Below are 72,089 nucleotides of genomic sequence, written 5' to 3'. Positions count from 1 at the left end.
TCACGTCCTGCCTGGTCTACAACCAGGGGAAGATTCACGTCCTGCCTGGTCTACAACCAGGGGAAGATTCACGTCCTGCCTGGTCTACAACCAGGGGAAGATTCACGTCCTGCCTGGTCTACAACCAGGGGAAGATTCACGCCCTGCCTGGTCTACAACCAGGGGAAGATTCACGTCCTGCCTGGTCTACAACCAGGGGAAGATTCACGTCCTGCCTGGTCTACAACCAGGGGAAGATTCACGCCCTGCCTGGTCTACAACCAGGGGAAGATTCACGCCCTGCCTGGTCTACAACCAGGGGAAGATTCACGTCCTGCCTGGTCTACAACCAGGGGAAGATTCACGTCCTGCCTGGTCTACAACCAGGGGAAGATTCACGTCCTGCCTGGTCTACAACCAGGGGAAGATTCACGTCCTGCCTGGTCTACAACCAGGGGAAGATTCACGTCCTGCCTGGTCTACAACCAGGGGAAGATTCACGTCCTGCCTGGTCTACAACCAGGGGAAGATTCACGCCCTGCCTGGTCTACAACCAGGGGAAGATTCACGCCCTGCCTGGTCTACAACCAGGGGAAGATTCACGTCCTGCCTGGTCTACAACCAGGGGAAGATTCACGTCCTGCCTGGTCTACAACCAGGGGAAGATTCACGTCCTGCCTGGTCTACAACCAGGGGAAGATTCACGTCCTGCCTGGTCTACAACCAGGGGAAGATTCACGTCCTGCCTGGTCTACAACCAGGGGAAGATTCACGTCCTGCCTGGTCTACAACCAGGGAAAGATTCACGTCCTGCCTGGTCTACAACCAGGGGAAGATTCACGTCCTGCCTGGTCTACAACCAGGGGAAGATTCACGTCCTGCCTGGTCTACAACCAGGGGAAGATTCACGTCCTGCCTGGTCTACAACCAGGGGAAGATTCACGTCCTGCCTGGTCTACAACCAGGGGAAGATTCACGTCCTGCCTGGTCTACAACCAGGGGAAGATTCACGTCCTGCCTGGTCTACAACCAGGGGAAGATTCACGTCCTGCCTGGTCTACAACCAGGGGAAGGCTTATGGAGCCAACTTTCCACATAATGAGCCCAAAGATGACTTTGCGAAGTCGACTTCGCCCAATTAATATCGGGCAACAGTCGTATTTGTTGGACTGCCGCATACGTCCACAGTGGAATCACCCCTTTGAAGACATGTACGACGGACGCAGTGGTGTGGTGGTAAGACGTCGGCCTCCTAATCGGGAGGTCGTGAGTTCGAATCCCGGTCGCTGCCGCCTGGTGGGTTAAGAGTGGAGATTTTTCCGATCTCCCAGGTCAACTTATGTGCAGACCTGCTAGTGACTTAACCCCCTTCGTGTGTACACGCAAGCACAAGACCAAGTGCGCACGGAAAAGATCCTGTAATCCATGTCAGAGTTCGGTGGGTTAAAGAAACACGAAAATACCCAGCATGCCTACTCAACGAAAGCGGAGTGAAGCTGACTATGCTCTCAGAGTATAGTGTGGGGAACCCAAATGGGCAAACGAGCTCACACGTAACCAGACAAATCTGGAACGCTGAAGAAGAAGAAGAAGAAGACATGTACATGTACAACCATTTTGCTAGAATCTATATGTATTTAATGTTACGTTAAATAGTATTTTTTATTCATAGTCAATATGTAAAGCACGGAGAGCATAGATTACTGTGGTTCGCGCTATATAAGCTGTCATTATTATTATTATTATTATTATTTTCAAACAGGACTCAACCATGCAGGCAGCCGTACTCGACCTCCTCATGAGGAATGGCAGATTGATGATGTGAATGTTTTCTCCCCAACAGGTGGGAATATGTCTTGGAATGGTGGCGCCAAGCACTCTGTACGGAAAGCTGATGCCGTACATGCAGTCCATGGACCTCCACGAGCACTACTACATACAGGGACCGCTGGGCTGCGAGGCCGACGCCAGACAGCTCTTCGGCAGAATGGGTGAGATCATTTCGGATACCATGCGCACTGGATTCTGTGTTGGTTTGCGTTGTCTTTATTTGTGCTGTCTCAGCACAGTGTTGAGTTGTAATGTTTGAAAGTTTGAGTAATGCTTTGATATATGTACATGCGGCACACTTACCTCCCTTATAAGACCCTGATTTTTCAGATGTTCTCTTCATAACCATCCTCTGTAAAATGACCCCGATTTTAAGACTCCCTCCTTTTTAAGACCCGATTTTCTCAGATTCTTGGAGGTCTTAAAGATACTTTTGAATGCTTTTACAACCTTGAAGTTTTGATTTTGAAGAGAGTAATTGTTTTGGCTGTTTAGTTTGTGGCGGTTTGACTTCATGTTCATATAAGCGCTTAATTTTGAATGAAAGAAATCACTGAGTGAAATCAAATGCAAGTAAAAATTTCAGCATGAATTTGGATAGACAGTGACATTTTATTTCTCATTTTGATGTGAAATGAGCAACATTATTTTCAGTATTGCACTCATAATGTACAGCATTAGTAACATTCTGGTGTATTTGTAATGTTTTTTGTGTGATAATGTTTGTTAATCTCACAGCATGACAACAATAACCAGTTTTATCAACAGCCTGAGAGGAGACCATTTTGACATCGTGTTGAAACAAAATATTGTGCCCATAACATTCTCACACCAGAGCAGAAGTCTGTGTCTGTCAGTTCTACTCACTTGCACACTTTACTAATTCAGAATGATGAGCAATTTAAACACATTAGATCTAACTGGATGTCTGATTTAGATCTCTGTCTCTCACACGGCATAAATAAATCCCTGCGCCTTGAATATGTGCGCGATATAAATTGCATAAAATAAAAATTTTAAAAAATAAAAAAATAAATCCCTGCGCTTAGAACTGTACCCACGGAATACGCGCGATATTAGCCTCATATTGATTGATTGATTGACATGATCGAGATTTCACTTGGTTTTCAGTGGGGTGTATGTGTTTTTGCTTATTCGCACTTAATTGTTCCTGTGGCCGTTCGCTGCACTTCAGTTTTCATGACCTAACCATGATCAACATTTGTTTTAAATCTAATTGAGTTTAAGTAAATTAACTTACTGGTTACTTATTTACACACATAAAAGCTAGGCTTTGCTCGGTTAATGGCAAAAAATGAATGTTGTATTCTGGTAATAATCTTACATTCTCTAAGATCAAAGCAAAGCTAGAATTAAACCCTGAATCCAGTTTGTGCATTGGAGTTTCCTACATATACCTAAATCAGCAACCAATCTCAGTTTTAACAAAATTATTTACTTTAAGTTTTTTTTTTTAATTCTCATGAAATGGGGAAAATCATTTTGAATATATACCTTGCTTTAAAAACAATTCAGTTTTGATCAGTATGATAGTAAACAGCAGCAGGAAAAAAACGATGTAAAAGAAATAAGTACCACTGCATAGGCCAAACACAAAGGCATGAACAGCCATGAATACAATTTTTACCATAGCTTGTGAACGTTCACAGTGCAAGCGCATGTGGCGGAGTTGATAGAAACGGCTTACTACCCTGTTGTGGGAGTGACTATGGGCAACGAGAAGGTTCGCTGGTCATGGGAAACCATCATCAACATCCGAAACGGCTTCTGGCTAGAGATGGAGATGATGAGTGCACGCAAAGAACCCATCTACATGACGGTGAGTGATCTTTATTTTGTATTGTTTTAATCTTAAACGAAATGAGGCAGAGCGTTGTTAAGATATCAAATAACCAAAGGGAAGTTAAGACATGTCGTCTGCATAAAGAACGCTTCCTTCCCTTTGGTTATTTGATATTGTTTTGTTCAATTGGAGGGAGGGGGAGGGAGGGGGAGGCAGGGCTTGGAGGCAATGAGAATTAAGGTTTGTTGGTTTTGGGAAGACAGCATGAAGAAACATCACAGCTTATGTGTAGAAGCGAAGATGCACCATGAGTAGCCACAAAGAGCCCCGATCTACATGACGGTGAGTTTTGGTTTTCTTTATACATGTAAATAAAAAAAGTAAAAAAGGCATAGCATCATGAACATTGGCTTCCAGTTTTGGGCTTGATGGGGGATTGCTAGTACCCGAAACAAATCTGGATCTAATTAATTATGGCAGTAAATGTCTCTCTGTCTCTGTCTCTGTCTCTCCCTCTCTCTACTTTACTATATCAACAGTGTCCTCGTATTATCAGACAAGAGTAAAGGCCAGGAACCTAATAAGGAAACTTGCGTGCAGTTTGTTCTCCACTGTGCAAAATTCTAAATGACAGTTAACAAAAACACTCTGTTCATTTTTTACTATTAACACACAAAAAGGAGTAAACTTGTTAATGAACTAATTAAGTTAAACTTGTGTACATTTTTTTATTGAAATGTATCTCTATCTCAGGCCTACATTCAGACGGAGGGCTGGCGTTACCTGATGGTCCGCAAACACTTCCTCCTCCACTTCATCACTGATGACAGCATGGAGTAAGTTCCCTTTGTCTTCAGAAAGGACATCCTTAATATAGGCTGCACACAGCATCACATATAATTGGTGGATGCAGGGAACTCTGTTGGGTGTGTACGGATTGTGACAGAGTTGTTTCACTTGGAGACATTGAGGCAATTGCTTTCCGGCGTGACATTTAGGCCAATTGCTCACACAAGGCTTATCTCTGCACATGTTTGTCGACTAGTCTGAGTGTGAGTATACATGTAGGCATGTGGGCCTATTGTGTGTGTGTGGGGATGTGTGTGTGCGTATGTGTGTGTGTGTGTGTGTACGGGCATACTGTGTGGGTATGTGTATGTGGGCATATTGTGTGTGTGTATATCGGCATGTGGGCATATTGTGTGTGTGTGTGTGTATGTAGGCATGTGGACATATTGTGTGTGTGTATATCGGCATGTGGACATATTGTGTGTGTGTATATCGGCATGTGGGCATATTCTGTGTGTGTGTGTGTGTAGACATGTAGGCATATTGTGTGTGTGTGTATCGGGATGTGGGCATATTCTGTGTGTGTGTGTGTGTAGGCATATTGTGTGTGTGTGTGTGTATTGGCATGTGGGCATATTGTGTGTGTGTGTGGGTGTGTGTGTCTGTCTGTCTGTCTGTGGGTGAGTTTGTTCTAGAAATAGAAAACCCACTTGGGTGGACTAGCATGTGTTGAACATTTATGTACAAGCTGTCAAAGAGCAGATTTCAGCCAAACATTTAAGAACTTGTCTAGTTTCAGCAGCAGCAAGCTTTACATGTGTGTAATAACTGTATGTGTTAATTGTATAATTGCAAAATGTCAGTGTATATTTGCTGTCAATACTAATTTCATTGTCAGCTACTTTAACTATGTGCAGAAATAACCGCTACTTCGCACACAACCCCACCATGTTCTATGAAACATTCTTCTTCACCAAAGAAAGGGTAAGGTATTTCTTTACTTGAACATTTGTTGAGGCATTAATGTGGTAACATTTGTGTAAAAGTTTTGTAACCGAAAACAAAGTTACTCCTGGTTACATTTGCATGTGTGTCAAATATCTACATGTACACACACTATTGTACAATTAACACACGGATCCACAAACAAACACAAGCATATGCATGCGCAGTATACCTATACACACATACACTGACAGATAAACCCCCACACACACACGCACGCACGCAAGCACGTTCGCATGCACACGCACCCACGCACACATACACACACAACACCGCCCACTCATCTTGTCACTAACAACACCCGTACAGTGCTACCTGCATTGAAAGGACACCCTAATTGGGACCAGCCACAAGTGTTGCTACAGAAGGCCTGTCGTAAAGTACAGTGCTACCTGCATTGAAAGGACACCCTAATTGGGACCAGCCACAAGTGTTGCTACAGAAGGCCTGTCGTAAAGTACAGTGGTACCTGCAATGAAAGGACACCCTAATTGGGACCAGCCACAAGTGTTGCTACAGAAGGCCTGTCGTAAAGTACAGTGCTATCTGCAATGAAAGGACACCCTAATTGGGACCAGCCACAAGTGTTGCTACAGAAGGCCTGTCGTAAAGTACAGTGCTATCTGCAATGAAAGGACACCCTAATTGGGACCAGCCACAAGTGTTGCTACAGAAGGCCTGTCGTAAAGTACAGTGCTATCTGCAATGAAAGGACACCCTAATTGGGACCCGCCACAAGTGTTGCTACAGAAGGCCTGTCGTAAAGTACAGTGCTATCTGCAATGAAAGGACACCCTAATTGGGACCCGCCACAAGTGTAGCTACAGAAGGCCTGTCCTAAAGTACAGTGCTATCTGCAATGAAAGGACACCCTAATTGGGACCAGCCACAAGTGTTGCTACAGAAGGCCTGTCGTAAAGTACAGTGGTACCTGCAATGAAAGGACACCCTAATTGGGACCAGCCACAAGTGTTGCTACAGAAGGCCTGTCGTAAAGTACAGTGCTATCTGCAATGAAAGGACACCCTAATTGGGACCAGCCACAAGTGTTGCTACAGAAGGCCTGTCGTAAAGTACAGTGGTACCTGCAATGAAAGGACAGCCTAATTGGGACCAGCCACAAGTGTTGCTACAGAAGGCCTGTCGTAAAGTACAGTGGTACCTGCAATGAAAGGACACCCTAATTGGGACCAGCCACAAGTGTTGCTACAGAAGGCCTGTCATAACGGGAAGCACTGTTTTAGTCAAGATAATTGATAAAGGGACATCAGAAGGTGTCCTTTATTGAGAGGGGCACCACAGAACAGGTACCACTGTGCACTGAAAATCTACGTCTTCTTTTCCCAGGCAGCCTTTCACTACCAGAACGATGGCGTGCCCAGGGGAGGCAACCCATGCAGCGATCCAAACAATCGCACTGTGGGACATCACATTGACGACGAAATAATGCGTGCTCGTGACGCCGCCGACTGGTTCTCCGTGCATCGCTACGTTCTGCTCAAAGCTCTCATGACCAAGGTACTTATGCAACTTAGGGGCCTGGAAAAAATCACGGATGTTGGTCTGTGTGTTGGTGCTAGACCAGAGGAGATCCTTCACTTCATTGTCAAAGGCTCCAAACTTCTCCATGTTGTAGCCGCGACTTTGCCAAAAAGAGAGAGAATAATGTTCGTGATCACTTTAGATTTATTCACGGGAAATAATGAAAAGATCGCACGCTTTTTTGCCATTTTTATGACGCTCAGTCTCGGGAAAAAAAAGAGAGAGAATAATGATCGCGACATTAGAGATCACTGAGCACTGATCACTGATCACTTTAGTTTCATTCACGAAAAAGAAAGAAAATATCGCACGCCTTTTTGCCTTTTTCAAAAAATCGTATGTATTTTTTCCCCCAAATTGATTTCAAACTGAAAAAGATGTGAACTTGTTGCCATTTTCTTGAAACAATGTGGCAATAAATATTAAGCGGCGTTGTGGTCATATTAAGCGGATTTTTCTAATACATAACAAAGAAGGACAATTCCGGACCGGGTAAAATTGGTCATAATACGCGGCTGGTCATATTAACCGGCGACCACTGTATCATCAAACCTGCCCTGGCGACAATCTCTGGAAAACAACCACCTTTCAATAAACATTGCCTATTTCTCAAATTAGAAATATATGATGTGTAACTAATTAAAAGAAAAGGTAGCTGATTTCACACGCAATCTTTCCCACAGTAGAACTTCTCCTTTTTTTCCAAACAAAAGCACAATCTTTCTGAAAGGCAAAGATTTCTAAACACACTTGCTAACAATCTCAAATAATAATGTTGTTGTTTCTGAAAGTATCAGTTTTGAGATGATGTTTTGTGATTTTGACAGGAAGGAGTAGGGGCTGCAGCAGGGGAGGCGTGGCGACTGTACAACAGTATCGCGGGACAGGCAGCTTACGTAGCGTCTCTGTGTGAGTCTCTTCAAGATCTGACCCTTCTGGCCCTGGAGTACCGTCAGTTCTCCGGCCAGGGCAGCCCTGACCAGCAAGGGGAGTGGGACGAGCTGGAGGGAAGGGAAGAGGCTGCGTCGCAAGGGGAGAATGCGGTGAGTGTGATGAGCTGGAGGGAAGGGGAGGGGCTGAGTCGTAAGGGGAGAATGCGGTGAGTGTGATGAGCTGGAGGGAAGGGGCTGTGTCGCAAGGGGAGAATGCGGTGAGTGTTTTGATGACTGAGTTTGGTCCTGTGTGTGACAGTTCTGGAGGGAGGGGCTTCCAAAATGGGGCAGAGGAACAGTGGAGGGGGGACTCTTAAACATTATTTATAACCATTGAAAGGGATATTTTGGGTTTCTCCTTGAGAAAAAAGGTAGCTTTGCTGGGCAAGGAGTGGGGCGGGGGGTTGGAACCCGGGGCTGAGGTGCACGATAAAGTTACCAACTGGGTGGGGGTCAGTCCCGGGGTTGGATTGGTTGAAATTGAGATTTGTTGTTATTTCAACGAATCAGACCCTGCGGTTTGTTCTCTCCTGTTTGGGTGGAACACAGGTCCAGCCCTTTATATCATGTGCATCGGTGAAACTTCAAAGTTTGATGGATGACAAGGTTGAAATAAGAGAGTAGAAAATATGTTTTTAATTTAAAGTGGAATCACAAAGTATCGCACATCTAATTAGAACACACATCAGATTTCTACTCAGAGTCCTGAGTCCTCATAACCTCTGTAGACCTACATGGGTCTTTTTTTCTGCATGATTTACCTTTCCACAACGACTTCAAGCCTCACCTTTAACACACACACACACTCACATTGACACACACACACACATCCGCAAGTCAATTAAAACAAGAAATTCCTCCGAGGTAGGAAAAACACCCCCGTCCTTACCATCCTCACTGCCACCAACTGAGAAGGTTATTTCCCTTTGACCATTAATATGTCCCTCTATAAGTCCTTGTAGAATCTTAATCCACCAATAACTCCCTAGCCGTGTGTTTGACTGGTCCCAATTTTTGTAAGGACCGTCTCAGGAATGTATAGAACGTGTTCACCAAGTTTGGTGACGATCGGTCCGTTCATTCTTGAGATCTATATGCGAACACAAACACACAAACACACAAACAAACACATCGACCGAATCCTATACACACCCCTATACCGGGGGGAGTAAAGACCCATGTCTTCCTTCTGTTGATTTACACAAGTGTCATAATCAGTCCTACGTTGTTTTTTCTCCCAGAACCCCATGGACATGAACCTGGTCCACAAGATGACGGCGGCCCTGATCCAGAAAGCGGGACAGGTGTCTGAGTGGCGCACCTCCATGCTGGCCTGGTCCATGGACGACTACGTGGGGGGAAAGCTCAAGTCCATCTACGAGAAGGACCGCTACAGCCGGGAGATCTATCTCATCATCGACCAGCAGGTACAGTTTACTTGACCTATAGGTAACTGTTGAGGTGTTGTATCTTTAATTATGGGAATTGTTAGATCATAGTGTACTGCTACAGCAAGGAGATCTATCTCATCATCGACCAGCAGCATTCTGATCAGTCATCGCTCAACGGCTATCGCCAGTTATCTCTCTGACCGGACGCAACAGTCCTACGCGAATCTATCAAAATAAGAATACAGAGTTATCTCCCATATGTTTTTCGCGAGCACTGATCTAAATTTGAGATCAGTGTTCGCGAGACGAAAATGATTGCAGATTGACCGACTTCGACAGTGATCTCCATTCTGTTCTTCACAGTTATGATAAAGACATCGTTCTAAGGTCAAAACAAGTCGAAATTTTGGGACTGCTGCCGGAAGGAGACCGTAATAATTATATGGTTTCATCACTGTCAACTGGTTACAGAAAAAATCGTCTGCTCCAGTGAGCGCCGAAACCAAACGGTGATTATCACGTGACACTTTTGCCATATTTAGAGTTGTTTGCACAGTAAATACAGCCGCGAAAAATAGCTCGCTTGAAACTGTCTTACATATCAATTCCTTTGCAATATTACAAAACACCATGAAAAATCATTATCGACAATCGCGAATCTGCTTATATCAATAATACATTACAAAAAGCTCTAAATATGTAAAAAAAATCGGTTTCCTTGCCAGACAAGGAAACTCAAGGCATCCTGTGAGGGAGAGAATGAGCCGAACTCATTTTGACCTGAGGTCAGGATGCGACCAGCAGGTACAGTTTATTTGACCGTTAGGTTACTGTCGACATATTGGAAAAGTGCTAGATTCAAGTGAAATATCTACGAAGACCACTACAGCAGGGAGATCTATTTCATCATCAACCAGCAGGTATAGTTTACATGTTGTATCTTCAATGATGGGAAGTGTTAGATCCAAGTGGAAGATATACAAAGACTGCTACAGCAGGGAGATCTATCTCATCATCAACCAGCAGGTATGGTTTACATGTTGTATCTTCAATGATGGGAAGTGTTAGATCCAAGTGGAAGATCTACGAAGACTGCTACAGCAGAGAGATCTATCTCATCATCAACCAGCAGGTATAGTTTACATGTTGTATCTTCAATGATGGGAAGTGTTAGATCCAAGTGGAAGATCTACGAAGACTGCTACAGCAGAGAGATCTATCTCATCATCAACCAGCAGGTATGGTTTACATGTTGTATCTTCAATGATGGGAAGTGTTAGATCCAAGTGGAAGATCTACGAAGACCGCTACAGCATGGAGATCTATCTCATCATCAACCAGCAGGTATGGTTTACATGTTGTATCTTCAATGATGGGAAGTGTTAGATCCAAGTGGAAGATCTACGAAGACTGCTACAGCAGGGAGATCTATTTCATCATCAACCAGCAGGTATAGTTTACATGTTGTATCTTCAATGATGGGAAGTGTTAGATCCAAGTGGAAGATCTATGAAGACTGCTACAGCAGAGAGATCTATCTCATCATCAACCAGCAGGTATGGTTTACATGTTGTATCTTCAATGATGGGAAGTGTTAGATCCAAGTGGAAGATCTACGAAGACTGCTACAGCAGAGAGATCTATCTCATCATCAACCAGCAGGTATGGTTTACATGTTGTATCTTCAATGATGGGAAGTGTTAGATCCAAGTGGAAGATCTACGAAGACTGCTACAGCAGGGTGATCTATCTCATCATCAACCAGCAGGTATAGTTTACATGTTGTATCTTCAATGATGGGAAGTGTTAGATCCAAGTGGAAGATCTACGAAGACTGCTACAGCAGGGAGATCTATCTCATCATCGACCAGCAGGTAGAGTTTACCTTGATCTGAAGGTGTGTTTTGTCACTGTATTGGGGGCCGGTGAATCAGCAAGTTTGAATCCCAGGTTCGGCAAGAGATTTCTTTCTCCTAATGTATGTTCTCTAAGCAAATGGACCTTACAAACTTCAGACATGGCATCCAATGATTATTTGTGTAAGGCTGACATAGTAGTCCCTCTTGTTACAGCAGCTATTCAACGGTTATTTTCCTTGAGCACTGAGCTATTTATAGCTCAAACATTCAATGGCTGTTCGACACCTGAGCTCGAGGGTTTTGGACAGATGTTTGTGATAATGGTCTGACTGATTTTTTTTTCATGGTATATCTCTTGTGAACCTTTGGGTTAAGCAAAGCAGATCTTTATAGCGCTGATGATTTAACTTGGAGCATTTGACTCATCCTTGTTGGATTGGTTTAATGTTTTGCCTTCAAACATAATTTGAATGTTATGTCAACTTGATAACAATAATCCAAAAGATCTCGTTTAATCTCTTTCCAGACAATCGACACTCTAGAGGAGCTGAGGCAGATGTTTCTCGCCGTGGCCGCCATGATCGGTGGAGACGTTCACTCTGTCTCTCCGCACGCACAGTCCGTCATCAAGGCCGCAGAGCAAAAGGTCACGGAACGACCTTCTTCCGTCAGCTCCGATATTTTGGCTGATCCAGACGTCTACAGAAAATCACGCCCGAAAGCAAACAAGAAGATTCTGGATGATGAGATGCTGTACGCGTATACAAAGTGATCTTGCAGATTTTTGTTCAGAGAGAACAAGGATATTTTCTTCTACTGCATCTCTGAACGTTTTAGTCTCAGGGTCAACGTATGATGAGAGTTTAGCTTCGCTTCTTTCAGACGTCCACTCCTGTGGCACACATGAATGTTGCCGTCTTCTTTAGGGCCACCAGGTCGCCAAACAGCTTCTTCTGCAGGGGGGTCTCATCCGCCCAAGCTGTGCTTCCTTTTACCTCCTGCAGCCGGCATTAATTCTTGTATAAGGTGTGCTGTTGCCATGGGACGCTGTTTCTTTAGATACCGTCTTCTAGGGTTTGTGTGCATGCTAGGTATATGTGTGGTTCCGAGTCCCTAGAGATTGACAGGAAACCTTTCACTGGAAACTCAGCATCTTTCATGTGTCTGAGGTTTTTTAGCATGCATGCATTTGCACATGAGGGTGGTAGGATTCTGTCCGCTAATAAGTCTCTGAACGTTGACTCTGGGAGACAGATTCGAATCGATCCCTTCAATTTAAGACTGAAGATTTTCTGGTGTGACTATAGTGTGATAAGAAGAATTCAAGTTGTGAAAAATTCCTGTGAGCAGACTGTGATACAATAGGAAAAGATGCCGGAGGAATTCTTTTTAACATTATTAGTTGTATTGTCTTCATATTGTATGGAGTAAATACTGCCATTTACTGAAGTTGAACAGGTTTTTGTAATGATCTGAGAAACAAAGGGACGTGAAAAGTTGTTTTCTTTATTTTTTGTTTAAGTTAAATATATATATATATAGCTATTCTGATGGACACGTGGGGGAATTCGGGGGCTGTGATTGGATGGTCTCACACATCCCTTTTCCGATCATCAAAGCATAACGATACAAAAGTTGGCCATTTTTGCCGATATCCAAACGATATCGGCAATAACAAAGACGCGTGGTTCCGGTTTCTTCCACGTGTATAAAGTACACGCATACCTCGCCAGGTTTGTTTCTGTCACTCTGTGACTAGTCGACAGACGATGCCATTTGCTTTGTGTGTGTTTTTGTTGTTGCTTACTGTACATGACATAGGCCCTACATTACGTGTAAAATCCAGTTCTTTAACAGGCAACAAACCTTGCAAATTTCCAGAAGCTGCAATCTGAAGCGACCTATCTCGGATTCTAGCAGACGATCTCTCCAATGTTTAACACAAAATCAGCAAACTCTCCTGTCACATAGAACGTCCATTGTATAGTGCAATGTTGAAATGAAGTTACCGGTCTGAAACATTTCGTCGTTTCTTCTGAGACAATCCTTGTTCTCTTATCATCTACAGATTTACCGCTGTCTTCACCACGCGAATTCCCAACAGAAGTCAGACTTTCGAACATACAATCTACGTAGGCAAGCATGATACGTTATGATTCCTAACATATTGACGTAATGCTAAGCATCCGGTTATCTCGAGTTTTCTCCGTAATACATGTCCGTGGGTTTTTCAATGTTCGGTTATTTCCGTGGCTTCATGCGGAAAGGGAACCGTCGTCTGCATTCAACGACATGGACCATTCTGGTACTTGTCGCTGACAAAAACATGATTCTAACACAGAATTTAATGTCAGAATAGCTATATAAACGCTATTGTGTTTTCAGCGTAGCAATAGGGTCCGATATTTAGACTCGACCAAGTATAATGCGACTCGTCTTCGACTCGTCGGCATTATACTTGTCTCGTCTAAATATCGGGCCCTATTGCTACGCTGAAAACACAATAGCTGTTAATATATGACAGCAGCTAGTTGCCAAGAACTGCACAAAGGGCGGAACTATAAGGTCACTCAAAAGATATATACAAGTGATTCTTGCTGGATTGTGTTTTGTTTGTTCATATTTAGGCTCTGCGCTCAACTTTCATTGTAAGAATTGTGTGCGTTTGCTTTTGAAAAGGCTCTATATATTGACCTTGTGACCGTGATATAAGATATAAGTATGTTCCTTTTATTGTTCTGTTGGTGTTGAACTAATGTTATGTTTCTGCAGCTTATCTCAGTTTTTGTCTTTTCTTCTAAAAGGACTTTATTTTTTTAAATGTCTGCTACTCAAGGACTTTTCAGTGTGTTCTACCCCTTTATTCTGCATTTTGCACATGCGTTTGTATTGCTTTATCGACATCGTCATGGAATGTTGGCATAACTCATTTTATACAGCTTTTCTGTAGAAGGCCAAAACTGATTATTTTTATTATGAAATAGTGTCTATATTTTTACCTTGTATGGATAGAAAGATACGAGAATGTAAAATCATGCATTGTCCATTGAAGTTTAGAGAATATTTCTCACGGAGAACGATTTATTTAGTCTAAAACGCAAAAACATCAGAATTGCCCAGAATTGAGTTACCCCAAAATTCTATGACGTCATGCAGATCTTACGGACAAGGTGCTATATATATATATGTTCATGTCTTTGAGACTTTCTTGAAATAAAATGAAAGGTGACATTTTTTAATTTTATAAATGAAGCGATACAGCCTCATAGAAGACAACCTCCTGTAATATGTTAACTGCTGCACAAATCCTGATGCAAAGTTGAAGATACAATCGCTGGCACTATTTTTATTATAAAAGTGCAGTGGTTGCAAAGGAAAATATGCACACAAACACACACTGACACACATTTGAATGTATGGCTTTTAGCTGCATGATCTGTTGTGGCAGCTAAATGTGATTTTGTCAATGAGCGCTTCTGGGGTAATAACACGAGACAACTCCTGTGATCTTGCCGCGAGGTTCCGTGTGTTACCATTGTCTTTTTACCGTATAAAATGCACGACTTACACACGAACTGTTACCAAAGCGACATGCTATTTGGGACCAAATGCACGTTTTTTTCCTTTCTCATGTGATCTTGCCACGAGGTTCTGCCCGTTACCAGCCGAAAGAAAGAAGGGGCACAACCTCACCAGAACCGCCCATTAGATGAATGGGAGATATATTTATTGTTAACATGCATAAAGTATTACCTGTGATATTTTCACAGCTTACTGTGATTCAGAACACAGTGTTCATGGTAGGATAACTGTGTTAAAATGTTATTACACGTACATGTATCTTAAGTAATTCAAGTGCTTTAATGCCCAAAACATGTTATTTGAACATATTTGTTCAACTTTATAAGTAAAGATATTACATTGCTTTCATTGCATGTTAATTTATTTTTAATATACTTTCTTATGTGATAACCAATGTGCTGTATTTTCTCAGTTTTGCTGATGTTATACGCTTGGTACATATATTTACTCATTTTCCTTAAATAACATGTGATAACATTACTTCATAGCTAAGCACATGATTTTACCTATGGCACAACACAAATCTCTAGCCTTCCTCTCTGAGATGCGTTTGAAGACAGACTGTTAAAAGAGAATAAATGTATGTACATAATTATGATAGAATAATGATGCATGAATTGAAGAAATGTATAAGAACACAAGAATGTATGAATTACAAAGAACAAATGTTTATTTTTGAATGTTTTATGAATGTTTTATTACGGACACAAAAGCTCAGCAATGCAATTTCTCTTTTAGAGATTAATAAAGTTTATTGTATTGTATTGTATTGTATTGTGTGTTTGTCAACTCAAAGTTGTGTACATGTGCATGTGTATTTACTTTGTGCTTAAATTGCCATGTTCTGCTGCGCATATCTGTGTGTGTTTGTGTGTGTGTGTAAGGCTTCTTTTTAAGCCTACTGTCTATATGATACTTACCGAGACAGTACTATTCTTGCACATTATCTATTATAGGCCGAAAAAATTGGACAAAACGCTGAGTGGGTACAATTATCTCCCATAACCATGCGCCACCGTGGATCCCAAGCACTGTCCGAGTGCTTCCCCCTTACAGGATGTAGGTGGCGCGTCCTCTTTCTTTATGAGCTGCAGACCCTCAAAAAGCCCATAACATATCAAGAGGGGAGGCGGGAGGGAAACTCTAATAGTACTGTCTCGGTAAGTATCATATAGACAGTAGGCTTAAAAAGAAGCCTTACAGTCAATATAACACTTACCTCGACAGTACTATTCTTGCACAGAATACCAGAGTGGTGTGAGGGTGATATGTAGAGTATTAAACTCCTTAATCAAAATCACTTAAATCCAAGGATTAAGATACCCAGGCAATTTTCGAACAGTACTACCGTAAAAGAAAATATACCCAAGAAACATACCTTAGACTGACGTGACCATGCTAGCAACCACTGCTGTGTGGTGAACTCAATGTCAAAGTCCAGGCCACTCAAAGCTTGAATACCACTGAGTCTACGGCAAGTGGCTAAAGCGATGAGGAACAATTAGTCTTAAAAATCAGCAACTTGATACTGATGCCTGCCAGGGGTTCAAACTCATTGCTACGCAGGAGTTTGAGGACCAGAAAGACATCCCCCTTGGGAAATGAAACCAGAGGTTTAGACACCGCTGCATTGCTAATACCCGAAAGGACATTAGCGATGAGGGAGGACCTGATCAAGTGTTCAGTTCTGCGACCAGTAGCGGCCGCAATCGTGGAAGCGATGGCAGATCTGTATCCAAGAAGAGTCTTAGAAGAAAGACTCTTCTTTTGATACACTTCCACCAGGAAGTTGGCCAAGTCCTGTGTTGAGGGATAAAGCGGCTTTATCCCCTTGGACAAGGCGAAGGTGGCCCAAGCTCTCCAGCGTAAGTCGTAGAGCTGATTAGTTGATCGCCTCTTAGCGTTCAAGGAAAACTCTACTGAACTCTTGTGCAATCCTAGTGCAAGCAGTTTGGAGCGCACAAGAGCCATGCGGTCAAGCACAGACTCTCTGGACGTGGATGAGGGAGGCATGATCGAGGCTGGAGCAGACCTCCCCCGTCCAGATCCAGAGGTAGAGGGTCTACGTGGGTGAGACCGCGAAGATCTGGAAACCACGGAGCTGTTGGCCAGTAAGGCGCGACCAAAATCAGTCTTGGTCGTTCCTGCAGATATTTTGCCAGCACCCTCGGAATCAGAGATGTCGGGGGATAGGCGTAAGCATCGAGGAGCCTCCACAAGAGAGTGAATGCGTCCAAGTGGAACGCATTCATGTCTCGAAAGGGGCTGACGTACCTGGGAAGCCGAGCGCTGAATCGAGTTACGAACAGATCGATCAGAGGACGGTCCCACCTTGCCCACAGACGCTGTAGAACGTTGTGAGCGATGGTCCATTCTGTGGAGAGAACCTGATCGCCCCGACTGAGAATGTCGGCCAGGGCGTTCAGTTTCCCCGGAACGAACTGGACTGACATCCGGACCTGATTGGTCTGGCACCAGAGCAGAATCTCCTCCGCCAACAGGGAGAGGGACCGAGAATTGGTGCCCCCCTGGTGGCGAAGGTAAGCTAAGCATGTGGTGTTGTTGTCCCCGTTGAAAATCAGAGGGGCCAAGGACAGGCCGAATGGGAGGGCCCGAAACTCGAACACCGTGCCCTCCCAAACGAACCGGAGCAGATGTCGGTACCCCGGGGCCACCAGGATGTGGAAGTAAGCATCCTGGAGGTCCCAGACATGGCCCAATCGTTTGGCCGGATGGCCAACCGGACCGACGAAGGGGTTTCCATCTTGAACTTGCACCTGTGAAGGTACAAGTTCAAGGTGGAGAGGTCCAACACCGGCCTGAACCGGCCGTCCTTTTTGGGGACGGTGAACAGGCGGGAGCAGAACCCCAGAGAAGGCTGAGAAAGGGGGTAGACCGCCTTCTTCTCGACCAACGAGTTCACCTCGTCCTGAAGAGCCTGCCATCTGGCAGGCTCTCGAGGAGGGGGGAACGTCCAAGGTAGAGCGGACAATGGAGGTTGTGACGACAGCGGTAGAGAAAACCCCGACCACACCACCCTCAAGAAAAAACTGGTTGGAGACCAGTCTGCCCCACATGCCGCGGGCCCGAAAAAAGGGAACCGCCGGACGAAAGAGGGGCAACTTGAGGGGGCGTCAACGTAGGGCCGGGACTCACTGAAAATTCTGCTGGCGGGCAGGCGCAGGCTTGCGACCACCCCCCCTGGTGGTGCTGCTTCCCCTTACCTGTCTGAGCACCCTTCGTCTTGCTTGGGAACGCAACAGGCGCCTAAGAGGAGGAAGAAGGAGGCAGTGAAACTGGCTTCTTCTTCTTCTTCTGAGGCTGGGAGCTGGAGGTGACTGTAGCACTTCTCTTACTCCCCGCCGCCGTCGCCGAAGCAGCGAGGCCAACCATCAGAGAATCAGTGTTCCTCTGGCGTGTGGACTCCACCACAGAACGAACAGTGTCCGGATGAAAGAGGGAAGAAGGCTGAGGAAACGTGTTCCTCAGACTCTTCCTCATATCCGGAGGCACTATAGAAGTAGGCAGAAAATGATCACGGAACAGGGCCAATAAAGTGGACCCGTGTTCCAATGGCCAATTCTGCCGCAGACGTCACGCACGATCGCACGGCATGCAAAGCCCGATCCACTCGAACCGTGTCAAGGACCCGAGTGGAATCGGACTCTGCCCGATTGGGAGGGTCCAACAGTGTGGACAGCGTGCTCATCCATGTCAAGGCCTGTGATTGGGCCTCGACTGTGGACGAAACGGTGGCCTCAAGATTGTGGAACGAAGCAGAGCTCAGTTCCACCTTCTTGACCGAAGGCACCTCCCCAACGAACACATCACCGTCAGCCCCACCCTAAACACTCGAAGTCTGGAAAGGGAGAGTTCGAGAGTCAAAGGGAAAAGGGAGGGACGAAACAGATTGGACACGAGGAAACAGTGGAGGTGCGCCTCCCAAAGGAAAGCATGGCACTGAACCCGCGTCCTCCCGAGGAACATAGGTCGCGTTTGCACGTGAATCTGTACTCCTCAGGCGATGTGCTGCCGCTTCCACCGTGGCACTTAGACTAGGGTGGAACGCGAATTGCCGGCGGCCGGATCGTTCATAAAACGAGCCGCCGGCAGACGCGGCGTGAGCCTCCCGCGCCCGGGCCGAAGCGGACTCAAAGGACGAGAGGGCGTCTCAGGGAAGGACGTCCTGAAACTGTTCAAACGTCCTTCTAGCTGTGCGAGGACGAGCCTCCTGCCTCTCGTCCTCAGACCCCGGGTCCACGTCCTGTGTGTCAACACTAGACGACAGACGCTTAAGAGAGGCATCCGTGACGTCAAGACGCCGCGTGATGTCTGTCATGTACTGTTGGAAAGTACGAAGCATAGCTTCGGAAGTTCCATCAGAAACCGGCAAGGGTAGAGGTTCAGTGTTAACCTCAGGGCGACCCTGATCCTCCTCCCTATCGTCCTCCGACTCACTCTCCTCTTCACTTCCCGACAACTCCTCAAAAGCAGGAGTGTAGGGAGCTTGAGGGGGAAGAGCCGAAAGCGATGAAGCAGGCTGTGAAGAAACGCCCACAGAAGCAAGAGGCCGCGAAGACCCCTGCCCCAAAGACGAAACGTCTCCAGCAGCCGAAGGGGGAGAAAAACAACAACCCTGCGACTGTTGGGTCAGCCCAGCCAACGAACCCCCGCCATTTATAGACTGAACAGGAACCCATGGGGTCTGATCAGAAAAGAAATGGTCCGGTCCGGTCGGGGGTGCCGATCCGGTCCGGTAGGGTGGTCCGGTCCGGTGCCGTACCATCCGGAGGTCCCGTTCAGCACCGAACCATCGTACCCAACGAAGTGTTCGGGTGGTTAGGTCCGGACGTGGACATACCGTACCATCCGGACCCGTAGGTCCGGTGGTCCGGTATGGTCCGGTTCGGTGCCAGACCATCCAGACCAACAGAGGTGGTCGGGTGGTCCCGCACCGGACCATCCGGACCCGTAGGTCCGGACCCGTAGGTCCGGTACCATCCGGAGGTCCTGTTCGGCACCGAACCATCCGTACGCACAGAAGTGTTCGGGTGGTTCGGTCCGGGCGTGGACGTACGTACCGTACCATCCGGACCCGTAGGTCCGGTTCGGTGCCAGACCATCCGGACCAACAGAGGTGGTCGGGTGGTCCGGACCGGTCCGGTAGGGTGGTCCGGTGTTCCGGTCCGGTGTTCCGGTCCGGTCCCGTACCATCCGGAGGTCCCGTTCGGTACCGAACCATCCGTACCCACAGAAGTGTTCGGGTGGCTCGGTCCGGACGTGGACACACCGTACCATCCGGACCCGTAAGTCCGGTATGGTCCGGTTCGGTGCCAGACCATCCGGACCAACAGAGGTGGTCGGGTGGTCCGGTCCGGACCGGACCACCGGTCCAGCACCGGACCATCCGGACCCGTAGGTCCGGTCCGGTCCCGCACCATCCGGAGGTCCCGTTCGGCACCGAACCACCCGTACCCACAGAAGTGTTCGGGTGGCTCGGTCCGGACGTGGACATACCGTACCATCCGGACCCGTAGGTCCGGTTCGGTGCCAGACCATCCGGACCAACAGAGGTGGTCGGGTGGTCCGGACCGATCCGGTAGGGTGGTCCGGTGTTCCGGTCCTGTCCCATACCATCCGGAGGTCCCGTACGGCACCGAACCATCCGTACCCACTGAAGTGTTCGGTCCGGACGTGGACCTACCGTACCATCCGGACCCGTAGGTCCGGTGGTCCGGTATGGTCCGGTTCGGTGACAGACCATCCGGACCAACAGAGGTGGTCGGGTGGTCCGGTACCGGACCATCCGAACCCGTAGATTCGGTCCGGTCCCGTACCATCCGGAGGTCCCGTTCGGTACCGAACCATCCGTACCCACAGAAGTGTTCGGGTGGCTCGGTCCGGACGTGGACATACCGTACCATCCGGACCCGTAGGTCCGGCATGGTCCGGTTCGGTGCCAGACCACCCGGACCAACAGAGGTGGTCGAGTGGTCCGGTCCCGACCGGACCACTGGTCCGGTACCGTACCCTCCGGACCCGTAGGTCCGGTGTGTTCCGGTTCGGTGCCAGACCACCCAGACCAACAGAGGTGGTCGGGTGGTCCGGTCCCGACCGAAACACTGGTCCCGTACCGTACCATCCGGACCCGTAGGTCCGGGGGGTCCGGCAAGGGCCAGAGGTACTGTCCCGCACCGGACCCTAAGGTCCGGTACGGTCCCGTACCATGGGTCCCGTCCGGACCAAACCCGGAGGTCAAGTCCAGTCGGGACCCGTGGGTCCGGTTCGATCCCGACCCGTAAGCCTGGAACGTTCCGGACCCTTGGTCCGGACCATCCGTCACCCGAACACCAGACGCTAAGGAATGGCGTGGGGTCAAGACGGTCCGGTCGGAGGTGTCGGTCTGAGCAACAGAAACAATGTTCCCGTCGCCCTGACCATTCGACAGAAGTACCACGTTCTGTCGAACACCTCCACGTCCAGTAACTAGTCGGCCGGAGCGTTTCAAGAGGGACAGCCACCAGTCACACGGACGTCAGAGGGAACCGTAGTAGCAGTGGTCGTAGGCACGAAGCCTGAAACCCCTGCCCCCACAGGACCGCCCTGAACGGGGTCAATTCGCATCCCAACCCCAGCGGGGAGGGAATTCAGAGACCCCGTCATCTCCTCCGATCTCCCCCCCCAGGAGGCCGAAACTACTGTCAAAACAGCAGCAGACGACCCAGCGAGGGAGTTCAGAGGAGGACCCGTGTCCCTCCTGGCTTCCACAGCGGTGGAAACCGAGGAGGGCACAGGAGAGGCACCGGAAAAAGAAAGATTTTAATGCCAACTGCACCCGGTGTTCCCAGGCGGTCACCCATCCAAGTACTAACCGGGCCCGACGTTGCTTAACTTCGGTGGTCGGACGAGAACCGGTGTTTTCAACGTGGTATGGCCGTTGGCTGTCAAAACCTGAGTCTCTCCAGTAGCCCCTAGATCGGATTCACCAACCCCCAAAGAGGGTTGGGAATCGACCTGCCCCCGGATTCGAGCCAGGGGGGAGAAGGAAACCTTCCCCCCAGGCTCGAAACCGGGAGGAGCTGAAGCCTGAGACTGAGGGCCGGACAACGGCGTCGAAGGGGGGGAAGCCTGTTCCACTGAAGGAGAAGGAGAAAGAAGCTTTTTCTTTCCCCTCGAACTTCCCCGAACCTTCGACGGCGCAGCCCCGCCCGAAGTCCCAGGCTCAAGCCCAGCCTGTTTGAGCAAGCTCGCATTGAGCTTGCTCAAACAGGCTTTCTCCGCCCTCCCTCGCCGCAAACGCAAAGCGTTTGGGGAGGGAGAGTCGGAGCGCCGAAAGATCCCCTTCTCCGTGCGTAAAACATGACGCTGGGCGCCCGGAGAAGGGTTGCCCCCGGCAGACTCTGGTTCCGTAGAACCAGAGCCCAAAACAGGACGAGACATCCTACCTCGCCCTGTACGTACCCTTAAAGACCGAGAATTAACAAAATTCAAAGAAAATTTAGGTCAATACTCAAGTGAATGCGGCGAAACGAGAAGCAGACGACCGGTCACCACGAAGTAGGACGGGAGGCACGCCGAGTCCGCCACACAAAAACGGAGGCACAAGTTGAAGGAAACACAACGTAGCCTCAAGCCAGAAGTGGAATAACACACAATAATCCAACAGGTGATAGTCCACACAGAAAAGGAGCCTCTTAGTCCAAAATAATCCGGGAGCGTAGCAGAAACACAGCCGGTCTGACACGCGCGAAAAAAGAAAGAGGACGCGCCACCTACATCCTGTAAGGGGGAAGCACTCGGACAGTGCTTGGGATCCACGGTGGCGCATGGTTATGGGAGATAATTGTACCCACTCAGCGTTTTGTCCAATTTTTTCGGCCTATAATAGATAATGTGCAAGAATAGTACTGTCGAGGTAAGTGTTATATTGACTGTGTGGTTCATAAAGACTTGGTTACTTGATTCAAAGATGTTTTTAATATCTGTAATGTCCTACAAGTAAGCAATTTATACTTTCACTACATTAGAAAACCATCTTCAAATGCAAACACACACACATGCACATCAGAAAACATGTGAAGACACAAATGCAGTTCTAAAGTAGAGGTCAAAAGACAGACAAAAATTACCGGAAAATATACATGTAATTACAGTAAAGTGATATGTATACCACTAACCAGATCATTTAAATGCCATGTTAATTTAATGTCATGAACACAAGACCCTCTGGCAGCTAGTCGATCTGCCATGTTTGACAAAATTAACCACAAAAATTCCCCATCTTATACAATCATGCACTAGTAACAAAACTTTCTTGTGGTTCATGATTTTATAAACCAAACTCACATTTATATACATACCAACATATGAAATATAAATCTAAACAAAAACAGTAAAGAGATACTTATAACAAATAAAATAAGACATGAATTCAAAATGAATGATCTTATTTCATCATCACCCAAACCTGACTCAATCTTTAGTACATCAAGCAGGTAAACACAGACAATATAAAATCTCAACACTATACGGAACACTATAATTTACTGCCATCAAATATGCTTCAAGGGAATTTTCACTATAAAATGCTTCAAATCTGATGATTGTTTAAAGACATATTAATTGTAGATGAGAGATCCACCTAATTAAGAATTTGCTAAATTCTCTGCTTTGAGATTTTCTTATTTCGTTTATATATTCTCTCATGTGAAGTTATGATTCCTTCTTCTTCTTCTTCTTCTTCGATCGTGGGCTGAAACTCCCACGTACACTCGTGTTTTTGCACGAGTGGAATTTTACGTGTATGACCGTTTTTACCCCGCCATTTAGGCAGCCATACGCCGCTTTCGGAGGAAGTTATGATTCCAAATTTTGGCATAACTTGAAATAATTACAACAATGTCAATAGAAGCCATATTAGAGTATTAATGCTGTTTTAAGCATGAATAACATTTGAATGTAAGCTCATACAATCACAGTCTGTATTGATATTAATGAATAGTAATTACTTTCACAAATCAGAAGAGTAATATAACATTTCAATGTAAGCTCATACGATCAATCTGTTTTGATATCAATTACAATTGTAATAGTATACTTTCACAAATCAATACTACACAAAATGAAATGATACACTCAGATCAATAAACTGTCTGGCAAGTCCCAAATGCTACATATCTCAGTTTGCAGCTACATGTATATTATAAATCCAGTTAAGGCACACAAAAAAAGTTGTATGTTTCTGGTAACATGGCTACAAAAAATAGGGTAGGTAGGTAGGGATTTATTTATTGTTTGTTTGTTTGTTTGGTCAGGGTAGAAAATAACTATACAGTGACGCAAAGAGACTGGACTTAATATACAAAGAGAAAGACAACACATTACAAAACAAATGAGACAAAAGGGATGCGGGGTTATCCCCCTTGTGTCGTCTGCCGTCTGTTACATGTACTTTCGTTTTGACGCTTTTTTTTTTGTTTTTTTTTTACAAATGCAATATAAAAAAAAAAGTCTAGGGTCGGCGGGAAAAAACTAGGTAGGGTCGGGTGACCAGAAACATACAACTTTTTTTGTGTGCCTAATAACTCCACCCTCTTATGTCAATGCTTTGTCCCAATTAAAGCGCCATGTAATTGCACTAATGTCCGTTTCAATGTATCCACTGTTTTGCGGGAACATTCCATTGGTAAATCGTTTTGAGTCATATTAGTCCTCATCTGAATATTCCATCACTGATTGTTTTCAGGTGACCTAATAACTGACAGACAAATTGGACTTGGGGACTGGAAATATTGCACCATGCATACACATCACAGTGAAATCTAGTTAATTGCCATCTCAATTAAAGCAACATCTGAGCAACTGACTTAGAGTGAAAACTATTGTATTAATTATCTGACTTAGATTGAAACATATTGTAAATTCCCAGGGAGACATACATTTGTAATCCCTCCTTAGATTGAAACATATTGTAAATTCCCAGGGAGACATACATTTGTAATCCCTCATCTTCCATGATAAATAACAAGTACATTCCAGTGTAGTTCTTTACTGGCGACAACCCCCTCCCCCCCCCCTCCTCCCCCCCCCCTCCCCCCCCCCCCCCCCTCCCCTCCTTCTCAACATCTCATGTTCGGCATTAGTTCTTCAGAGTTTTTAAAATAAGTCTATTCTACACACATTTTGGTTATTATCATTCTCAGTGCAATATTTTCTAACAAAATCATGGCACAAAGCAAGCACAAGTTCTGGAAAACAGCGTTAACAATCAATATGAGATCTGTTCCAAATTTGATCCATCAAAAAGCTTTTATACAGGGTGTATTCATATCTGTAAAGTTATTCGATTCGGGCTCATGCATGACTGGAATGCTAAAACATAATTTGTATGAAAACAATGTACGGTGAGAACCTCCAAAGCAGAGAAAGCCACACAAACAATAACACTAAACATTGGGATTGATGGTTTTGTCTTCTTTGATTTTTATTTTTTTTACCGAGGTAGAGTATAACAGACATTCTTTTAGAAAGATGAAGAGGATGACATTTTGATTTCATAGCTAGGGCACTAGCAGATTGGTTCCATGTAAGTCTTGGTCACCATGGTTTACTGAGACAGGCATGAAAACTGAAAAAAAAAAATACTGAAAAAAATAATTCGAAGGCGCGTAGCACCAAGTTTCGCAGGCGCGAAGCTCCAAGACTTCTAGGGGGGTCCGGGAGCATGCCCCCCCGAAAATTTTTTTTTCAAGGGTGCAATTTGGTGCAATCTGAGCCTTAAAATTGGATTCAAACATGGCCCCAAAATACATACAAAATGAAGCAATCGATTGGAAAAATACGGAAAATAAAAAAAAATACGGATTATTTTTTTCAAAAATACGGAAAATACGGAGAATTTTCATGCCTGTGAGACCATCCTTCCCTTTATTGTTAAATACAACGGACAGTGCAACCCCCATGTAAAGACCCCCTAATTTAAGACTTCTCCCTTTTTAAGACCTTGATCTTTTCAGATCTTCTGTTCATAACGTCTGTAAATTTACCCCCAGCAGGCCTGAAAGTGGCGATTATTTTACTTGCCATGGCGAGTAGAAACATGTAATTGGCAGGTAGAAATGTTCATCTACTCGCCAAATTCGAGTAAAGTTGCTGAAACAAATTGTTGGTTTGGCGAGTAAAGTTTGCAGCCTCTCTCCGGCTAGTCAATTTGCAGAATTACTAGCCAAAGGCGAGTACAAAATCTGTTTGGCTTTCAGGGCTGCCCATTTTAAGGCTACCCCCTTTTCAAGACCAGTGAGTTTCTCAAATTTGTTTGTCTTAAAAGGGGGGTTCCACTGTAATACAATGTAATGTTCACAAACATTTGCAATGAATAAACACAAAAAAAAGCTCCCCCCCCCCCCCCCCCCCCCCCATACTTAGCCATATATATCCTCCTTTCATTGTTCAATAAATGGCAGGAATGACATTTTTGGTTAGTCATTTTCCGCCTGAGAACAGGACACAACAGAATACAACAACACCTGCACAAAAAACTGCGAGCCGTGCCCTCCCCCATGTGTCCCTGTGGAGACGCAGAGCAGGATGCAGCCCACATCCTGCAGGACTGCAGAAATCTCCAGCCCCTGAGGAGAGAGATCTGGACCAGGCCGGTGCCCCTTCATGAGAAGCTGCATGGACCTGTGGAGGCTCTTCATAAGACCACCAGCTTCATTACCAGAGCTGGACTCCAAATTTAACATTGGCGAACGACAAGAAGAAGAAGACATTTTTGGTTGCCTTCACAAAATGTATATTGTTGATTAATTGTCACCTTGTTTTCCAGCTGCTGTGATTAATAATGAAAATTAATGAAAATTGATAATGCGTACTTTGACACCCATTCAGTTCTACTCCGCCCCAATCACATCATCAACAACAGCACCACTGATAACAACAATGTCAAAAACAACATATGTTGGCAGTCACACATATTGTCATTGCCATCAACATTTTAAACTTTTTTTTGGACTCAAATGATACTGAAACATTTCAGGCATGAACTTTATGGTAGAGAATCGTGAGATCATATATGAGACTGTGCCAAAAGGTCAGGTGTCATGTCTACTGTCCCGAATGACACACGATTGCTGACATTTCACCATTGCCAACAGAATAAACAAATAAGAAATAGGTAGAAAATGAATGTGAAAACTGACTTTAATTGTTGATCAGTATTTTCTATACCACTAACAAATAATCTACTTGCACATAGCTGTTTGGCAAATGTATGTTGCATGGGACACACTGACATGAAAGTGGAAGATGTTTTTCCCTCTAGAGAAACTACATATCAAGTTACACTTTTTGTGCTCTTCCATTCCAGTTGGCAATCAATTGTTAACGCATGTTATTAGAAAAAATAGAACGAAAACAGATTAGATAGAATGAAAAATGTACTGGTGATGTCATTTGGGACATACTGACATGAAAACGTCACCTTTTGGCACAGTCTCATATGCCTTTCTGTTACACGATAACATTTAATCTGTTGAGAGAAAAAAAAAATATTTCAAGGATTAGAGCAAAGTTGGCCCCAAATTTCCAGAGCAGATTGAAAATCAGTTGCGGCAAATAAAATGACGTTTTACACCCTCACAGTAGAGCCATATTAGGGACATATCTGAAGCTGCAAAAACACAGACACATTATTTACCACAGATCAGCCTTAAAGACCCACTTCGCCTCGTGAAAACAGTTTGTCTCACTGTCTCAGATCTGTTCAGGCTTTTACATGGGATAAGACCATCCCTCCACTTGGTCACATACCAACACTGAACAGCCTGGGTGTTACATGGTATAAGACCATCCCTCCACTTGGTCACATACCAACACTGAACAGCCTGGGTGTTACATGGGATAAGACCATCCCTCCACTTGGTCACATACCAACACTGAACAGCCTGGGTGTTACATGGGATAAGACCATCCCTCCACTTGGTCACATACCAACACTGAACAGCCTGGGTGTTACATGGGATAAGACCATCCCTCCACTTGGTCACATACCAACACTGAACAGCCTGGGTGTTACATGGGATAAGACCATCCCTCCACTTGGTCACATACCAACACTGAACAGCCTGGGTGTTACATGGGATAAGACCATCCTTCCACTTGGTCACATACCAACACTGAACAGCCTGGGTGTTACATGGGATAAGACCATCCCTCCACTTGGTCACATACCAACACTGAACAGCCTGGGTGTTACATGGTATAAGACCATCCCTCCACTTGGTCACATACCAACACTGAACAGCCTGGGTGTTACATGGGATAAGACCATCCCTCCACTTGGTCACATACCAACACTGAACAGCCTGGGTGTTACATGGGATAAGACCATCCCTCCACTTGGTCACATACCAACACTGAACAGCCTGGGTGTTACATGGGATAAGACCATCCCTCCACTTGGTCACATACCAACACTGAACAGCCTGGGTGTTACATGGGATAAGACCATCCCTCCACTTGGTCACATACCAACACTGAACAGCCTGGGTGTTACATGGGATAAGACCATCCTTCCACTTGGTCACATACCAACACTGAACAGCCTGGGTGTTACATGGGATAAGACCATCCCTCCACTTGGTCACATACCAACACTGAACAGCCTGAGTGTTACATGGGATAAGAACATCCCTCCACTTGGTCACATACCAACACTGAACAGCCTGGGTGTTACATGGGATAAGACCATCCCTCCACTTGGTCACATACCAACACTGAACAGCCTGGGTGTTACATGGGATAAGACCATCCCTCCACTTGGTCACATACCAACACTGAACAGCCTGGGTGTTACATGGTATAAGACCATCCCTCCACTTGGTCACATACCGACACTGAACAGCCTGGGTGTTACATGGGATAAGACCATCCCTCCACTTGGTCACATACCAACACTGAACAGCCTGGGTGTTACATGGGATAAGACCATCCCTCCACTTGGTCACATACCAACACTGAACAGTCTGGGTGTTACACGGGATAAGACCATCCCTCCACTTGGTCACATACCAACACTGAACACCCTGGGTGTTACACGGGATAAGACCATCCCTCCACTTGGTCACATACCAACACTGAACAGCCTGGGTGTTACATGGGATAAGACCATCCCTCCACTTGGTCACATACCAACACTGAACAGCCTGGGTGTTACATGGGATAAGACCATCCCTCCACTTGGTCACATACCAACACTGAACAGCGTGGGTGTTACATGGGATAAGACCATCCCTCCACTTGGTCACATACCAACACTGAACAGCCTGGGTGTTACACGGGATAAGACCATCCATCCACTTGGTCACATACCAACACTGAACAGCCTGGGTGTTACATGGAATAAGATCATCCCTCCACTTGGTCACATACCAACACTGAACAGCCTGGGTGTTACACGGGATAAGACCATCCCTCCACTTGATCACATACCCAACACTGAACAGCCTGGGTGTTACATGGGATAAGACCATCCCTCCACTTGGTCACATACCAGAAATGAACAGCCTGTCTGCTCTCTGTGCACAGTAGATTTATTTTTTTTTAAGAATTAATTTTATAAAAGGCACGGGTGCCTTTTTCAGAAATCAATTCATCAAAAAATGTCTAACTCACCACAGCAAGCAGTCAGGGTGTTGATTTTTGGTATGTGACCAAGTGAAGGGATTGTCTTATTCCGTATTAAAGCCGGAACAGATTTGAGACGGCGAGACAAACGGTTTTTACGAGGTAGAGTGGGGCTTTAACCAGCAACGCAGTCTCCGTGCGGTCTCAGTAGTACGCTGGTGCCAAACTCATGTTCTTCACCATATCTTGGATCTCATTCTCCATGCCGTAAAAGGTTTCGTCCACCTCTGTGTATCCCACAACCCCCATCTGCAGCAGGCGTTGTCCCCATTCCGGTTTCTGGGTGATTCCAAGCAACGCCTTGGTGATGCTGGACTTCAATTCAGCTGGGAAGAACAATGAAAAAAGAATGTGTAAGACGCCTAGCAACATGTGTCTCTTCCGAAGACATAACATTCCAATGGTATTTGTAGTGTAAACTCAGACCTCATAATAAAGAACACCTTGCCATGTCCCTTTTTGTATTCATTATACCTGGAGTTACAAGAAACACAAAACCACACACACAGTGAAATGATTAAATCTTGCGCACACACACACACACACGAGTAAGAGTAGATATCTAGGCATGGGTCATATAGCGACATGACCCAGTGAAGGCCTTTACACACACACACAACATCCCCCCCCCCACACACACACATCCTCACAACATCCGCCCCCCACTCACCCACACAACATCCCCCCACACACACACACCCACTCAACATCCCCCCACACACACCCACACAACATCCCCCCCACACACCCACAAGCATCCCCCCACACCCACACAACATCCCCCACACACACACCCACACAATATCCCCCCACACACACCCGCACATCCCCCCACACACACACACATCCCCCCACACACACATCCCCACACACACACACCCACACAACACCCCCCCCACACACACACACAACACCCCCCACACACACACGACATCCCCACACACACACAACATCCCCCCACACACACCCACACAACACCCCCCCCCCACACACACAACACCCCCCCACACACACAACATCCCCACACACACACACAACACCCCCCCACACACACCCACACAACACCCCCCTCATACACACACACACAACAACACTGACCTGATAACCTGTTGTTGAAGACAATGGGGTAGATGGGCATGGGTCCTAGCGACATGATCGTATGAAGTCGTTCCATCTTTTCCGGGTGTTCCATCTTGTAGCCGGATATTGTGTTGGAGTCGATTGCCGCCGCGTCTGCTCTGCCGTTGAGAATCAGCTGAATGGAGTTGAGATGTGAACCTGAAATGAACAAAGTCTGAATAGTCGTAAAGATGATAGAAGAAAAAATAGTATCAGCCTTCTTTCATATTCATGAACGTAAAATACCCTTTCACAGAGGTTGGTTCGTTGTTGATATTTCAAAAAATGTCTCGAGAACCAAGGGATTCAGGGATAAGATTTCGTATTGATTTATTCTCAGTTTTGTTCTCGACCACCTCTATAAACAAGAAGAGCAAACGCTCGATCGAGTCACTTTCGCAGTTCTGAATATTATATGAGGCATCAGATGGACAGGAAGAAATTGCTATTCACAACACAATGAGTCACGTTCACATAAAATTTGAGCCCGGTCACTTTTATAGTTTCCGAGAAAAGCCCAACGTTAAGTTGTGTGTTGCCGAACAGAAAAGGCTAGTTATCTCCCTTGTTTTTCTGATAACGTTCGTAAAAGGCTACAGATGTAAATACTTTGATGTAAAGAATAATCCTACAAAGTTTCAATCACATCCGATGAACTTTGTCAAAGATATAAAATGTCTAATTTTTCCTTTGACGCTGACCTGTGACCTTGAAAAAGGTCAAAGGTCAACGAAACCATCGTTAAAGTGTAGAGGTCATTGGAGGTCACGACTAAACAAAATATGAGCCCGATCGCTTTGATAGTTTCCGAGAAAAGTCCAACGTTAAGGTGGTGTCTACGGACGGCCGGCCGGACAGACTAACACTGACCAATTACATAGTCACTTTTTCTCAAGTGACTCAAAAATAGGATGAAAGTCGCTTGTTCATTTCAATGCTTGTTATTTTCTCAGGTGCCAGGAGAATGCAGTGTTTCACATCACTTCCAATTGGGAGTTTTTTACGTCAGGTTTTTCCAAAAAACGTCATGTTTTTTTTTTAGCTTGGGAGTAAAAAACCGTCATGAAAAATCATTTGGGAGTATAAAAACGTTCAAGAATTTCAGATGGAAGTATTGGGTTTCGATATTGAGCAGTGTAGAAAAAGTACATCGATGTACTTTCAGAAGCAAACCCTATTTTAGTCGCGCTCAGACTCGCCGCTCGCCGAGAGTCGACGGCCATGAACTGAAGAAGCTTCCCTAACAATGTGAAGGGGCAACAACCGAAATGCAATAACGAGTAGTTTCCCTTGACGCGTGCCATGTGCTTACGATCAAAATGGCGTCTAAAGGGAAAAAAAGAGAGAGAAAGGTGTGTGAGTGTGTGTGTGTATGTATGTGTGTATGTGTGCGAGCGCGCGCAAATACCAAGTCAAAACTCAACATTTAAAACAACCCCTTGATAGTTTTTAAAAAAATCAATTACAGCTGTGCATTCATGAAGGCTTTTTTTTATGTAGTATTAATTAATACTGCACCGCAGAAGAAACAAGAAGGGCAAAGCCCATACGACTCACATGCTTTACACATTTTTCCTACCAAAATACATGTGACCTTGACCCAAGGTCAAGGTCATCCAAGGTCATGCAACACAAAGCTGTTAATTCAAGACATAGGAAGTACAATGGTGCTTATTGGCTCTTTCTACCATGAGATATGGTCACTTTTAGTGGTTCACTACCTTATTTTGGTCACATTTCATAAGGGTCAAAGTGACCTTGACCTTGATCATATGTGACCGAATGTGTCTCATGATGAAAGCATAACATGTGCCCCACATAATTTTTAAGTTTGAAACAGTTATCTTCCATAGTTCAGGGTCAAGGTCACTTCAAAATATGTATACAATCCAACTTTGAAGAGCTCCTGTGGCCTTGACCTTGAAGCAAGGTAAACCAAACTGGTATCAAAAGATGGGGCTTACTTTGCCCTATATATCATATATAGGTGAGGTATTGAATCTCAAAAACTTCAGAGAAAATGGGAAAAATATGAAAAATAGCTGTTTTTTAGGCAACATTTATGGCCCCTGCGACCTTGACCTTGAAGCAAGGTCAAGATGCTATGTATGTTTTTTGGGGCCTTGTCATCATACACCATCTTGCCAAATTTGGTACTGATAGACTGAATAGTGTCCAAGAAATATCCAACGTTAAAGTTTTCCGGACGGACGGACGGACGTCCGGACGTCCAGACGGACGGACGGACGTCCGGACGTCCAGACGGACGGACGGACGGACGGACGGACGACTCGGGTGAGTACATAGACTCACTTTTGCTTCGCATGTGAGTCAAAAAACTCCTTAACATTTGGATTGGGAGTAAAAAAACTTCTTAACTTTTTGCTTGGGAGTAAAAAAACTTCATGTTTTTTTAGGTTGGGAAACACCGAGACTGGTTCGGAATAACTCTCACTTACTCTATTAGACATGTCGTATGCATTAAGAGCGCTTACTGCCCTTTCTCTATAAGAACTATTCACATTTGAGGTCTGTCACAAAAAAAGTAGAAGGATCCTTAAAACTTATTTACCAGAGGTACAAACTTCCTTCTCTGCTGCACAGATTTGTGGCTATCTCAGCATAATGTTCTACGCTGTCATTTAAATGTCCACCCCTGCTCCGCCCCACCTTGACCAAAATGAAAATCTCGTCGAAGGAAAGGAGGGTAAAGCCTTTTTTTCTCAGAAACATCAGCGACAATCATAACTTGCATTTTAATTATGTGATTGTAAAACGAAGCTAAAAGTTTACTGACACTAATAAGTCTTTTTAAGTGGTCATACGACACACATGTGACCGATACATTCCCCAGGAACTTAACAGACAATAAAGCCATAGAAGGGTTCTGTCCATTTTTCTCAGATTGCATCAGCCTTTTCTTTCCTCATATTGTCCCAGATCTACACATTTACAGTGGAACCCCCTTTCTAAGACCGCCTAATTTAAGATTGAATCTCTCCTTTTAAGACCTGGTTTTCTCAGATCATCTATTCATAATGTCTGTTAATTGACCTCCATTTTAAGACTCCGGCGGCCCCCTTTTAAGACCTGGTTTTCTCAGATCATCTATTCATAATGTCTGTTAATTGACCTCCATTTTAAGACTCCGGCGGCCCCCTTTTTAAGACCTGGTTTTCTCAGATCATCTATTCATAATGTCTGTTAATTGACCTCCATTTTAAGACTCCGGCGGCCCCCTTTTAAGACCTGGTTTTCTCAGATCATCTATTCATAATGTCTGTTAATTGACCTCCATTTTAAGACTCCGGCGGCCCCCTTTTAAAGACCTGGTTTTCTCAGATCATCTATTCATAATGTCTGTTAATTGACCTCCATTTTAAGACTCCGGCGGCCCCCTTTTAAAGACCTGGTTTTCTCAGATCATCTATTCATAATGTCTGTTAATTGACCTCCATTTTAAGACTCCGGTGGCCCCCTTTTTAAGACCTGGTTTTCTCAGATCATCTATTCATAATGTCTGTTAATTGACCTCCATTTTAAGACTCTGGTGGCCCCCTTTTTAAGACCTGGTTTTCTCAGATCATCTATTCATAATGTCTGTTAATTGACCTCCATTTTAAGACTCCGGTGGCCCCCTTTTAAAGACCCGGTTTTCTCAGATCATCTATTCATAATGTCTGTTAATTGACCTCCATTTTAAGACTCCAGCGGCCCCCTTTTAAAGACCTGGTTTTCTCAGATCATCTATTCATAATGTCTGTTAATTGACCTCCATTTTAAGACTCCAGCGGCCCCCTTTTAAAGACCTGGTTTTCTCAGATCATCTATTCATAATGTCTGTTAATTGACCTCCATTTTAAGACTCCGGCGGCCCCCTTTTAAAGACCTGGTTTTCTCAGATCATCTATTCATAATGTCTGTTAATTGACCTCCATTTTAAGACTCCGGCGGCCCCCTTTTAAAGACCTGGTTTTCTCAGATCATCTATTCATAATGTCTGTTAATTGACCTCCATTTTAAGACTCCGGCGGCCCCCTTTTTAAGACCTGGTTTTCTCAGATCATCTATTCATAATGTCTGTTAATTGACCTCCATTTTAAGACTCCGGCGGCCCCCTTTTTAAGACCTGGTTTTCTCAGATCATCTATTCATAATGTCTGTTAATTGACCTCCATTTTAAGACTCCGGTGGCCCCCTTTTTAAGACCTGGTTTTCTCAGATCATCTATTCATAATGTCTGTTAATTGACCTCCATTTTAAGACTCCGGCGGCCCCCTTTTTAAGACCTGGTTTTCTCAGATCATCTATTCATAATGTCTGTTAATTGACCTCCATTTTAAGACTCCGGCGGCCCCCTTTTTAAGACCTGGTTTTCTCAGATCATCTATTCATAATGTCTGTTAATTGACCTCCATTTTAAGACTCCGGCGGCCCCCTTTTTAAGACCTGGTTTTCTCAGATCATCTATTCATAATGTCTGTTAATTGACCTCCATTTTAAGACTCCGGCGGCCCCCTTTTAAAGACCTGGTTTTCTCAGATCATCTATTCATAATGTCTGTTAATTGACCTCCATTTTAAGACTCCGGCGGCCCCCTTTTAAAGACCTGGTTTTCTCAGATCATCTATTCATAATGTCTGTTAATTGACCTCCATTTTAAGACTCCGGCGGCCCCCTTTTTAAGACCTGGTTTTCTCAGATCATCTATTCATAATGTCTGTTAATTGACCTCCATTTTAAGACTCCGGCGGCCCCCTTTTTAAGACCTGGTTTTCTCAGATCATCTATTCATAATGTCTGTTAATTGACCTCCATTTTAAGACTCCGGTGGCCCCCTTTTTAAGACCTGGTTTTCTCAGATCATCTATTCATAATGTCTGTTAATTGACCTCCATTTTAAGACTCCGGCGGCCCCCTTTTTAAGACCTGGTTTTCTCAGATCATCTATTCATAATGTCTGTTAATTGACCTCCATTTTAAGACTCCGGCGGCCCCCTTTTAAAGACCTGGTTTTCTCAGATCATCTATTCATAATGTCTGTTAATTGACCTCCATTTTAAGACTCCGGCGGCCCCCTTTTTAAGACCTGGTTTTCTCAGATCATCTATTCATAATGTCGGTTAATTGACCTCCATTTTAAGACTCCGGCGGCCCCCTTTTTAAGACCTGGTTTTCTCAGATCATCTATTCATAATGTCTGTTAATTGACCTCCATTTTAAGACTCCGGTGGCCCCCTTTTTAAGACCTGGTTTTCTCAGATCATCTATTCATAATGTCTGTTAATTGACCTCCATTTTAAGACTCCGGCGGCCCCCTTTTTAAGACCTGGTTTTCTCAGATCATCTATTCATAATGTCTGTTAATTGACCTCCATTTTAAGACTCCGGCGGCCCCCTTTTAAAGACCTGGTTTTCTCAGATCATCTATTCATAATGTCTGTTAATTGACCTCCATTTTAAGACTCCGGCGGCCCCCTTTTAAAGACCTGGTTTTCTCAGATCATCTATTCATAATGTCTGTTAATTGACCTCCATTTTAAGACTCTGGCGGCCCCCTTTTTAAGACCTGGTTTTCTCAGATCATCTATTCATAATGTCTGTTAATTGACCTCCATTTTAAGACTCTGGCGGCCCCCTTTTAAAGACCTGGTTTTCTCAGATTTTTGGAGGTCTTAAAAGAGGGGTTCCACTGTGTGCACTGCACCCACCAGATTGAGTTGAACTTCCAAAGAAGTTGGCATCATAGCCATGTTTCTTCAGTTCTGCCATCATCACCAGATTTCCACTCAGAGAGATGTCGTCATTGTACGCCCATCGGCAGCCCTTTAGAGCATGGAAGTCCTTGAATCTGTCCCTGAATTGTGCACAACACAAAATCACATGTCATATATCATGTCATCAGATTTTTATTTAAGATATATATATATATCTTCTATTAAAAAGAATATGAATAAATGATTAAATCTATATCTTTATCAGAGCAAGACTTCTTGTAAATCCTTCACTGGTATACCAGCCCATAAACACTCTCTTCCTTTTTCTCCTTTTTTTTTTGGGGGGGGGGGGGGACGATTGGGGTAGGTGTAGGTAAGAGGGGGGAGAGGGGGGAGGAGAGGGTGGATGAAGGGGTTAGAGGGGGGAGGGGGAGGGAGGTATGGGTTATGGAAAGAGGAAGAGATTTCTGACATTCAAACATTCTCAACCCTAAATTCTGTGTGACATGGCAAAAATAATTCTTTAATTGAAAGAAATACAGTTAAACACCTCCCCTGCTATCTCAAAGTCTCTGGAACCGGAAAGGATTTTTTCTTAGTCATCTAGTCTGAAAAAAATAATATCCATTACAGTGGAACCCCCTTTTAGACCCCATTCCCCCTATTTATGACCCCATTCCCCCTATTTATGACCCCATTCCCCCTATTTATGACCCCATTCCCCCTATTTATGACCCCATTCCCCCTATTTATGACCCCATTCCCCCTATTTATGACCCCATTCCCCTTATTTATGACCCCATTCCCCCTATTTAGACCCCATTCCCCCTATTTATGACCCCATTCCCCTATTTGTGACCCCATTCCCCTTATTTATGACCCCATTCCCCCTATTTTAGACCCCATTCTCCCTCTTTATGACCCCATTCCCCATATTTATGACCCCATTCCCCCTATTTATGACCCCATTCCCCCTATTTTAGACCTCAACCCTTAAGACCTTGCTTTTCCAGATTGTCCGATCATAACCTCTGCAAATTAACCTCCATTTTAAGAATAAATAACCCAAGAAAGGTAAGTTGTTGGAACGTTTGTTATTGACAAAACAATACGTTACAATCACAAATATATCGACCCAACGGTTTTTTAAGTGCACAGACAAACAATTACAAAGAAGAAATTAGCTTGATGGAATTTTTGGCCGCTTGCTGGTAAACCACGACTATAGTCTCACTCCTTTTTAAGAACTGCTTTTCTCTGATTTTTGGAGGTCTTAAAAAGGGGTTCCACTGTAAAATTATTTCATTCACACTCACTTGTTGTCAGTGTGAACCATGAGATCAGAGAAGTACACAGGGCGGCCAGTTGCCATGGGATGAGAGTGCAAGGCAGCTGCAGGGCACAGTTCCATGAAAGCGTTCTTGTTCTGTTTCAGTCGTGAGTATGCTGTGCTGCACATGAAAGCTGAAACAGAGTGAAACATTAATAATTCAAGTAATGTTCAATGTCTGAAAAATATATTTCGCATTGGTCATATTTTGAATAAGGAATGTGCCATGACTGCTTGAAATTATAAGACCAACTGCATGCCATATTTAGAACACAAAATAACAGCTCTTCAGCTGAAACACAAGGTCCTGGAAAAAGAACATGTTTGAAAATAACTATTGGGTTTGTATGACTGTGAAACTCAGTGAATACTCTTGCCTCAATAAAACTTAAAGCAGGAGTATTCACAATTCATACAAACCTCCGAGTTATTTCGGGAGTTTTTCCATTACCAGACAACTCCAAACACTTCAAATTTCAACTGTACCAATATCACCATCATCATCACCGCAAAAGGGTTAACAATCATTATAACAACCAGACAATGCCAAACACTCCAAATTCCAACCGCACCCATATGAACATCGTCATGCAGCCGTAAGAGGGCCGGTCCACAAAAAAACCCAGACAACTCCAAATTTCAACCTTACCAATATCAACATCGTCAGCCGTAAAGGGGTCCACACGACCACAAGGCGGTCCACTCCATCGCGACTCGTAGATGAGGTATGCGTCCAAACCAGTTACACTTTCCAGGTAATCCCTGATGAGCTCAAACAAGCCCACCTGCACACCTGGCGACAGGTACGTCATGATGCGTAGCCTGCCACGTCTCGACTTCACGCCATCTGCTGACATGGCTGATTTAGGTCCACAAATTCTGAAACAGAGGATAAAGGGATTATTAAGGACACAGTCTGTCCTGTGTAAACGATTCGGCTCACCATCTCAGTTGTGAGGTCTGTACATGGGATAAGGCCATTCAATTCCTCCAGTTGTGAGGTCTGTACATGGAATAAGGCCATTCAATTCCTCCAGTTGTAAGGTTTGTATGGGATAAGGCCATTCAATTCCTCCAGTTGTGAGGTCTGTACATGGAATAAGGCCATTCAATTCCTCCAGTTGTGAGGTTTGTACATGGAATAAGGCCATTCAATTCCTCCAGTTGTGAGGTCTGTACATGGGCTAAGGCCATTCAATTCCTCCAGTTGTGAGGTCTGTACATGGGATAAGGCCATTCAATTCCTCCAGTTGTGAGGTCTGTACATGGAATAAGGCCATTCAATTCCTCCAGTTGTGAGGTTTGTACATGGAATAAGGCCATTCAATTCCTCCAGTTGTGAGGTCTGTAATAATAATAATAGTAATAATAATGCAAACTTTTATAGCGCTATTCTAGAAAAATATCTACTCTTAGCGCTTTACAATACATACATCGACAAGCATACTATACACGCACAGGCAAAGAAACCGACCAAACATAACCAACAAACTATACATGCACAGGCAAAGAAAGCGACCAAACATACAATACACGCACAGGCAAGATAACGACCAAACATAAACAAACATACTATGACCAAACATAACCAACATACTATACGCGCGCAGGCATGGGATAAGGCCATTCAATTCCTCCAGTTGTGAGGTCTGTACATGGGATAAGGCCATTCAATTCCTCCAGTTGTGAGGTTTGTACATGGAATAAGGCCATTCAATTCCTCCAGTTGTGAGGTTTGTACATGGAATAAGGCCATTCAATTCCTCCAGTTGTGAGGTTTGTACATGGAATAAGGCCATTCAATTCCTCCAGTTGTGAGGTTTGTACATGGAATAAATTGCCATTCAATTCCTCCAGTTGTGAGGTTTGTACATGGGATAAGGCCATTCAATTCCTCCAGTTGTGAGGTTTGTACATGGGATAAGGCCATTCAATTCCTCCAGTTGTGAGGTTTGTACATGGAATAAGGCCATTCAATTCCTCCAGTTGGGCACATACCCGGGAACAGACTACTTCCAATTCAGTAGGGGGGCGACTATCCTCAACACGGCGGGTTCCCAGGTGGCGGATAGGGGAACGGCTCTCAGATATGGGGGCCAGCTGCGAATATAGAATAAGCAGTCCCGTACCAACTAGCGATGTCTCTACCAGGACGGGGTGGGCTGGCAGATGGCACCAACTACCCTATAAATGCCCTACATGTCCGATGACGGTTACACCATGCGAGTAAGAGCTCTAGCCCCGGGGTGGGACCCCCGGTAAGAAATCCCCCATGTGTTCCCAGGGTTAGGTTTTTGAGCCAGGAACTAAGGGCGGGGTAACACTGAAAGAAACCTAAGCGCTGAAGTCGGAGGATCTGGGCCAACAGGCGCACCTTAACCAACCACAGATCCACGCAAATCGCAAAAATGAAATGTCGACAGTCCGAAATGCACGCGATGGCCGGTGCTCGCCCTGTAGAGGGCAGCACGTTTCGCCCTGCAGTCCGGACTGACGATTTAACAGCGAACGACAAGAAGAAGAAGGACACATACCAAATCTTAACAATGAGGATGCAGAGTGGAAATGTTCTTTTGAATTCATTTCTTAAAAGCCAGGGGTGTCAATTTGCAAAATGATTGATCAGGCCATCCCTCTACTTAGACACACACTAATTATAAAAGTACCCCTTTTCCCCGCTTTTGTGGTTTTACAAACCCAGAAACACTCTGTTCTCATTTCTCCTTTTTTTCCTGGGGGGGGGGGGGGGGGGGTACGGGGTGTTGAACAGCTCTTTACTATTATAATTTATATATACTGACTGTTTGAGGCAAGGCCCTTTGTAAAAACATGTTACTGGGTTGATTTATGACTAAATTAACTTATCAAGTGTTAAAATAAGTAAAGTCCTTGGTCTCTGTATACATTTGTATGCATCGTCCAGGATTCTAGTGAATTTCTAACTGTACACTGAATACACTTCCTGGATCCCACAATTAAGTGTTCAAGTCAAATTTCACAACTGATGGCAGCTAACATGTCAACATTAACATGGCCCCTATAGTGAGAGCCAGCTCAGTAAAGATGACATTTCATACATAAGTTCACCTCATCAGCTTTCTGTGTCTTTTATTGTTTTGTTTTGGGGGATGGGTTTTTTTCTGACCCAAATCTAAAAAAGCTCTCTCTCTCTCTCTCTCTCTCTCTCTCTCTCTCTCTCTCAGAAAGCTGAATCACCAAAACTTAGAAGTTCATTGTGATGGGGAGATCCGGGGAAAGGCCTATATAGAAACAATTTTGAAACTGAGAAACGGTATACATGTACAATGTACACATCATTGGGATGGCTAACTTTCCAGGTTTCCATCCCTAAGCTCTCTCTCTCTCTAAGAAAAATGCTGCTTCGACCGTTTTGCATGCCACCACACACATTTAAAACATTTGTATGCAAATCAGAAACAGTGCCTGCTTGACCTACAAATGTGTACCACAAGTAAATAATAATTATGCAGGTACTATATTCTTGCAACAAAATGTCTTTCCAAAAGGATGTTGGCAGAACACGGAAGAAAAATGTTTCAGGCGCCTGTGCTATTTTTTGACTTGTCAATCTTCTCAGTCACTGCCCGTCGCAGTTATATTGCATGTCGACAAACACACACAAACATGTACCTGCTACGTCGAACCCAAACGTAGCATTACATGTCCAAACCAACACGCAAGATACAACAAATATCACATGAAAGAGTGTTACACCTCCGCGAAATTTCCAGAAAAATATACAAACCTCGTCCAAGTCACCAAACAAAATGTCTTGCGGATGACAAGATTCGAGCTTCACATGACAAACACGCAGCGAATCCGGTATTTACAGTGCATTTCATTCGTGTTTCCGCAAGTTCTCACTTACCGACAGATCACGACAAATGTGGAGATTAGTGCGACAGGATGCAGAAAATCGCTGACGAACAGTGACGTTGACACTTCGGCAGTTAGAAAACCTTGAACTAGTGAGAGGAAAATCCCTTGTCGCAGCAAAAATGCTACGGTACGCAGTGCGGTGCCTTGTGGCGGTGCTGTAAAACACTTAGCTCCTTCCTGGGATTTATCCAGCCGGACGATCGAGGACAGCAATAGTTCGTAACGCACGGATCGGTGCTGACACAAGGTGTGTGTGTGTGTGTGCGCGCACACACACACACACACACACACACACACACACACACACACACACACACACCACTGTGACACAAGTTAATGATCGTTCATGACACGAAAGCTGATCGGTCGATTAACTGACCGACGGTACATGTGGCTGCTCATCCTGACCTCAGGTCAAAATGTGTTCGGCGGCTCATTCTCTCCCTGACAGGATGCCTTGAGTTTCCTTGTCTGGCAAGGAAACCTTTTCTTTATTTTTTATTATTTTTATTTTTTTTAACATATTTAGAGCTTTTTGTAATGTATTATTGATAAGCAGATTCGCGATCGTCGATAATGATTTTTCATGGTGTTTTGTAATTTTTAAATTACAAAGGAATTGATATGTAAGACAGTTTCAAGCGAGCTATTTTTCGCGGCTGTATTTACTGTGCCAAACAACTCTAAAAGTGTCACGTGATAATCACCGTTTGGTTTCGGCGCTCACCGTCTGGAGCAGACGATTTTTTCTGTAACCAGTAGACAGTGATGAAACCATATATTACGGTCTCCTTCCGGCAGCAGTCCCAAAATTTCGACTTGTTTTGACCTTAGAACGATGTCTTTATCATAACTGTAAAGAACAGAACGGAGATCACTGTCGAACGAGTCGGCCAATCTGCAATCATTTTCGTCTCGCGAACATTGATCTCAAATTTAGATCAGTGCTCGCGAAAAACATATGGGAGATAACTCTGTATTCATATTTTGATAGATTCGCGAAGGACTGTAGCGTCCGGTCAGAGAGATAACTGGCGATAGCCGTTGAGCGATGACTGATCAGAATGGTGGCCGCTGTTATTGCACGTGCCTTTGAGGAGGTCAGTGTCATCAGCCTTCTCTAACATGGTCATATACAAAATCCCATTTAAACATAGGGCAAGGAAGGGAAACACTGTTCATTGATTTCATTTGTGTAGAGTTTGTTGTTTGTTTTTGTTGTTGTTTGTGTTTGTTTGATGTTGTTTTTGTTGTTTTGTTTTTAAGTACACAGGGAGCAAATAAAAGCGAAACACCGGCTCTCAGGGTCAGTGACCTTCATTACCGGTGCACACGACACGCAAACAGCACGCCTGGTACACACGGTGGCACAACTGATCGGGCGATTAACGGTAGCCAAACACAGGCACGCAGCATTTCGCTGTGACAACAAAGCAGCGCAAATGTGACGAAAAGCTAGTTCTCACACTCCACTGAACCGACAGAAGTGTTCCACTTTTGAAAAAAATCTTTATACAAGTTTTGAAACCTGTGTGACATATTATATTTCTAATAGTACATAGTTCTACTGCCCAAATTAAAGTAGCACACTTAGTGGTCAAATGAACACGTGTGAACACTATGTGTAAGATGTGTGCCTCTTTTGTTTATAGAACTACTAGCAGTCAGGCCCGGCTTCGCCCGGGTGTTTCTGCTCTCCCCTCTCTCAGAACTTGAACCTCTCGAATCTTAGCCTATTCCACCGGCACGGTTGGCCTAGTGGTAAGGCGTCCGCCCCGTGATCGGGAGGTCGTGGGTTCGAACCCCGGCCCGGCGGGACATACCTAAGACTTTAAAATTGGCAATCTAGTGGCTGCTCCGCCTGGCGTCTGGCATTATGGGGTTAGTGCTAGGACTGGTTGGTCCGGTGTCAGAATAATGTGACTGGGTGAGACATGAAGCCTGTGCTGCGACTTCTGTCTTGTGTGTGGCGCACGTTATATGTCAAAGCAGCACCGCCCTGATATGGCCCTTCGTGGTCGGCTGGGCGTTAAGCAAACAAAAATCTTATTCCAATGTGGATAAGAAAAATGACAGTGTGAGCTCATACATTTGGATGTATAGGCAAGGCAAGTTTCTATTTGGTTAAACGTGTTTTTCGTGATTTGTTTACCCCTTCTCACACCCACTGTAGTTACCGTCTGATCAAAGCACGCATACCTCATGCGTGAGCGCGTCATACCTTTTTGAACAGGGGAGAGAAATCTGTAAATTCTCGTGATCTTTCACTGAGGCAAGGACCTATATTTAGAAACTGAGGCGATCGTTTCGTAAACATTATTCGCGATGATCTGGAAGGCAGGGAGGGGGAGCAGGGGGCAGGGTTAGTGTGTGTGTGTGGGGGGCCGGGGGGGGGGGGGGGGGGGGCGGGATGATAGCGGGCGGGTGGTAACCCTTGAGAATGACACGGTATACTGGTTTGATGAGAGTTACCTCCCTCCCGTGGGTGACAAACCATGACTTACCTCCCTTGCACTATACAGACTGTATTGATAGATGGGGAGGGTAATTATCCGAGGAAGGACTTGAAACAATGTCTGGAGAAACTAAAACCCAGGTGCACATTTGTGGGTCCAGGGCAGTGTGCATGCAAAATATCTTGTGCTTATCTTTTGCCATCTCTGAGGTATGGCGACCACAGACAGACAGACACACACACAGACAGACAGACACTCTCTTTTATTTATATGTAGCCTACTAGCAGTTAAGCCCGGCTTCGCCCGGGAGTAAGCGGAGCCCTGTATCAATTTAAGACGCTCGCTATCCCATTATCATTAGCTTTACCTCCTTTGTTTGGATACAAAAAAAGAGTTATCTCCCTTACCTTCTAGAAATTTCCGGAACTGTCCAGTTAATTTTTCTTTCTTCATTTCTTCCCCTCATAGGAGCAATAGCGAGTCTCTAATATCACTGGCATGATGTGCTTGCTACAGGTGAACAATAGGCACTGAACTGGTCTTGCACCATATAGGCTGTATTCAATAAATGGGAGGTCCATAATCTGAGAAAGGAAACAATGAATCAAGAAACTAAAACCCAGGTGCACATCTGCGGCACCGCCTAGGGAGTGTACGTGCAAACTATCTAATCTGAGAAAGGAAACAATGAATCAAGAAACTAAAACCCAGGTGCACATCTGCGGCACCTAGGGAGTGTACGTGCACACTATCTTGTTCCTGCCTCTTGCCATCTCAGAGGTATGGCGACCACAGAAAAAAAAGAGTTATCTCCCTTACCTTCTAGAAATTTCCGGAACTGTCCAGTTAATTTTTCATTCTTCATTTCTTCCCCTCATAGGAGCAATAGCAAGTCTCTAATATCACTGGCATGATGTGCTTGCTACAGGTGAACAGTTATCTCCCTTACCTTCTAGAAATTTCCGGAACTGTCCAGTTAATTTTTCATTCTTCATTTCTTCCCCTCATAGGAGCAATAGCGAGTCTCTAATATCACTGGCATGATGTGCTTGCTACAGGTGAACAGTAGGCACTGAACTGGTCTTGCACCATATAGGCTGTATTCAATAAATGGGAGGTCCATAATCTGAAAAAGGAAACAATGAATCAAGAAACTAAAACCCAGGTGCACATCTGCGGCACCTAGGGAGTGTACGTGCACACTATCTTGTTCCTGCCTCTTGCCATCTCAGAGGTATGGCGACCACAGACAAAAAAGAGTTATCTCCCTTACCTTCTAGAAATTTCCGGAACTGTCCAGTTAATTTTTCATTCTTCATTTCTTCCCCTCATAGGAGCAATAGCGAGTCTCTAATATGCCTGGCATGATGTGCTTGCTACAGGTGAACAGTAGGCACTGAACTTGTCTTGCACCATATACACTGTATTCAATAAATGGGAGGTCCATAATCTGAGAAAGGAAACAATGAATCAAGAAACTAAAACCCAGGTGCACATCTGCGGCACCTAGGGAGTGTACGTGCACACTATCTTGTTCCTGCCTCTTGCCATCTCAGAGGTATGGCGACCACAGACAGACACACACACAGACAGACAGACACTCTCTTTTATTTATATGTATAGATGTATAGATAGATTATTTATATGTATAGACTAGCGTGAGAGACCCGGCTTCGCCCGGGCTCTTCTGTCTGTCTATGGCTGTCTGTGTGCGTCTCTCAAACACACACACACACACACACACACACACACACACACACACACACACACACACACACACACACACACACACACACACACTCAAAATTCCGGATAGCCGGTCAGAACCGTATAGAAACATTTACATCAGGTGTTGGCAGGGCCCCACCACCATCGGCGCACCGCCAGGTGTTTTTATCCTGCTTTTAAACACTGCCCAAACTCGAGCAGTTGACACCTCCAACCTGGAAGGGCATGCATGTATAGAAAGTTTTTAAACTCCGTCACGCTGCGCTCTCTCGCCCATTGCGACGACAGCCATTATTGGCTACTGCAATGTACTACATCCAGATCCAGATCCAGATCCAGAGAGGGAGACAGAGAGAGTGTGTGTATGTGTGTGTGTGTTCGTGCGTGCTTGCGTGTGTATGTGTGTCACGTGTATGTGTGTGTGTGTGTGTGTGTGGTCGCCAAAGGTCAGAGACGGGAGGGGGTAGGAAGACTGTGTGTGTGTGTGTGTGTGTGTGTGTGTGTGTTTCTCTCTCTGTCTGTCTCTGTCTGTCTGTCTGTCTGTTTGTCTCTCTGTCTGTCTTGTCACATATTGATATTTTAGGACAGAGAGAGCTAGTGCCCGGTGTGCGTGTGTGAATTCTCAGAGACATATACAGAAAGCGCGATTGTTGTTTTGAATGATCAAGTGTAGATCTATATGCAATCTGTTTCTGTGTGTGACAAGTGCGTGTAATTCTTTCGAGTGTTTTATCTGTACGAGGGCATGAGAATTCTCTTCAGTTTTGCAATCGTGCTGATACGCCGCGGCTTCGTGCTTTGATCTGAATACTCCGGAATATGACGTGAACCTGCTGAGGGATGCAGACGCGGCTTGTGCTTTGATGTGTTGTAGACGAAATGTAGCCGTTTTAGTAGACATGCAGTGATGACATCGAGATTGCTATAATTCTTTTTTCTTTTAGGGGGTGTGGTGGTGATGGATGGGGGTGCTGGGGATGGTGGTTGGGTTGGTGTTGATGATGTAGGGCTAGTGGGAGTGGTAGTTGTGGAGTCAGCGGTGGTGGTGGGAATGGGGGTGGTGGTGGTGGGGGGGGGGGGGGGGGGGTCGGATCTGGGGATTGAAAGGGGGGGGGGGGGGGCAAGTTTACTTTTTTTTTTAGAAGAGCCAAGCCACAACTAAAAGTTTCTCTCTTGGGGGGGGGGGGGGGGGGGGGGGGGGGGAGGCGGAGGAGGATTGGAGGGCTGGCAGCGCAGCGGTGTCGGCAGCGGCGGTGGTGGTCAGGTGCACATCTTCACAGTCACAGGAGTGCACATGCACGACATCGTCTTCCTGTCCCCTCCCTTCTCGGAGCTTTGGCGATCACAGACAGACAGACACACACACACACACACAGACAGACAGACACTCTCTTTTATTTATATGTATAGATATACTATGCCACACAATGTTCAACACGTTTTTCAGAAATGTGTTCTTGAAAACGACCCGAACTCGGAATACAAAGGAACCCCCCCCCCCTTTTAAGATAATTAAATTCAAGACTTCTCCCTTTATGGCAACATCGATTTTTTGTATTTTCTGTTCATAGCATCTGTAAATCCACTCACATTTTAAAACTCCCTCCTTTTTAAGACCCGTTTTCTCAGATTTGCCGAGGTCTTAATAGGGGGGTTCTACTGCACTTCTGTTTAGATTGAACGGTGGGGGGCAGAGGTTACAGCACCGCTTGTGCTGCATATGTTTCAAGATAGCAGTATCAAACAGCTTGTTTGTATTTATCGTATTTCTTAAAGGCACAGCTAGTCTGCCTCAAATGGTTTACAGAACGATTTAAATCTTCTCACAAAGATAAGCAGTTCTAACCTTTATGGAACACACTTACAATAGCATTTCACAGCATTAAATGACATCGTTCGTTTGAATGGCTATTTAGCTTGCGTAGAGCACACACTGCCAGATTTCGTGGTTTATATTACCCTTGAGCCATCGTGGACCCGTGGCACACACTGACTTTCCTTTTTTATCACAAGTTGGTCTTTAGTTTGTGATTTCAATGCGACTTGCTGTATCTGCAATAGCACGTAATTGTGTACCTCTGAATTTAAAATGCAACAAACGACTGCGAGTCACACGAACTTATCCTTATCGGCGGCGGTTAGCTTCAAAGACGCAAGCGATATGCAGAAAGTTCGTCTGCTTGCCTTGGTGAAACACGATCATTGCGTGACTTGCTTCCGGCCTCCCTTTTTAAAACTGTCAAAACCTCGAGTTGTACTGATCTCGTCTTGATGAAAAAAGAAATCTGTTATGATTTAAGAATGTTTGTGTTACAAGCTGTCAATTTATTATTTAGATTTTAAAAGTTAGTTCTAGCGCCAAAACGAGGCGTCCGATTGTGGTAGGTACGACACAGGAAGCCATGTACAGTAGTAGGTAGGACCACTCATTTTTTCAAAATTATTTCTAGTATGTTATTTGTTGCATGTGTGTAGTCGGTGTGGTAACTAAGGAGGTTGCAAAATTGCAAGGCTGTATGACAAATAGTTTCAAAGATATGGACGTTCACAGTTTCCATTATTTGGCGTTATTTGCTGTTTTGCGTTTTTGGTCAGTTTTGCGTCGATGCAGCGCTTGCAATTTTTGTTGTACAAATGCAAAATTTTCTGGATACACCGACATACACATAGTGTATACCTCGATTTTTTTTCTAAGCTGTATCTTTGTAATGTGGTGAAATAATGGGCCCCAAAAATGACAAAAATCGCAAAAATCACAATGGTCAAAAAATGAAATTTTGACTTTTTTGAAAATATTTAGTTTTAATGTTACAAAACGTTGGCGGGGCTTATTCATTTAAAAAAATGTATTTAGCTTCATAATGTAGTAAAATCACAGAAAAGCGAAACAAATGCTGAAATAACTCAACATCGTTAAAATTTGAAAATAACGTGAAGACAAAATACGTTTACCGAGTACTAATTTTATATCTTCATACCAGAAATACCTAGGACTTCCACTAAGAAATCATATATTGTATATTCAAAAGCAGGCTTGAATTAAAATTAAAATTAAATCAACAAAAATATGGTTGCACCGACACGCATGTGTGTCTGAATATTTCCACCACCATTAAAACGTTTCATAACCTGTATCATTTTAAGACCCAACTGTGTGGAAAAAATCAAAAGCATCTTTGAAATTGAATAGCTGTTTTATAAATTGAAAGTTACATTAAGACATTGAGTTATAACATTGCGACGTCAGGTGCTATATACAAAGACAACAACATTCACATGCTCATATTTATGTAGAAAGGACCATATGGACCTAATGCTATCATCCCTCGGTAATCGGCAATGCGATCGTGACGTCACAGCCACTGGTTTTCTAAGCGGCGGCCATCTTGGTAAGCAGGATATTGCGTGCTTCGGCTGCTACTAGTGCTAGTACTGGTTCAGTTAGCGTTTGGGAAGTTCTTCGGCTGTCATCATGGCTCCTGGAGCGTCTTGTTGTGTTGTTAACTGCACAAACGCGAGTCACAACTGGAAAGGACAAAAGAAAAACGAAAGTCTGCGTTTTTTTCGAATTCCTAAGGTGAAAACTCGCGAGGGGGAGCATGTCAAGGCTGTGACAGAGCGAAGAAGGAGATCATGGGTTGCAGCAATCCGACGCACGAATATCACTTTCGAGCACTCATCGGATGGCCTTCGTGTTTGCTCTCGTCATTTTCACAAAGGTAAGTTTGTTTTATTATAATGTGGAACCAATATATCGCTGACAATGTCATATGTTAGCAACTTGAATGTGAAGCTATCTGACACTGTCAGTGTCACTGCTAACCTAACTCGGTCATAGATTGACTTGTCTATGCATATGAGTACAGTTGACACTAAATCATGATTTCCAAAACTCATGTGAGTAGACTGAGTTTAATGTGGATGTTCAGTCACATTGATTTTATGTTCATACATCATAGTAATGTCATTTTATTGAACTTTTTTTAATGTTGGAATTTTCTTTCATATAGAATTTTGGTATGACCGATACCTTTCCTTATAATAAAAGTGCCAATCCATCATGATTGCAGGTGAGCCAGCGTACGAGATGGCAGAAACTGACCCAGACTGGGCCCCATCATTGCACCTGGGACATGAGGAAATCAAGCAGACCAACCTTGGCCGACATGAGCGGCAAAAAGGGAGATCTTTGCGGAAACATGCGTCGCTGCAGCAGAATGAAGTTGACGGATCTTCAACAACTCTGCAAGATTCCGACTGTCTGTCTGATGGCGTTGAGGAAGAGTTGTTACATGAACAGTCTGTGCAGGTAGACTTTACTTCTGAACCAATTACTGCACTGAATGATGAAGTTAATTGTCTCAGAGAAGAAAATCAATCCTTGAAGGAATTGCTTGATGCAAAGCAAATGAACCAGAAGGCATTTGAGGGCAATGATGACATGGTGAAGTACTACACAGGTCTCCCGAGCTTTGCAATGCTAACAGTTCTTCTTGGCATTGTTCAGCCTCATCTCCCACAGGGCAATAGGAGAGTGCTTTCACCGTTCAACATGCTGCTCATAACTTTGATGAGGTTGCGTCTAAATCTCCCTGTCCAGCACATTGCATACATGTTTGGATTGCATCGCTCCACTGTGACAAACACTTTTGTGGAAACCATGAATGTTCTGTATGAACGCTTAGTGGGACTTATTCACTGGCCAGATAGGCAGTCTCTGCATGACAGCATGCCACATGAGTTCATTGAGGCCTTTGGAAGAAATGTTGCTGTGATCATTGACTGCTTTGAGATTTTTATTGAAAAACCTTCAAATTGTAGGGCTCGCTCAGAGACATGGTCAAATTATAAACACAACCACACCATGAAATATCTCATAGGCATAACACCACAGGGGGTTATTTCATTTCTGTCGAAGGGGTGGGGAGGGAAGGCAAGTGATAAGATGATAACAGAAAATAGTGGATTTCTGAATCATCTGTTACCAGGAGACAAAGTGCTAGCAGATCGCGGCTTTGATATAGAGGAGATTGTAGGTCTTGCATGTGCAGAGGTGAAAATCCCTGCATTTACAAGGGGAAAGTGTCAGATGCATTCCCAGGACATTGAGCAGACAAGGAAAATTGCACATTTAAGGATCCATGTTGAACGTGTAATTGGCAATGTTGTAATGAAATATACCATTCTGAGTAGTACTATCCCCATCAATCTAATACTGCCTTGTGAAGGCGAGGATGTAACATTCCTCGACAAAATAGTGGTTGTTTGCTGTGCCCTGACCAACATGTGTCCAAGTGTGGTGTGATTGTGTTTGACGCTGAAGATGTGTGTGTATAGCATTCTGGAATCATCCCATTGTATCAGAATTGTGTTTACAACTTTCTTGTTGTGCTCTGACTTGTATGTGCAGTGACATGGTGATTTGTTCTGTTATTTTCAGAGTTTAAATGGCTTACATTAGGTAACAGTCACACCAACAAACACTAAAACAGGCACATATGTGTGAACAGCTCAAGTCATGTGTATGGGACAGAAGAAAGATTTATTTTGTGTCACATTATCATTATAACATACACATGCATGTACATTCTATGAGTCTAGTACTAGTAGACAGCTGCACATTCTTTTTCCAATGTTGTACTTTTCTGTGCATGTGCTCACAGTACAAAAATAAAAAATAAAAACAGAACACATTTGTTTATGAAGTCAACCAAATATTTGTAATGTGTGTGTGTGTGTGTGTGTGTGAATTCAGATTTGGCACACAAATGAAACAACAAGTAAGTGTGCAAGACTTGCACAGTTAGGCAAATACATACTTCAAAATATGCAGTCACTCAGTCTTATAACCTCAAACAGCATGACACTGACAGAAAAACCCCAGACAGCTACACTAAGCTAAAGTGACATGTCAAGGCAAGCCGGACAAAACCAAGCATCATCTTTCCCTGGCAAATGATCAAGTCCAACACATGCCGTGTGGTACCACTGAACTTTGCAATTTTCACTGTCACAAGCAACCATGTCTGGCAGTGCTGCTTACCAAGATGGCCGACGCATCACGCGTGCATGGGAACACCTACGTCATCGCGCATTGCCGATAAAGTATTCGAGTTCGAGTTCGAGTTCGAGTAGAATTTACAGCCTAGAATTAATACTCAGCAGGGCTCCCCACGGACACTTGTCCTAGATGGTCCCGGGACCCCCACTTTTCATGTTTACAGGGTCAATAATGGACCCCCTACGTGGAGTTTTAGAGAGTCCAAAAAGAGCCTATGGTCCCGAAACTACCTGTGGTCACATAAAGCATTGTTATCGCGAACATTGTGATCAAAGGGTCTTTTTTCATCAGAATATTCGAAGAGTACACTTCAACCTAACCTTGTTAAAGGGAACACACACAGCGTTTTGCATATCGTTCCGGTGTAACACGAGAAAATTACTCCCACGAGATTTTTACTCCGGATTAAACATTTCGTACGAAAAAGTTACTCCCCCATTACACGAATAAATAACGAATAAATTACTTCACCCCAACACGAGCAATTTTAAGGCACAGTAAGCCTCCAGTAAACCATCACAGATACTGTCAGGCTTTTACACACAGTACAAACACCCTTTCATTTAAACACTCACCGCTTGAGAACATCCTAGGTGCCCTCCGTAAAGAGCGAACAAATTTCAAAAAATTTATTTTTGCGTGGTTTATCTTACCCCTAAGCCATCGTGAACCCGTGTGATCCAGTTTCCCTTTTTCACAATGTAGTCGTCAGTTAGTAATTTGAATGCGACTCGATGTGAGCTTATCTGCAATAGCACGTTATTATGTACCTCTCACTGTGCACGAAACAAACGGCTGTGGTTCACAAAAACTCTAGCGATGGCTTTTGACTGTTCAGAGGAACTGGCGATATGCATAAACCGTCGTCTGCTTTTCTTTTTTCAAACTTTCAAAACTTCGAATTGTACTGATCTTGTCTTGATGAAACAAGAAGGGCAAAGCCCATACGACTCACATGCTTGACCTTGACCTTTACATGACCTTGACCTTCAGGGTCAAGGTCAAATAACTAAACCTAGCAATGACATCATACACTAAGAACTGCTTTACACATTTTTCCTACCAAAATACATGTGACCCTGACCCAAGGTCAAGGTCATTCAAGGTCATGCAACACAAAGCTGTTAATTCAAGACATAGGAAGTACAATGGTGCTTATTGGCTCTTTCTACCATGAGATATGGTCACTTTTAGTGGTTCACTACCTTATCTTGGTCACATTTCATAAGGGTCAAAGTGACCTTGACCTTGATCATATGTGACCAAATGTGTCTCATGATGAAAGCATAACATGTGCCCCACATAATTTTTAAGTTTGAAACAGTTATCTTCCATAGTTCAGGGTCAAGGTCACTTCAAAATATGTATACAATCCAACTTTAAAGGACCCTTGCGACCTTGACCTAGAAGCAAGGTCAACCAAACTGGTGTCCAAAGATAGGGCTTACATTGCCCTGTATAGCATACATAGCTAAGGTTGCCATTCTCGATAACTTCAGAAATAAATGCGAAAATGTGAAAAATGGTCGTTTTTAAGACAACAATTACGACCCCTGTGACCTTGAACTTGAAGTGAGGTCAAGTTGTCGCACATGTTTTTTGAGATCTTGTAACCATACACCATCAGGCCACATCAGGTGTTGATAGACTTAATAGTGTCCAAGAAATATCCAACGTTAAAGTTTTCCGGACGGACGGACGGACGCCGGGACGGACGGACGGACGGACGGACGACTCGGGTGAGTACATAGACTCACTTTTGCTTCGCATGTGAGTCAAAAAGAATTCTTTTATGATTTAAGAATGTTTGTGTAACAAGCTGTCAATTTATTATTTAGATTTTAAAAGTTAGGTCTAGCGCCAAAACGCACCACAGTCCAAAAAGTGTCCGAGACAATCCGCAAAATTAATTCTTTAACAAGAAGGGCAAAGCCCATACGACTCACATGCTTTACACATTTTTCCTACCAAAATACATGTGACCTTGACCCAAGGTCAAGGTCATCCAAGGTCATGCAACACAAAGCTGTTAATTCAAGACATAGGAAGTACAATGGTGCTTATTGGCTCTTTCTACCATGAGATATGGTCACTTTTAGTGGTTCACTACCTTATTTTGGTCACATTTCATAAGGGTCAAAGTGACCTTGACCTTGATCATATGTGACCAAATGTGTCTCATGATGAAAGCATAACATGTGCCCCACATAATTTTTAAGTTTGAAACAGTTATCTTCCATAGTTCAGGGTCAAGGTCACTTCAAAATATGTATACAATCCAACTTTGAAGAGCTCCTGTGACCTTGACCTTGAAGCAAGGTAAACCAAACTGGTATCAAAAGATGGGGCTTACTTTGCCCTATATATCATATATAGGTGAGGTATTGAATCTCAAAAACTTCAGAGAAAATGGGAAAAATGGGAAAAATAGCTGTTTTTTAGGCAACATTTATGGCCCCTGCGACCTTGACCTTGAAGCAAGGTCAAGATGCTATGTATGTTTTTTGGGGCCTTGTCATCATACACCATCTTGCCAAATTTGGTACTGATAGACTGAATAGTGTCCAAGAAATATCCAACGTTAAAGTTTTCCGGACGGACGGACGGACGTCCGGACGGACGGACGGACGACTCGGGTGAGTACATAGACTCACTTTTGCTTCGCATGTGAGTCAAAAATTGCTCGCTCTTTACGTAGGGCACCTAGAATGTTCCCGTTTGGTGAGCGTTCAAATGGAAGGGTGTTTGTACTGTGTGTAAAAGCCTGACAGTATCTGTGATGGTTTACGGGAGGCTTACTGTGCCTTTAACTTCCCATGCCAGGTGTACGAAATTTCTACTCCCTTGTCCCCTGTTAGTCTTGGTGGTGGAAGGAGGGTAGCGCGACATTCGTGTGCGCGAGATAACTTATCCCTTCGCCCGCATCCCATTTTTGTGTACGAGATTTTTACTGGAAGTAAAAACAAGTCGCGTCAGGCGAAATAACAACATTTAGTCAAGCTGTCGAACTCACAGAATGAAACTGAACGTACTACATTTTTGAGTCACTTGAGAAAAAGTGACTCTATGTAATCGGTCAGTGTTAGTCTGTCCGGCCGGCCGGCCGGCCGTCCGGCCGGCCGTCCGTAGACACCACCTTAACGTTGGACTTTTCTCGGAAACTATCAAAGCGATCGGGCTCATATTTTGTTTAGTCGTGACCTCCAATGACCTCTACACTTTAACGATGGTTTCGTTGACCTTTGACCTTTTTCAAGGTCACAGGTCAGCGTCAAAGGAAAAATTAGACATTTTATATCTTTGACAAAGTTCATCGGATGTGATTGAAACTTTGTAGGATTATTCTTTACATCAAAGTATTTACATCTGTAGCCTTTTACGAACGTTATCAGAAAAACAAGGGAGATAACTAGCCTTTTCTGTTCGGCAACACACAACTTAACGTTGGGCTTTTCTCGGAAACTATAAAAGTGACCGGGCTCAAATTTTATGTGAACGTGACTCATTGTGTTGTGAATAGCAATTTCTTCCTGTCCATCTGATGCCTCATATAATATTCAGAACTGCGAAAGTGACTCGATCGAGCGTTTGCTCTTCTTGTTCACTTGTAGTTTCGTCAGTCCACCGCTCGTGGCAAAGGCAATGAAATCGACAGGCCATGCAGAATAGTGCGGTAGTGGTCGCGCTGAGCAGGATAACACGCTTTTCTGTATGTCTATTCTTTTTAGCTTACTGAGTTTGTTTTTAATCCAATCATATCATATCTATATGTTTTTGGAATCAGGGACCGACAAGGAATAAGATAAAATTGTTTTTAAATCGATTTCGGAAAATTAATTTTAATCATAATTTTAATATTCTTAATTTTCAGAACTTGTTTGTAATCCAAATATAACATATTTATATGTTTTTGGAATAAAAAAAAAATGACGAAGAATAAGATGAAATTATTTTTGGATCGTTTAATAAAAAATAATTTTAATTAAAAGTTTCCGATTTTTAATGACCAAACTCATTTATTAGTTTTTAAGCCATCAAGCTGAAATGCAATACCAAACTCCGGCCTTCGTCGAAGATTGCTTTGCCAAAATTTCAATCTATTTGATTGAAAAATGAGGGTGTGACAGTGCCGCCTCAACTTTTACAAAAAGCCGGATATGACGTCATCAGAGGTATTTATCGAAAAATTGAAAACAATATCCGGGGATACCATACCCAGGAACTCTCATGTCAAATTTCATAAAGATCGGTCCAGTAGTTTAGTCTGAATCGCTCTACACACACGCACAGACAGACAGACAGACAGACAGACAGACACACACACACACACACACACACACACACACACACACACACCACGACCCTCGTCTCGATTCCCCCTCTATGTTAAAACATTTAGTCAAAACTTGACTAAATGTAAAAATGTCGTGGAGGGAGTAAATTGTTCGTGCCTTGTGGAGTTTTCTCGTACGAAAAGTGTACTCGGAGAAAGAATTTTGTATGAAATATTTACTCCGGAGTAAATTTTTCGTGGAGTAAAAATTTCGTGTTACTTGCACTACGCACGATAGCGGAAATGTAGTGTGTCCCTGGATCCGCTCTTTACAGGGTAAGTGCATCCCGGGACCCTCTCAATGAGTTTCTAGTACCTGATTTCGGCTTCTGGTGCGTTTAGGACGCAGGGACGCGCACTTTGGGGAGCCCTGACTCTGTAACATTTGAAAGCATTCATGTGTGTGTGTGAGTGTGTGTGTGTGTGTGTGTGTGTGTGCGACTGTGTGTGTGTGTGCGCGCCTGTGTGTGTGTGTGTGTGTGTGCGTGCGACTGTGTGCGTGTGTGTGCGACTGTGTGCGTGTGCGCGCCTCTGTGTGTGTGTGTGCTAAAAAATACTGTCCCATCTACCCCCCCCCCCCTCTTTCTCTCTCTCTCTCTCTCTCTCTCTCTCTCTCTCTCTCTCTCTCTCTCTCTGAAAATGCGCACTAAGTTGTTTTTCATTGACTGTTCTCAATGTTTTGTTGTAGTACTGTAAAAGCTTTTATTTTCTATGCAGTATGATAATACAAACAAGAAAAATGTTCATTCAAAATGAACAGGCGTCCATGTTATTTTGACAAAATGAATATTTTTGTTAAAGAAGCTGGCAAGCACACCCTTTCGAATATAGCGGAAGTAGTTTCGACCCTAAATGCTTAAGTACTTAGGCCTTAAACTTAAGTACGGGTTGATAGAATATTTTAATGTAAGCAGAGATGTCTCTGATATAAGTGCAGTTTATTTTCAAAGTTTGGAGTCGTAGATCATTCTTTTTGGATGCAATGTGACTAGCATGTATCGGTGAAATTTGTTGTTTAATTCTGCAAGCAAATGTGTGTGCTGTTATTGCATTATTTACAAAAACGCACAGAAAAAAACACTATTTTCGACTACTCACTGCGGAGCAGAGCGTGCAATATACGCTCTGCTACAGAGTTATCCCACGTGCGGTTAGATAGACGCTCGTACATGTAAGTACAGTTTATTTTCTAGGTTTGGTATCGTAGATAATTTTTTTTGAATGCAATGTGAAAAACAGGTATTGATACAGTTTGTTGTATAATTTTGCAAGTGAATATTTGTTTATTGGCTGCATGTTTGACAAAAACGTTGTAAAATAAACACTTTTTCGTTGCTTTTATTGTTTGCTTTGATTGCAGCCAAACGACTTGCTCTACGGGGCTGAAAATAAAGTGGAAGACACTTTGAGATATAAGGAATTGGATAGGCCATCATACGAGAAGGTGTAGAAATCTGCATGCTGGCAGCTTTAAAGTGTTACAGCGACATCAGAAAGCTCTAAAAGCTTTGGTTTTTTTTTAAATGCATGATTTTCATAGTTTGTCACTTTAGACAAGTTTTTGTCTAAACATGAAATGCCATTCTAAGATCTGAAAGCTTTTTTTTTTTTTTTAATGCAACGTCATGAATAATATTTTCAATTTTTTGCATTAAAGAAGCTGGCAAGCACACCCTTTCGAATATAGCGGAAGTAGATTCGACTCTAAATGCTTAAGTACTTAGGCCTTAAACTGAAGTACGTGTTGACAGAATATTTTAATATAAGTGCAGTTTATATTTCAAAGTTTGGAGTCGTAGATCATTCTTTTTGGATGCAAAATGACTAACATGTATCAGTGAAATTTGTTGTTTAATTCTGCAAGCAAATGTGTGTGCTGTTATTGCATTATTTGAAAAAAAACGCACAGAAAAAACACTATTTTTGACGACTCACTGCAGTTATCCCAGGTGCGGTTAGATAGACGCTCATACATGTAAGTACAGTTTATTTTCTAGGTTTGGTATCGTAGATAATTTTTTTGGAATGCAATGTGACAAACATGTATTGATACAGTTTGTTGTATAATTTTGCAAGTGAATATGTGTTTATTGGCTGCATGTTTCACTAAAACGCAGTAAAATAAAAACTTTTTCGTTGCTTTTGTTGTTTCCTTTGATTGCAGCCAAATGACTGAAAATTAAGTGGAAGACACTTTGAGATATAAGGAATCGGATAGGCCATGACACGAGAAGGTGTAGAAATCTGCTTGCAGACAGCTTTAACATGACATCACATATTGATATATTTTTTAAGTTTTTGCATATTACCCCATTTTTGAGGTCACGTTTTAACTTTGGTTAAGTGTTTGCCCACAACTGACATTAGATTACATTTAAACATTTTACATTATTTTTCTAGCACATGTTCATGTTAGTCTGCGCCATCCATTGATCACAGAACATCCACATAGGAAGAAAAGGTGTTTGACTACTGAAATAAAAATGTTTAGAGAAATGTAGAAAGAGGTGAACAAAATGCAAGATGATTTGGTATGGAATTTAGTTGTATACGTGAATGAGGTGTGAAACGTATGCAGAAAGGAAGATGTTTATTTGCGATGAAAGAAAATAGATATAATAACTTCATACTGTAGTAAAAAAAAAACAAAAAAAAAACAACAACAACCAGTAATCAGCCAATCAATTTCAAATGTTCATTCAACAGTAACCATATACATTCGACAATGGTCCTCTGTAAATAAAAATTAAAAACAAATCTGCTTGGACAGAATTGTTGTTATTTTTGGGAATAAGAAAATATCAACTATCTTGAGATGCATCCTCTTGCACAAAAATAATGCAAGTTAAGGAGTTACGTCCATATGCGTAAAAAGTTAAGATGAATATATGGATCAACAATTACCTCCCCTACTTGCATTATATTTGGGCAAAGCTATAGGAATAGTGTAATGATATTTTAAAATAATTGTCACATTGCCTTAAACATTTGGATTTTGACATGGAGTATTTTACGTAATGTGTACATTTTAGACATGGCAACTGAAGGAAAAAAAAGTGGAGAAAAAAAACCTAACATTTTGTGGGACAAATTTTGTAAGTTGGGTGACGAAACCATGTAAACTTTTCCTTCACAACAGACAAAATTAAGAGGTTTTTCTTTTAACAAACACAAAGAAATATGTCTTTACCTTCGAACAAGCACAGAAAGTATGTGTTTTTGTTCATAAGACCATACATTTTGTTGTTGTGGAGATATGGATTCAACTGCAGAAAATGTGAAACTTTGCTAACAATTCCCATACCTGACATTTTAAAAGTCTAAAAAGTGCCTCCCACTAGCTTGTCACCAAATAAACAAAGTAGGTTGTAACAAAATTGCAGATTAATAAAAAAAATAGTTCAATCAATAGTATATGTCACACCTGACATTAAACTAGTAATTTCCATCACTATCCTTTTCAGGCATTAAAAATAGTTCAAAGCAGCTATAGCCCCACATGGAAGTAAGAGGCTCATTCACAAGCTAGTTAAAAGCTTTTCATTCTTTTTGTTTTTCTCAAAAGAAAGTTCATAGTATGACAACAGTATTCACAGCAGGCAGTTTTAAATCACGCAAGGGTCATTCTCAAGGTGTGTTCACGAAATACATTGTAATTTTAAACAGAGACAATTATCAGTTCACGCTTGAAGATGATTTTACTGACCAAGTTTCTCCCCATATATTTCATAACCCTGCAGGTGAAAATGGGAATACCAGCACAGAATGACTGTCAGTGAACATTTAATACCAACACTTCAAACTACATCACTCATCATAAAACAGAAGCTGTGACTTGGATTTAAATGAAAATCAAAAAGTGGAAAAACTCATACTCTGATAATTGTTGTCCAAGTGTTTCAAACTACATCACTCATCATAAAACAGAAGCTGTGACTTGGATTTAAATAAAAAATCAACACGCGGAAAAACTCATACTCTGATAATTGTTGTCTAAGTGTTTGTGTGGTTAAAAAAAACAAACGTACCTGATCCTGAATAAAATCAGAGCAACCCATATGATCATTAAAATGTAACCATTCACTGGTCCATAGGTATACTCTTTTCAAAAAGGAGATGGGTATGGAAGAGGCAGTGCTTCTGTTAGTGATTCAAAGTGCCAGACATCCCATCCTAGTGCTGTGAAATGGATATAAATTATATATATATTCAATATTTCATGGAAGCTTACTAATATTTGCATGCAAACATACTGTGACAGTACTAATACAGTAAAAGCATTATTGAGGGTGAACAGCCTGCTTTACTTGGTTTCAGTGAGGAGTAACAATACTAACAATAACAATAACATGCCTAAGTTGTGAAATGTAAGTACTTAACCCCCCCCCCCCCCCCCCCCCCGGACACTGGCAAAATTCCAGCAGAATGTCCCCCACCTTCGCTGACGATTATCCACAGTTTATACAGGAAGTGTGCAGGTAGGTTGTCTGCCTCTGTGTCGGTTTTACCTCCGCGGTGTAGACGAAAAACTTTTCCACTTCTGCCACAGGGCGAAAAGTCTCGTTTTGGCACTTTAACTTGGCATATAACATCAAACATCACGTTAATCAACTGAATTGTGTGCAGACATGGGATTCAGAAAAAGTGATAATTAAGGAAAAAGAAGGTGGGGGTCTGGGGCTGCAGAAGGCCCCCAGTAGGGTCCAGGGGCGACGCCCCTGGTCGGGGTCTGGGGGCGAAGCCCCCAGAAGCTGAAGGTTTTTAGTGTTTTAGACACACAAAAATGGCCCTGAAATGCATATTTCAGCTTAATCATAGCCCCCCCCCCTTTCTCTTCCTTCCCATGTTTCTCAAATTAATTTTACGCTAAGACTCAAAATAAAGAGGAGAAAGAGAGAGAGAGAGAGAGAGAGAGAGAGAGAGAGAGAGAGAGGCGGGGGGTGGGGGTGGTGGCGTGTGACGGTGTGGTTTCAATGTTCTTACCTTGTAGGTGCCAAACGACCCCAGTGACTGATTACCCGACTGGGGTTTTCAGGATAGTCAGGTGCTTGTTGCTTTTCAAGTGGCTTTTGAGGGCAGTCTTTCCATTGGAGCCGTAGTTCATAACATTAACATCGTTGCACAGTGCACTGAGCTTTTCCCGGCAAGTTGATTTTAGCAAAAGCATCGCCAACTTTCAGTTTCACGTCTTGTGTCTTCTGGCCTTTCTCGTATTTCCAGCTCAATGATACAACTTCATCGAGCCAGTCGAATCTCCAGAGATTTTTCTTGTACTTCTGCTGGTCAATTTCCCGGGCTAGAACGGTTTCGTCTCGCTTTAGCTTCCTCATCATTTTGGCAGGTGGCTCGAAGCGATGTAAAAATGGCGCCGAATCATTCTCATACGGTATGCTTATACTGAATCCCCGATAGCTACGTTGAAACGGTGACTGTAGGAGACAAAGAGCGCGTTCCCATACGGATCGACCAGCAACAGTCTGACCGTTTTAGGAACCAACCGTTCAAGAATAGTATGGAATGGAGCGTCGCGATCAGCGGACCGGCCGAAAACTTGGGTCTATACCTACATATACCCCAAAATTTTCTCAGCGGATTTGCACGAATCTCAAGAATGATCCCTGGAGCCTAAAAATTTACGGAATTCCGTAAATTTACGGAAGAATCCCATGTCTGGTGTGGCATTATACCTATGCGATTCATGTCACATTAGAAAAACTGCCGTAACGCAATAAAATTCCTGAGATGTTAGTATTATGCATAACACGGTAAAACATCGAGTTTTGGTGTCTGCGTTTTGGACGTTTTCGCTGGGATTACGGAGGGCTATTCACATCGTGTTAAACAAGTTGTCGCAGTGAGCAAAACACCAGATAACGTCTGGAATTATGACAAGTTATTGCAGTGACTTAAACTCGAAGTTAGCTGTTGGTTTTGATGTGTTTCACTGCGTTTTCGTCTTGCTTTTGTTTCATAATGTTGTTGCTGTTGTTGTTACTGTTGGGAGCTATACATCACATTTTTGTTCCCCCAAAAATTTATTCTTGATTAATATCAGGACGCAAACCATCCCCTTTACTTCACACACACACACACACACACACAATCTACTCCTCAGTTTGCAGCGTGGCTTCGACAGCGAGTTTGCCCGTACCCAAGGGGAGTAACTCGAAATAACTCAGCGCGCGGTCTGCTGAAAAAGGCCCTAATAGAAATCACCCGCTAGGTACACGCGCACTCAAGTTAACCTCTGCTTTGACCTGTGGCTGTGTGCCAAGAGAGAGCAGAACACACACGCCGTAGACCAGATAAATAGGTGCTTGATTTTGGTATTTTGATTTTACATAACATTAAACCTTTCTTGGGGTTCATGGTCATGGCAACAGCCATAATAATATTATATCATGTATAATATTACATTTCAGCATATGTGAATTACATGTCATCATAACAAACTGTCATACATTTTTTATTCCTCATCATTCTGATTGATCACAACCAAACCTACTATCAGTGGACACATCCAAATGCAAGCGCCTGTTCTTGACAAATTGCCACAGTGACTGATCTAAAAATATAGGTCCTTTGCCGCCACGGACACTGTTTGGCCTGTAGGTAAAATGTACAATGTATTTTCTGATTTGTGCACAAAAGCTTTTTTGCTTTTTTTCTTTTTTTTAACATAACAATGTTTAATGTTACTGTATGTTTGAAAGACCATGGTCACATTTGTAAAACAAATGTTAAATTAAAAAATAAATAACATTTTGGTTCATGATTTTTTCCTACACCTGTGCTAAAACTAAGAAGTAAAAATGTCGGTATATAAGTCACTCAAATACTTCAAAGTATGAATGGTTAGAGTTTGTTGCGGTTGACCCTGCACAGTTCGACCTATACTGATGTTTTTGTTGAACAATTTTGTCAAAACAAAAAACAAAACAAAAGTAAGGGCAGTAACTCAAGACGTAAATGTGGCAGTGTCCCATAGGCAACCGCAGAGTTATCCTGTCCATAGGAAAGCGCTTACTTGATCCCAATTACTAGGCGTCTCCGGACGCCTAGAAGAAGGGGAATGTAGAATTGCCAGCATGTCAGATTCCATATCGTCCTTGTCCGATTGAAACCTCGTAAATCGATTTTGAGCGTTTCGAGAAAAACACAAAAAACGTCTTTAAAAAATAACTTGTCATCAAAATAAGCCAATTTTTTCTGCACATGATCTACGAACACAAACAAATTACTGTGTGTAATTAAATAGTGTTGGTCACTAATAAAACGCACGATATTCAACAAAATTGCAAGATACGAGTTTTTCTTTTTTAAAACCCGACCAAACTTGAAGACTTACAAGGTTTTATAACATAGAACAAAAAAGACAAAAACAATGTTTTATACGCAGTAAACACACAATCGTTCTTTTGTCACAATGTTCATTTGTTTTTTGATTGTACAAACCGATGTATAATCATTCTTGTGTAAAATGTCCTTGCAGTCTCCTTGCAACCTTGTCAATTAACACACAAACAAAACCAAGTGTAAACTGAAGCTTATCAGTACATAACATTCTTTGCTTGCAGGAAAGCGTAAACATCCATACAGGAGCCTTTTTGTATGCACAGAAAACAGAGTATTCCTTGAAAACAATGAGATATCTTAGTTTGAGTGCAATTGTCATCTAAATGTCCTTGAACAGCTAGTAGTATGCAGGATGACCACTCATGAGAATGCAGAGCTTAACGACCATAGGGTAGACCATGTGTATTGGTATGAATCTACTGGAAAAACCTCCTTGACATGCTGAAGATCCTGCCACTTTATGTCTTTGATGGTCAGCCGTACTCAGTAGAGCTGGGGGATGATATTGGGCTCACCATGTGCTCTTCTTCTTCTTTGTGAAAAAGGCCACCACTCCTCAGAATAGATGAGCTTGTAGCGACAAGTACCGTCAGGCAGGTACTTCGGACTGCGAATATCCACCAATTATGAATCCCCAGAAGTGTCTGAGATCAAGAAAGTCCTTGAAGAATGTGTGGGCTACCTGGACAACTTGGTAAGGTTGCCTTTTTCTTGCAGAGGTGATGACTTCCACGTATTCGGCAGGCCAGACTATCTGCCTTCTCCTTAGTTTGTTTTTGATAGCTGGGTGTACAGAGTCTACTTTCATCCAGGTATGACCTTTCTCAGGAAACTTTTGGAAAACGACTTTTCCTTGACTGACTGCAAAGTAAAGATGGGCGTTTCCCAAGACTATTAAACTGCGGTTCTGGTACCCACAGCCGTCATTGTAGATAATGATTGCCTTGGTTGTTTCGCCAACTGTTGCTTTTGACTACTCTTTTGACTCATCCTAAAAGTAGCAAGTGACCTCTGTGTCACTCAAGTTGTACAATGTGAAGACAGTAGTGGCAGCACAGCTTGGCCTTGAAGTATTTGTCATTTGCTTATATATACATACGCCAACAAGTCGACCTGCAGATACATGGTGAAAACTTGGACATCACCATTCTCTTTAGCAACCCTTTTGTCAATGTTCTGTTATTTGCAAGCTTCGTCTTTGCGTTGAATGTGCATCTGGTACACATGCTATGGGATGTTTCCGTACTTGGATTCACAGCAAACGTTGCATTCATAGTTTTTGGGGTTGGTGAATCACAATGTTTGGTTTGCTTCACTACTTCCATTACTCCTGGAAGATAGTGATTTTGTTTCCAAGCGAAATCTGCACCATCAATTGACTCCTGCTCGCTCATGCGGAGCTTGCACCAGACAGAGCAAACATGACTCCTAATGCAAACAAGTCGAGCAGATACAGTTTTTGTCATGCTTTACAGTTGTTGGGTCAATGCAGTCCACATGAAACTGACCATGATAATGGACACAGTACACCCACGAAACACAATCAGAGTCCATACGAACAGTGATGTCATCTATGATAAGTTCCGTTTCGAAATTCCATGGTATAGAACTTTTATTCAGGCACACACAGCACATCAACCTAAGATCTTCAAGCGAAGAGAATTGGCTTTCAGGTGTGAAGGACCCACTGCCAGACATGACGGACTGCATTCAGACACTACAACACAACTTCAGTACGTGACATATGCATACCTGTACATCTTCAGCTAACAAATAAGATCAGAAGTTCAGGACTGAACTGTTACATAGTTAAGAGATATTTCAGAATACTTTAACTGCTTAATCTCTCTTTGTAGTTATGCTTTTGTACTTAGCAAAGGAAAATACTAACAAAAAAATCATTTGAACAATAACTGATGTCGTAGAGTGTAATTTTACTACACAATACGTAATGTGGGCACTTCTAGCTTCATTAATGACTCTAATATTTAATTTTACCTAAACTCTGAACGTACGGACATGTTACCGTAACCTCGTATCTAACGGAAACAGTTCATTTACCTCCGTGTTTAGATATAGTATAGAAAACTTGTAAGTCGACATACGAGGTTTGCATCGGCCAAAACTGAAAAACACACGAACAAAAAAAAGCTCGTAACTCAAATTACGTGTAATTTTGGTTCGCGGTTTTGCCAAAATGATATACGAGGTATTTTTATACCCATTTTTAACTGACTTCCAGCGATCTTAGGCTTTCACCACAATAACCAAAAAATAGAGAAAAAATCGTAGATTATATTGATGTAAACAAGAAGGGCAAAGCCCATACGACTCACATGCTTGACCTTGACCTTTACATGACCTTGACCTTCAGGGTCAAGGTCAAATAACTAAACCTAGCAATGACATCATACACTAAGAACTGCTTTACACATTTTTCCTACCAAAATACATGTGACCTTGACCCAAAGTCAAGGTCATCCAAGGCCATGCAACACAAAGCTGTTAATTCAAGACATAGGAAGTACAATGGTGCTTATTGGCTCTTTCTACCATGAGATATGGTCACGTTTAGTGGTTCACTACCTTATTTTGGTCACATTTCATAAGGGTCAAAGTGACCTTGACCATGATCATATGTGACCAAATGTGTCTCATGATGAAAGCATAACATGTGCCCCACATAATTTTTAAGTTTGAAACAGTTATCTTCCATAGTTCAGGGTCAAGGTCACTTCAAAATATGTATACAATCCAACTTTGAAGAGCTCCTGTGACCTTGACCTTGAAGCAAGGTAAACCAAACTGGTATCAAAAGATGGGGCTTACTTTGCCCTATATATCATATATAGGTGAGGTATTGAATCTCAAAAACTTCAGAGAAAATGGGAAAAATGGGAAAAATAGCTGTTTTTTAGACAACATTTATGGCCCCTGCGACATTGACCTTGAAGCAAGGTCAAGATGCTATGTATGTTTTTTGGGGCCTTGTCATCATACACCATCTTGCCAAATTTGGTACTGATAGACTGAATAGTGTCCAAGAAATATCCAACGTTAAAGTTTTCCGGACGGACGTCCGGACGGACGGACGACTCGGGTGAGTACATAGACTCACTTTTGCTTCGCATGTGAGTCAAAAAGTAGATTTCGCAAAAAATCGAGTTACGTAGAGGTTACATGCCGAGTCTCAGTGATTATTAAAAATAATGGTCGAAGTTGGCGGATCATGAAAAATGCGAGCTTCAGCGAGCTTTTTCATGATCGACCGCGAACTGAGACCATTATTTTTAATAATCACTGAGACGACGTGTGTAACCTCTTTATTCCTCCTTTCTTCAGTTATTCAAAGAAAACAGGAGTTTTTGTGCGAAAGTTTGATCGAATCCGTATCACTCAACCAGTCAACCTGCGCAGGCGATCGATTAATGCGCGGTTGTATAGTTCCGTGCAAATCATTCCATTCTGTTAACACTTCTTGTCAGTTTCCCTGTTTTAGACTAAAATCAAGTACACAGATATTGTCAACGTGATTGGTCAGGATGCCCCAACTCATTAAAAATTACCGGTCATTAATTGTCGATAACCACTCGCTAAAAAATCCATTAACAACCTGCTGGCAAGGCGCATTGATACAGCCTTAACTAGTCTCGGTTAGCTTTGAGGGTCATTTTACAAGTAGGAAATATGAAGGCCAACGAAATACCGAGATGACGTCGAATACGTGACGTAAGTTGATGCATGAATTCTTCCGGACTACGTCAGTCAATTCCAAAGATCGCTTTTGTGATGAAAAGAATTTGTTTTAAAGTTTGCTGTCCAGAAACCCGTCAAAAAAGAAGGGAAAATGTGTGTGAAAGAAAACAAAACAGGAGCAAAGTGATACGATAGAAATACAGAGACATATTTTTTGGGACTTGACCCTTGCAGGTAGGTGGACTGAAAGTAGTGTGTGAACAGAACAGAACCAATTCTGTCTGTTTACAACCGCATGAAAGCAGGAAAGAGATCGTCGTCAGATTGAATTACAATAACATTAACATGCTTCCATTTGAAACTTCTCGGTCTTCATCGTGGATTGACGCCCTCCCAAAGTCTAATTGAAGCCCTCCGTCGCTTCGCTCCGTCGGGCTTCAATTACCTTTGGTCGGGCGTCAATCCCCGATGAAGACCTCAAAGTTTCATATGGAAGCATGTTATGTGTAATACACCACTAAACAGTTCCGCGGCCATTGCGACAGTGCGCATGCGCAGTATTTTTTTCGAGTAAACAACGCGTCGTGCTAGCTTCTCAGCAACTTGAAACATGTGCGATTTGAGCGAGATTTCCATCCAGAAGGTGCGACTGTGGAGCACTGAAGCATCGAAAACCTTGTCGTGTGTACGGAAAACGAGTGTGGAAGGTGCACACGAGGAACTTGTAGCTAGGTAAGTTTTATTTCTTTCGTTATTTACTCTTTGCAATGATGCGATGTGTTGTTCATTCCCAAGACCGGTTTTCCGCCCTGTAAGTTGTAACACTAACAGTAACTTAGTAATTGCTCTCTCTTCAGATACGCTTAACTTTTCAGTTGATTAAAGTCAAAAACTTGAATAAGTGCCGTTGATCTGTCCACGGAATCTAACTTACTATGAAGCATAACTATATTCCGATTCGTGATGCATACTAGGCTACATGTTGCGATAGTGTATGCAAAAGTTTTCCATTTTCAATCTGACGTGTGGGTAAGATAAGAAACAACAAACATGCATACTAAGTTGCCACTGCCAGTTTGTATAGCTGCTAAGCTTACCTCAGGCTGAGTCAGTGAGTATTTTGTACGTTTACATACAAAGAATGCCTTCCACAGGTGCGAAAAACTGTGATTTGATCTCAAGGCCTTTTTGTTTTAGAGCTTTTCCTGCTTTGGAACTTGGGAGATGGGATTCCTGTCGACCGTGAAGCAGAAAATGCAGAGAGGGTGCTTCTTCGGGAGTACAAGCAGAAGTTGTATGTGAAAGGGGTGCTTTATCCTGATCCATTCATCATCACAACTGGATTGAAAGGCAGCAAGATGGGCGATTCCTGTGGCCAAGCGTCTTCATCGCCGGCTGCCTGTGAGTGTGAGCTCGACCTCATGCATCGCCTCGTCAACGAGTTTTAAGGAGGAAAGGCTTACAGGTAGGAAACCTCTCTACTTTTTTAAATAAGTCATATTTGCACTTTACTTTTGAAAAAGAGAATGGTTCAAGTTGAATTGCAAGATGGCAGTGCAGCCTAACAACATTTTGGTTTCAGTGAACAGGGAATGTGTCAAAATCTGAAAAACCAGCATACTACTGTAGTATTAATACACACTAAAATTATGCCTGTCGCTGTCATATACATATAATTTTTGAAAAGTGCAGTGATACTGATAGTGATACAGTTAATCAGCAATGACTGAACCGACTTTCTAAATTCAGGGATGATCAAATCATCTGACTAATGGCCAGGGGCGAGTACAAAAAATCCGCTGTGCTAGTTAAAGGCACAGTAAGCCTCCCGTAAACCATCACAGAGCTCCCCGAGCGTCTAAATACAGTACAAGCATACTTCCATTTGAACGCTCACCGAACGGGAACATCCTGGCTGCTTTCTGTCGAGCGTGAGACATTTTCAAAGAATTTATTTTCGTAGACTTGTTCCGTTAACAACAACGGCGCCTCGTTTTTGCGCTAGACCTAACTTTTAAAATCTAAATAATAAATTGACAGCTTGTTACACAAACATTCTTTAATCATAAAAGAATTCGTTTTTCATCAAGACATGATCAGAACAATTCGAAGTTGTGAAAGTTTAAAAAAAGAAAAGCCCGGAAGCAGGGTCACGCAAGGGTCGTAGCAGACGACGGCCGGTTTATCAGTGCAAATCGCCGTTCCTCTCAACAGTCAAAAGCCATCGCTAGAGTTCTTGTGAACCACAGCCGTTGTTTCGTGCATAAAAAAAACGTGCTATTGTAGATAAGCTCACGTCGAGTCGCATTCAAATGACTAACTATGACGACTGCATTGTGAAAAGGGAAAACTGGATCACACGGGTTCACGATGGCTCAGGGGTAAGATAAACCACGCAAAAATAAATTCTTTGAAAATTGTTCGCTCTTTACGGAGGGCACCTAGGATGTTCTCAATTGGTGAGTGTTTAAATGAAATGGTGTTTGTACTGTGTGTAAAAGCCTGACCGTATCTGTGATGGTTTACGGGAGGCTTACTCTGCCTTTAAAACCGCTTGGCAACTCGCCTGGTTGGCTAGTGAAAATTCTCGTCAAATGCAACACTTCTGGTTGTATACTCTAGTTTCAAAACGTTATATAAACAATGCAGTTATAGCAACTGTGGTTTGTACCCGGCAAGCAATTCTTTTTGGTGGACTGGACTTTCTTGAAATGACTCACCTGTCTGGCAAGTTAAGATTTTGAGATCTGGCCATCCCTGCAACTGTCTTAATTTTGCAATGCTCTTCATGCAAGTTGCACTCAAATTTGTGAGCAATTTGTTATGTACAACTTGGTAAATTGTCCTAAATGATGCTTTAGTAAAAGTTGTTGTCTCCTTTCTCTTTCTCATATTGATTATTTTCTTTTTTTCTCCCTTTTGGCAGTGTTTTGACCATATGCAACAGGCTGCAAGTCATTTTGGAGGAGTAAGCCCCTGATTGCATCTTTGTCAAAACCAGAAAGAGACTTCTACCTGTCTCCAAGATCAGAGTCAGCCATCACAACCACCAGTGTTACCCAGAGCCAGCCATCACAACCTCCTGTTCCCAAAGTAATCCAATCCTGTTGCCCGTTTTGATACAGGCAGCAACAGGATGCACTTAGGAGGAGGAACTAGTAGAAGTAGGGAAAGCGGTATTAACAAAACAGCTTTTTCCTCTTAACTATGAAACCACACAGATAAACAAGGAGAGCAACCTTTCCACAAAGTAAACAAGTAAACAATCCTGACGACTCTAATAATTTCAACAATTTGTCAACTCATGTAAAAGCTTTGCCAGATCCAGGCATTAAGCTCTCCTCGTTACACATGTAATGGGCAGAGCAACATTGTTAAACAGCTGCTTCGTTTCTGTAAGTTTTCAGCCTGAAAGGTAGTAGGGTGAGTCGCATCTAAAATATAAATGTTTGTCTTGTCAAAACCTATGTAAATTTTCCTACATTTTAAGACTCCCTCTTTTTCTGTAGTGGATTTTTTTTTATCAGATTATTGTTTGGAGTTCTGAAAAGGAAGGCTCCTGTGTACACCATTATAGATATGACTTTTACTGTACTACATGTGTGTTTTTGGTTTATAAATATATAAAACTAGATATCTTTCTTCCCAATATGTTCACATTGCCAAGTGGATGAAGTCATCAGATTTGATCTGCTGCTAGTGATAACGTTTATCAACATAAGTAAAGTTTTTTGAGCTGACTGTATTGTGTGCATTTTGTTTGCAAGTGCTGATATGTTTGACTTTGTGCTGTAATGCTTTGTCTTGTCTCTCATTCTCCCTTTCAAAGTACGAGAACTCAGATTTTGTTCTGACACACTCATTGCATCATGCAAACATCAATAAAGACACACACAGAAAGTGAACCAAACAAACATTTTTCCTCAGAACATGTTATGGTATGCACAGGGGACATGAAAATTATGGAGAGAAGACTGTGCGCAGGAAGAAGAGAGAAACATTCAAACAAATGAAAACAAACCAGTAAATTGTTTAACGTTGCTCTTGGCCACTCTGGTGACATGTACTTTATTCTACCTATATTAGCGAAACCGATAGGCTAGATCCTGAAGGTCTAATCCTCGTCTCTGTTGCATAAACAACATCTCATCTACATACTATAACGTTTAGGGTCAATACTCATTGGTTGATCGCTAAAAATTCTTGTCTTTTTAGAATTTTTGACTTTTTCCTGCCATCTTCTTGTTGCAAAGGGTGACACTAAAACCATGAATTAATTGTAAGAGACTGGTCATGGCTATACCAGTGCAATATGATATGTTCTGCGAGAAATCAGATTTCTGAATAACCATGGATTTTTCCTGTCTGCGTTCTTTTTCTTAGTCATGTTTGCAATCTGTAGTTTGAACATCAGTCTATTGTTCTCCTTAGTCAGCTTAATCATTGCAATAAGATTGCGCATAACGGGTGTGCATTAAGTTGGCATCTGCTTATACAAAAAAAAACTATCAACAAATAAGCAAAAACAAGAGCACCCAGAAATGTTTCTGTTGTGAATGGGTCTTGTTCAGGGCTAGAGTCACACTTTTCTGGCAATCAACTAGCTGCACCATTCCTCTCCCTTGATGATCCTTGGGCCTGGCACGTCTCAAACTGGAATTCCAGATCTCGCATTGCCCATTTTCTTCTGTCTAGCCGGTGCTCTGGTCGGGGTATGTCTATCAGCACTCTTGCTGTCTGAAACATTGCCAAACAGGGTTCATTCTGTCAGTATTTATGGTAGTATTACATCTTCATGCAGGGTTCTCCACATATGTTGTCCGTTTGGGTTCAATGCCCCCAACTTCAACTTATAAAGGTGGTCATTTGGACCCACTGTAGTCATTTTCAGTGCAATACATAGCTCCCCCTGTGAATTCCCCGGTACACTTGTTTTTGTTCCTTTGGCTTCTATGGAGAGCTCTCCTAATGTTGATCAAATCGCACTCTGGAAAC

General features: G+C 43.2%; 3 protein-coding genes, 1 long non-coding RNA gene and 1 other non-coding gene across 6 annotated transcripts in view; 2 read left to right on the top strand and 3 right to left on the bottom strand.

The window, feature by feature from the left end:
* Positions 1 to 13,266, top strand: part of LOC138975103 (uncharacterized) — a 57,896-nt gene extending 44,630 nt beyond the window's left edge. Inside the window, exons 24-31 of the mRNA XM_070347756.1 lie at positions 1,823 to 1,970; positions 3,480 to 3,649; positions 4,367 to 4,449; positions 5,320 to 5,386; positions 6,755 to 6,925; positions 7,777 to 7,992; positions 9,123 to 9,308; positions 11,658 to 13,266. Of these exons, the coding sequence (XP_070203857.1) occupies positions 1,823 to 1,970; positions 3,480 to 3,649; positions 4,367 to 4,449; positions 5,320 to 5,386; positions 6,755 to 6,925; positions 7,777 to 7,992; positions 9,123 to 9,308; positions 11,658 to 11,903 (1,287 nt within the window). The 3' untranslated portion in view covers positions 11,904 to 13,266. The remainder of the gene's footprint in view (positions 1 to 1,822; positions 1,971 to 3,479; positions 3,650 to 4,366; positions 4,450 to 5,319; positions 5,387 to 6,754; positions 6,926 to 7,776; positions 7,993 to 9,122; positions 9,309 to 11,657) is intronic.
* Positions 13,267 to 21,536: 8,270 nt separating this feature from the next.
* LOC138977574 (5S ribosomal RNA) lies at positions 21,537 to 21,655 on the bottom strand. Its single transcript, XR_011459372.1, has one exon. It is a non-coding gene; the product is annotated as a 5S ribosomal RNA (ribosomal RNA).
* A 7,668-nt stretch (positions 21,656 to 29,323) lies between these two features.
* LOC138975094 (uncharacterized) lies at positions 29,324 to 41,613 on the bottom strand. Of its 2 annotated transcripts, none has more exons than XM_070347741.1 (6): positions 41,454 to 41,613; positions 38,214 to 38,443; positions 37,551 to 37,698; positions 36,229 to 36,374; positions 30,497 to 30,676; positions 29,324 to 29,724 (listed from the first exon to the last, which is right to left on the bottom strand). In XM_070347741.1, the coding sequence occupies exons 2-6, from the start codon at positions 38,419 to 38,421 to the stop codon at positions 29,543 to 29,545; spliced, it is 864 nt and encodes a 287-aa protein (XP_070203842.1). In that variant the 5' UTR covers positions 38,422 to 38,443; positions 41,454 to 41,613; the 3' UTR covers positions 29,324 to 29,542. The 2 variants fall into 2 exon arrangements, with proteins under 2 accessions (XP_070203842.1, XP_070203843.1); XM_070347742.1 differs by lacking the exon at positions 41,454 to 41,613 and adding an exon at positions 41,331 to 41,447.
* Positions 41,614 to 48,983: 7,370 nt separating this feature from the next.
* Positions 48,984 to 51,052, top strand: LOC138975093 (uncharacterized). The gene is made up of 2 exons (XM_070347740.1): positions 48,984 to 49,367; positions 49,719 to 51,052. The coding sequence occupies exons 1-2, from the start codon at positions 49,121 to 49,123 to the stop codon at positions 50,951 to 50,953; spliced, it is 1,482 nt and encodes a 493-aa protein (XP_070203841.1). The 5' UTR covers positions 48,984 to 49,120; the 3' UTR covers positions 50,954 to 51,052.
* A 19,943-nt stretch (positions 51,053 to 70,995) lies between these two features.
* The window catches only part of LOC138977341 (uncharacterized), a 2,201-nt gene continuing 1,107 nt past the window's right edge, over positions 70,996 to 72,089 (bottom strand). The window contains exon 3 of the long non-coding RNA XR_011459243.1: positions 70,996 to 71,831. This is a non-coding gene — a long non-coding RNA (uncharacterized lncRNA). The remainder of the gene's footprint in view (positions 71,832 to 72,089) is intronic.

The sequence above is a fragment of the Littorina saxatilis genome, linkage group LG9 (genome assembly GCF_037325665.1).
Source record: "Littorina saxatilis isolate snail1 linkage group LG9, US_GU_Lsax_2.0, whole genome shotgun sequence".
Taxonomy (NCBI): Eukaryota; Metazoa; Mollusca; class Gastropoda; order Littorinimorpha; family Littorinidae; genus Littorina; species Littorina saxatilis.
This window is presented reverse-complemented; position numbering and strand designations above follow the sequence as displayed.

Bases quoted from the DNA above. Each gene is read 5' to 3' on its own strand.
- LOC138975093 (XM_070347740.1), top strand. From the start codon at position 49,121: ATGGCTCCTGGAGCGTCTTGTTGTGTTGTTAACTGCACAAACGCGAGT. The intron at 49,368-49,718 runs GTAAGTTTGTTT...TCATGATTGCAG, and splicing joins CTCTCGTCATTTTCACAAAG to GTGAGCCAGCGTACGAGATG.
- LOC138975094 (XM_070347741.1), bottom strand. From the start codon at position 38,421: ATGTCAGCAGATGGCGTGAAGTCGAGACGTGGCAGGCTACGCATCATG. The intron at 37,699-38,213 runs GTAAGGTTGAAA...ACTCTGTTTCAG, and splicing joins GGCTGACGATGTTGATATTG to CTTTCATGTGCAGCACAGCA. The intron at 36,375-37,550 runs GTGAGTGTGAAT...TGCACAATTCAG, and splicing joins ATGGTTCACACTGACAACAA to GGACAGATTCAAGGACTTCC.